Here is a 72089-nt window from a genome sequence, read left to right as displayed (position 1 = left end):
CGATCTTATCTACTTTGCTAATGTTCTGGAAAGAACATAACACTGTAGTGTGTAAGTAGATCATATCATAGATTGGAAAGTCAATGTAAATCCTGTGCACTGATGAATCTTAGGACTAACTTATTTTGAACATATAATTATATTTATATTCCATTGTGTTATGTCACTATAAATAAGATTAGCTATATTCTCGGGATTTAATAGAATAGTTATGAAAATAAAACATGTGAGCAAAGTGATTGACCAAGTCAAAAAATGATTTTTATTCTTTTATTGATAATAAAATGAGATTACAAAGAATTTGAGTTTTAATTAGGGCATAAAACCCCAACAGTTTGGTGGATAGCTAGTGCCATCTGTAGCATATTTGTTCTTGATAAGGTTCCCAATGATAGAAGGTGCTGCTTGACGGTGGTCTTTTTGTCGCAATTCTAGTGAGTAAGTATGTACACTATTATAAACAGTGATCTCAAACATCTCTGATCGCGCTACTTTTTTCCCTCTTATTCTCCAACCACAATGAGGATCCTTGCAGGTGATATAAAACACATCAGTACCAGACTTCTTAACCATAAACTCAAAATTATTCTTCATTCTGAAGAGAGCCACTTTGGTTTTCAATTACATCTTGTTCTCAAAAGTCTTCCCAAGATGTAATTCTCCCAACGATACACCGAATGAGGGTGATTCAGAACGACTAGAAGCCATGATATCTTCTTTTGTAAACATGGGAACACTCCATTTTCTGTTATCTTCTGTTGAACATAGTGGAACATTCCCTGTATAGTTATATTTTGTTCCACCAGGACGACTAGAGCTGGTGCTAGGTGTTCGACGTCCTTGACTTGGTGGGTTCGCCCGTGTAATATGACGTATTGGTTGTTCTTGTGCTTGTTCTACTTGAAAATGTTCAACTACTGGATCGTCATTTACTGAATTGTATCCTAAGTCCTCATTATGTTCAACTACTGGATGGTCATTCACATAGGGGTTGTACTCATACTAGTTGTCCCTCAGGTCACCAATAGGACATCCTAAAGTACTGGTTGCTCCCTCAGGTCCGGGAGTGGAATATGGATCTGCAATGACAATCTTTTTAACAGGAGTGACACACAAGGCCAACCTTGCTTTAGATGTTACTCCTAAGAATGCACGGACACCAAGATCACTTTCAACATGAACGGGTGTAAACGGTTGGTCGCCACATGTATAAGGAACCTCCAATTTCAACCCATATCTCTGTTTATCAACTTTAAGTTCCTTGTGCAATATGTAAAGAAGTTGCAAGTACGTTACAGTATCCTCCATCGGTATCACCATGCATTGAGGATCCTTGAAAATCCATTTATTCCCTTGTAATTCCCAAACACCATTGTAGGATACAAAAACGTAGACAATGGAACCTGTGTTGAAAAAAAAACATTAAAATTGTCAAGAAAACTGTCATTTTTCATAAATTCATGAAAAAAGAACATTATCGAGCTTTATCGAGCTATCATCGAACTTTATTGAGTTACCATCGAGCCCATAATCGAGCTCTTATCGAGTTAGTATCAAGCTACCATTTCATAAACCGAACATAAAACCTAACCAAAACCTTCATCGAACCATATCGAGCACATATCGAGAAAACAACTACACTAAATATTATAGGGTCCAATCGAACCCTTATCAAGTTGTCATCGAGCACAATTGAGCAACAAAACCTAAAACTATCGAGCTATAATCGAACTATATCAAGCAGTATCGAGCTCATAAAAGACCTTCTTCTACATACCATCGAGCTCATATCGAACCATTATCGAGCTTCTATCGAGCAAAAAAGTTGCAGAAAACCTAGAAAAACACAGATCGCATAATCTCACTAAAACACACCAATATAGGCTCAGATATATTCAAAATAGCCAAAAAAAATGTAGACAAATAATACCCAACACATAAAATGAACAATATTATTACCCATGGTTTTTCTCCTCCAAAAACACTCAAAATGGATGTTGCCTTTGATATTGGCGACTTCACAGAGACAATTGAGATGGCTTACAACGATTTTGACATGAAAATCATACAAATCCGTAGGTTTTAGGGAGGATTTCGTGAGAATGAAAGAGAGAGAGGGAGAGAGAGGGAAGAGATACGAAGATAAGATTTTAGGATTTGAAGATATAATGGGAGGGGTATTTTGGGTATGAGAGGAATGTTTAGCATCAAATTGAAAAGATTATTAGTGTTATGATTTTTCGGTAATATTAGGCATCATTAAGTATTAATAGTGAAATTTCCCTTTATATTTATAGAGTTTTAATTTTAGGCAATTACTAATTTGTGTCAAAATGAGTGTTTTATTAGGCAAGTTGTCTTGGTGCCCAAGTTTTACAACTCTATAAATATATTATTTGTGTATGAATGAGAGTGAGTTTGAAGTGTAGAGAGGATGGGTTTGAATAGTTAAAGAGTGAGAAGCAAAGACTGTGTTGGGTTTTTGGGTGGAGAGATTGAGAGAGTTTTAAGTATATGTAATATTAAAGTTTCAAGTGAAATAGTTCTCTCTTTGTGAGTTTAATTTGGTAATTTACCAAACCGAGTAAAGTTCTTTGTTTGTTTATTGATTTTGCTGCACTTGAGAAGTTTGCCTTTTTTCACAACTTCTATATATTATGCTTGACACACTTTGAATTAGTAAAAAAAAATAAAAGTTTTAAACTATTTCTAACAATTCTCTTTGCTGCTAGTTAGTTGGAGGGAAAAAAACAAAACCAAAGTGTGTTGATTGGAGTATTTCAATAAAGCAAATGCCATGCCTGTTAATGTTAAAATATAATTTCACAACAAGAAAAAATGGCTTTTACTTCGGTTTTCTCTAAAATTCACAACCATAGTAGTTCGGAGCAAAGTAAAAAGTAGTTAAAAACCGAAGTGAAAAATAGGCTTTCTACTTCGGTTATTATGTAAAAATCGAAGTATAATCTCCACTTTCTACTTCGGTTTTTACACAATAACCGAGTAGTAGAAAGTGGGGTACGCTTCCTTGTTGGGCACTTTCTACTTCGGTTATTATGTAAAAACCGAAGTAGAAACTGGGGATTCTACTTCGGTTTTTACATAATAATCGAAGTAGAAAGCCCCCCCCCCCCCCTTTTTAATAATTATTTCTGATTATTTTTAAATGGCCCAATTCTATTTATATATATATTTTTGCCCTAAGTTTTTTTAAATGGTCTAATTATATGAATTTATAGTTATATATATTTTTACAATTGGAATTGGTTATGAATTTTTTTTAATGAAAATATGCTAACTTTCATTAATTAGAAATGTCATACATAGGCATATAAAACACAAGTACTTAAGTAAGATAGCTAGCCTTAACATTAATGCATTTACATAAAACTAAACTTAGAACTAAACGATCTCATAAACAAAATAGGCTTATTGATAAATGTATGTCATCAATCGACCTAGCCATTCGTGCTGGATTGGCAAGAGATCTGCAATCTCACAATATTGCTTCTTCCCATCAAACTGTAAAATTAATAAATAACAACATTGATTATTTTATAGATTATCGATACCAAAATAAGTTACAAAAAATAAACTTACTTTTTCTTTTAAGGTTTCTATTGCATTTGATGTCTGTACAATATCTTTAATGTACTTCAACACATAAAAATCACATTCATGACTTTGTGGTTGTTTTGGACATGCAACATTGAATATCTTTGTAGGATTGTCGAGTAATTCATTGGAAGAAGCCTTATAATATGCACTATTTTAAAAGAAAAATAACAAAAGTTATTAAAATGTAGTAACATGTAATAGTTGTTGCGTATTAAGAAATATTTTTTAAAATTTAAAATTTACCTCATTATCATTGAATCAATTTCTTCAGGACGTTTGTGTGCTTTCAGTGGATCTAAGAACACGATTTTTCCTTTTGGCATAGCAATCACCAACATCTAATGTTCCCTAAAATAATAAGCGTGTTAAATAAAATAATTAAAATTGTAATATATGAAAAATCAAATAAGAAAAGTTTATAGTATTTCTTACTGTATGTTCCAAGGTATAAAGTATAGTTGACCAACTCTATTCATGGTCATCAACCAATTTGCCAAGTCAATGGTTGATCGTTCTACATCGTTAGCATTATTAATGCTAAGACGCTTAGTGTAAAAAAAACTTGTAAAAGACACGCCGATTTGGAAATAGGGACTCCCAAATGCATCTGCAAAATTTTCTTAAGTGTTAAATATTTTTTAAAACTTTCGGCAGAGTTTCCCCTATAAATAGGACTACCCAAACCTGTAAACATTCAATTTACTATGAAAATATGCAACAGATCACAGAGCATTATTCATAACCATTCTAAATTTCATATCATTCCAAACAATTAGTTGATGGGATACCTTAGTCCGAATATCATTGCTGAGCCTCCAATAATATGCAAAGTAGCAACTTGTTCCACATCCTCTGAAGTTATGAAGATTGACTCGCGATTCATGAATGATGGGTCCACTGGAATTAAGACTACTGTGTTTATTCCCTTAACTCTGAAAAATTCTCTCACCACAAACTGAAAGCTAACATGGATGCGATTCATGATGTGATCGGCCAATGGTTGGCCTTCTATCAGAGTGCTTTCTGGATTGACGTGAGATCCAGCTGATGACAGATATGGGCTAGTCATAGAATTACGGTTCGTCTTATCCTTGGATGGGCTTGTTGAGATAGGAGGTTTCTCTTTTAGAGGACCCTACGCAACATCAAGTAAAAATAATATTAAAATAATGGACCAAAAAATATTTTAATAGGTAACAAATTAAAGAATTCTTTTATACCTGATGAGTCATAATTAATTCTTTTGGGAAAGGAATGAATACATCATAGGTACCCCAAACATAGCGTATCTCCCCAACAGAACATGTGATTTCAGCATCCTCTTATAACATTTTGGTGACTCGCACCCTCGCGTATTCGTCTGTCAGTTGAACACCATGAATAGTCAGTAGACCCACCCCATCAATGATAACACCCTTTGCCACCACATTATGAATATTATCTGAACAAAATAACACATCAGTTGTAAATTGTGGAGGCACGTCATCCTGCATGCACGGTGTGTGATATTCTTCGTCATTCTACTCGTCACCGTTGTTGTGTTCTTCCATATCATCTATCCCACCTGTTTGTTTAGCTCTTTCCTCCTTTATGTGACAAGAACTTTCTTCTTTTCTCGTGCTCTTATGCAAACTTGGTATCGTTCTACATCTTCCACACCTAGTTCATTTTTCCACAACATACAACAATTAATTAAAGTTGGTGAGTGCAATATTCTTCATAACAGGTTGACAGTTGTAAAATAGTGATGTGAATTACTTACCAAGTCCACTCTAACATTGGCAAGCCCTCTACGAGATGTACGATGCCTCGAAGTATATTTGAGAGCTCTTTCACGTTGTGCTTCCCGCAAAGCCTACATAAAATAAGTAACGGTAAGTTTTTAAGCAATTATTAATACTTCAAAACTAATAAATCATATATGTAATAGTACCATAAACTCAGGAGATAAACGGTGGCTAACAAAGGTCCTTCAATCTTCTAGGTCAAGTTCTGGATATTTCTTAGGAAGGAATTGGAGTTCATCTATTAGACCCGCTTTTGCCAAAGGGTAGATGTAGTCACTAGTGATGTTGGTCTTAAAATCTCTCATCATTCTTCTCGCACATTTAATTAATTTTGGTTTCCAATTTTCTGGAATGTTAAAGCCACCATGAAATAGAAAGAAAATGATTAATGAAATGCAAAGTAATTCATGAAAATGATCAATATGTTAAAATAATGAAAATATTTTCTTACATATACATCCTCCTATATTCTATTCTTCAATTCTTGTGGGACTTGTCTCCAATCCTTATAATTGAGAGAGACTGTTCTCCTAGTTTTAACTCCAAGGTACGATTGGATCTCACCATATGCTTTCCATATAGGTTGACCCTTATCATTAAATGTAATATTTCTCTTTATTCCCTTAGCTTTTTGATTATTTATATTGTTCTTCTTTGTTGGGCCTCGCCTATTTTGTGTGTTCTCCTCTTCAGAATTTGTCATCTGCACATAAACAAGAATTAATGTTACAATTATGACATAAATAAATACATATTTAACATAAAAATTAATACATTACTCATTGGACACATTTTCTTTTCCTTTTTCTTTTCTTGATTGATTCACAATCTACCCGTATTCCGTCTCTAATATCATTTCTAATGCATTCCCCATCATCATCATCTTCATTGAAAATCATGGATTTGCTCAACTTGCTCATGTATTGGTTGTCCAACAATAAAATTATCATGAAACAAATCATCATTTTCTTCGTCATTTTCATTTTCTATAAACTGCCTCTCCGGGGTTCGTACAATAGCTGACCATTTATCATCAGCAAGATCAGTTATGTAAAACACTTGTTTTGCTTGGGTAGCCATGATGAAAGGATCATTCTTGTGACCTTTCTTACTTAAATCAACCAAAGTGAATCCAAGTTCATCAATTCTAGCCCCAACATTGTTGTCCACCCAAGAACACTTGAGAATGGGAATTTGAAATAAGGAATAATCAAGCTCCTATATTTCTTCAACAACCCCATAATATGTCATAGTACCAGCTATTGGTTTATTGTCTTTTGCACTAGTGAAATACATTGCTTCTGCAACAATACTTACTCCATTATTTTGAACCATTCGAGCATCATCTCTTGACTTTGTGTGAAATCTTTTTCCTCCAACAATGTAAGCATGATGCTTTATTACATGTACACTTGCTCCAAATGATATGCGTTTTAACTCTATCGACACTCCATGGTTTTCTTCTCCCAACCTTTCTAGAATAGTATTTTTCAACCATCGACTAAATTTTTTATGATACACATCTATAATCCATTTTTGTTTATTTTTAACCTTGTTTGGAATCATTGATTGTAATAACTCCATGTGCTCACTGCAAATACAAAGTACAACATTAAAATTTCAATTATACATAAATGAGCATAATGTTTATTAAATTTATAACTTACGTTATATATGGTTGAACCTCAGGATTGTTTTCCAACACAACTAAATGAGCTTGATCTAATTCTGCATGAGATATGGCCACTACTGTTCCTTTCCCTCGTAATCATCTATCAACTCCATCTGAGTTATTTCGTGGTTTGCTAATTCCGATTGTGTCGACTCCAACCATGTACTCTGAACAAAATTCCACAGCTTCTTTTGCTAAATAGCACTCAACCATACAAGCTTCATGGTGATGGTGATTACGTACATATCCTTTCAACACCTTCATATTCCTTTCAAATGGATACATCCATCTCGCCCAAACTGGCCCAAACAACTTAGCTTCTCTTGCTAAATGAACCATCAAATGTATCATGATGTCAAAAAAAGATGGTGGAAAATATTTTTCAAGCTTGCATAAAGTTTCAACTATTTCATCATGCAATGCATTCAACTTCTTCATTTCTAATTCTTTTCCACATAGTTGATTAAAGAAGATGCACACACTTGTCACACTATCTCAAACTCTTTTTGGTAAAACTAACCGAATGGCAATTGGAAGTAATTGTTGCATTAATATATGACAATCATGTGATTTCATTCCAATTAACTTCAAATCTTGCATAGACACCAAGTTTCGAACATTCGATGAATAACCATCAGGCACTTTCATCTCTGCCAATGATTTACATATGGCTTGCTTCTCTTCTTTAGACAATGTAAAACAAGGAGGAGGCAAATATGTGCGTTTACCTTTTTCTTCAGGTGCCAAGCGGTGTCTTATACCCATCTCAACAAGATCTAAACGACTAGAAAAACTATCTTTGGTTTTACTTGGGGTATCAAGTAATGTACCGATTATACTTTCACACACATTTTTTCTATGTACATGACATCCAAGCAATGTCTAACGAGTAAATATTTCTAGTAAGGAAGTTGACAGAAAATTGATTTTTTTTTTAAAACATCCATTGACTTTTTTGTTTTTATTCTTCTTCCAATACCTAAAGTCAACTTTTTCTACTTCCTTAAGAATTTGCTCACCTGACAATGGCAAAGGAGCAAGGTCTCATTCCACAGTACCGTCAAATGCTTTTTCTTTATTTCTGTCAGGATGACTTAAATGCAAATATCGTCTATGACCCATATAACACATTTTGCGTCCATTTGACAAGCGACGAGCTCTTGTGTTGGTGCAACGAATTGGACAAGCTTGGTAACCTTTTGTGCTCAACCTTGATAGGTTACCATATGCTGGAAAATCATTAACAATCCATAACAACACCGCTTTCAAATTAAATACTTCTTCTTTAAAACCATCATATGTCTCAACACAATTTTCATACAACTATTTCAAATCATCAATTAATGGTGCCAAATAAACATCGATATCGTATCCTGGTTGTTTTGGGCCTGAAATCATTAATGAAAGCATCATAAACTTCCTTTTCATGACCAACCAAGGAGGAAGATTGTACATAACCAGGAAGACATGCCATGAACTATGCCTACTACTAAGAGATCTATGAGGGTTTACTCCATCAGCAACTAAACCGAGACGAAGATGACTTGGTTCATTTTTGAATTCTAGATTGATATAATCTACCTTCTTCCTGGCCTGTGAATCTGCAGGATGCCGGAGTTTACCATCTTTCACTCATCCAGTTTAGTGCCATATTAAGTTCTTAGAGTGTTCTGCGGTTTGATATAATCGCTTCAGCTACGAAATCAAAGGTAAGTACCATAGCACTTTCAGAGGAATAAGTTTCTTAATCTCTTTACTTTTTTTAGGTTTGTATCGTGATAAACCACATTCTGGGCAAGTGTCCATGTCTGCATACTCCTTACGATATAAAATACAATCATTTGGAAATGCATGAATCTTCTCATACTTCAACCCTATCAAACTTAATGTTTTCTTTACTTCATATGTAGACTCCGGAAAACAATTTTCTAGCGGCAAAATATCCTTGAAAACAACTAAAAATTGACTGAAACACTTATCACTAACTCCATTTTCTACTTTTATGCTATAAAATTTAACCATTGTTGGCAATCTTAGTTTATTGCAACCACTGAACCATTATCTATATGCATCTCTAACCATACTATCAAATTTTTCTGGATTATGAAAAAACTCTTCTTGTGCTTCATCAAGCAATTCTATAGGATGATCATCAAAATCATTACTCTCAAAATCATCTACACCACGCCTACCTAATGGATATGGGTCGTCATTTAATAATTCTCCATGCCTATACCATTTACTATAACTTATATCAAATCCCTGACAAAATACATGATCCTTTATCATGGTAATATTCCCCTTTACTCCATTACCACAATCGATACAAGGACAACAAATTTTTTGTGGATCACTACAATTCTTTAGGCAAAACTCTAAAAATTTGTTGAATCCATCTTGAAATTGTGATGTTTCTCTCATCTCAAGCATCCATGATTTATCCATACTAATAACAATATTAAATTCCTAATAAGTTAGAAAAAAACTTATATTAGGTTCTAGTCTTATAATTTTTTTAAAAACATCTACAAAGTTTCCTTTGTTTCTATAGCATACCGTAATTTCATAATTACCTATAAAACCAATACAAACAAACACAATAATCAAGCATAGATGAATCCATCATTATTAGGTTCTAGTCATATAATTTTTTTTTAAAATTCGGCAGAGTATCCTCTGTTTCTATAGCATACCACAATTTCATAATTTCCTATAAAAACAACACAAACAAACACAATAATCAAACATAAATGAATCCATCCTTATATCACCACATCACGCAAATTTCCTAGAGCCTACTTCACTAATTTTCAAACATAACTTTCACTAAATCCAATATGCATGATTTAATTAACCTTATCATTATACATAAATCTTGTAGTAATATAAATAAAAAAAAATAACTAACCTTCAATATTACTCTTCAATTCACCCGAAATGAACAACAAAGTCACCACTCAATCGATGACCCTACTAAAACATTACTTACATAATTAGTAAACTACATATTAATTATCAAACCAATAAATAAAAAAAAACAAACTAGTTATAGAAACTAATGAACAACACTTTGATCATCTTCAAGCTATTTATTTTTTCAAATATTTAAAAAGTAAATTCATCTTGTCACAATTTCTAAAATTTACTAATATACACATATATATTTATAATAAACCAAATTTTTATCACATTATTTAAAATAAGAAAATAAACAAATAATTAGAAAAACTAACAAAATATTAATAAATTAAATTATAAAATTCCGAATAATATAAAAAGAATAAAAAAACATAGAAAAATAAAAAATTATCATCAAAAGAATGTTTTAGTAATCCATACATGTTTTGAAGCTCAAAAACACCTTGCAATGACAAAAATCCGGTCAAAATCCAGCAAGAAACACCAAGAAACCATGAGAAATAATACTCACGCCAAAATGTATTTTTTTTCTCTAAAAACAAAAAGTACAAAGGATTTTGGGGTTATATTTTGGTTTATAATGAAGGAAAGTGGTAAGAAATAATGAAAAATAAAAAAAGGGTTTGATTTAAGAAAATAGTGTTGGCTCACGGTTACTTTAATGGAGGTTTTGGAGTTTTTTCAACAGAGGAGAGAGATGATATATGACCGTTCGAGTCGAAGAAGAGGGTTATAAAACCCTTATACTTCGGTTTTTATATAAAAAATTGAAGTAGAAAGTAGGCTTTCTACTTTGGTTTTTATATAAAAATCACAGTAGAAAGGTTTTAAGTGGGCTGGGATGTGCACTTTCTACTGCGGTTTTTTATGTAAAACAGAAGTAGAAAGTGCACTTTCTACTTCTGTTTTTACATAAAAACCGCAGTAGAAATTGCACAAGGGACGCGTTTGGCTTGACCCTTTTTTTACATCTTTATTCTCTCTAAACAGAAGTCACGGGCCTGTGCAACCAAACTTGTCCTTCTTTCAATTGAATTTTTAACTTCGTTTGATTAAAAAAGCGAAGTAGTATCTAATTTTTTTGAAGCGCCAAATTCAAAAGCGAAGTAAGAGAGTTTAAAAAGGCTTTTACTTCAGTTTTTTTGTATGCTGAGTATAAACCCGAAGTGAAAACCTATATTTATAGTAGTGTTTGTGTAAGTAATTTGTTTGTACATGGTTACATACAAGATGTAATAAAAGTTCTTCTTTGGGAGATTTTCTAATGAACTGGGATTCGTTGCAGTCTCAGGATATGGTTCTTCAGAGAAAATGTGAGACAAGTGAAGAGGTTGTTGTTTCACTGTTGCTCGGTCCATTGCCCTTTAGAAGAAATGTTGCAATATGATTAGTATTTCATGTTAATTCTTTAGTAACATTTCCTAGAAATTGTGGTTTTCATGCTCTGTAACTCATTTCATAGAATTTTTTTTTTTTTCATGTGTACAAACTAGAGATTCTATTTAGATGGTCGTAATGTAGGCAGAGTTGTATGGTACATGACACCTCTATTCATCATCCACAATACTAGAATTGAAATTTTCTCACAATCAATTTTTGTCTTTTAACAACATGGGGCCTTACACTATCACACTGTAATTATTACCAAGACAAAGAGTTGTGCTAGTTATCTCACCTTCATAAACACATAAGTATTTATAATTTGATCTAAGATATTTTTGTGTTTCTTAAACTCTATTTTTATTTTCTCTAAATGCTTTTTTAGGAATCTCTCCTAAAACCATAAATAAAGAAATGGAGAAAGGGCCATCCTCTTATTGACATACGTACTTGAGATCAATCGACTGCAAAAGCAGTTGCTTTTTCAGTATTTTGTGTGGGATAATAAACCAATAAAATTGAGAATTCTTCAAAAAAAAATGCCATAAAATAATTTTTTTGAAAAAAAAACTATATTTTTGTAAAGTTGTTAAAAATGGCATATAAACTATATTCTTGTGCGGAAGCTAGTTATCAAGTTTGGGGGTTGAATCCCCTCTAATTTTTTGTTCCCTATGATGTAAAGAAAAGTAGTAACAAAGGCTCGATCTATCTTTCTACAAGGATTTTCTGGCTGGCTCCGTCACTTTTTCTGGCTCTCTCCCTCACTGTTAATTTTTCTTTTTAATTTTGAAGAGCTATAATTTTTGGTCTAGTTCAATTCCTTTACTTTCTTGAGTTTGGTTTAATTATAATTAAAAAAAAGGTTTTAGCCCATATTTTAATTGCTGTCAAAATTTGACCAAGTTATTGTATGCTTCAATAGTTTATTAGTAAGGAGTAATTGAAAATGATGGATGGTTCCTACTTGTTAAGCCATTTTGGGCCAGTTTGGTACAGCTGTGCTGTGGGAAAAAGCAGCTGTAGCTGTGTTGTGAGAAAAAGCAGCTGTAGCTGTGCTGTGAGAAAAAGCTGCTGAGTGTTTGGTAAATTATAACTTTAGAAATACTGTGAGTTGGAAAAGTTGTATATAAGTGTTTGGTAAACTAGATTATTAGATAGCTGTTAAATACAGAATGACCAAAATAGGTATCATATGTATTTAACTAATTTTGTTTGAATAAATTTATACATATTAACATATTTATAATTATTTTTTATTTTATTAAAAATAATAATGATTTTTTATAATATTTAATTCTTTTAATATATACGTATAATAAAATGATTAATTAAATTTTAAAAAATAAAAAATCAACATAAATATTGTCTATTTTTAAATTATTATAAATTTTGATCATAACAAATAATTTAAATTTAGTCAATTTGATACGACAAAATACAAAACTTAAATAAAATAAAATAGATAAGAATATAGTTTAATTAGATCCCATTAAACTTGCAGCAATCAGATCTCTAGTATTGTCCATTTCATTTAAATTTGAAGCTCTAGCTGTCTCATCTTCGTCTTCAATATTAGTTTGATCTTCTACACAATAATATGGATTATCTCTAATTTTCTCAAAATGTCGATCACGTTTTGCATGCCTTCGAATGTAATTATGCAAGGTCATTGATGCAATCACTATTTTCACTTGCTTCTGATATGGATAACTAGGCATATCTCTTAATATTTTCCATCTTTTCTTCCATACTCCAAAAGTTCTTTCAATAACACTTCGAAGAGAAGAATGTGCCTGGTTGAATACCTCTTTATAACTAGTAGGTTTGCTATCTCGTTGAAATTGTGGTAGATGGTATCTTTGGCCTTTATATGGTCCTAAAAAACCTGTAATTTGTGGGTATCCCGCATCCACTAAATAATATTTTCCTGTCAAATAAAATATAAAAATATAATTACAAAATTATAAAGACTTTAATATTTTATAAATGTGTTTAGATGACAACCTTGGGGAGGTTTTGGAAAATTTGAAGTTGAATCACGTAAAGCTGTATAGAAAATTCTTGTATCATGAGCAGAACCTTCCCACCCAGCATATGCATATATAAATTGCATATCAAAATTACATATTGCCATGACATTCTGAGTTGGTATCCCTTTTCTACCAACAAATGGTACTTGATCTTCAGATGGAATTACAACATTCACATGTACACCGTCTATTGCGCCAATACAGTTCTAGAAAAAAAATACAAGATTATAAAAATATACTCTAGTTAGAAAAAAAATTATTAAAAAATTGTATAATTTTAAAGTATGACTTACCTTAAAATGAGGCATATATCTAGAATCTTTAAAATATCTCTTCAGGAACATCTTTAAATTCTGGGTCTGGTGGTTTTAATACATCTACACTCATATGACATAAAACATCTAAAACCTTATTGAAATATCGACTAACTGTCTCGCCTGAGTGTTGGAATCGCTCTTGTGTTAATCGGTTTCCAGCACCGTGACCTAATGTAAATAAAAACATGCCTAATATCTCAAGAGCACACATTCTCTTTGAACCCTTAAATCCATAATTAGCTTCCAATTCATCGCATAATTTAATGAAAACATCTTTCTTCAGCCTAAACATGCTATAACATCTACTTTCATTTCCTTTTAATATTTCCATCAACCACATATGACCAGTTTGAGAAGAATTCATACAAGGTGTCTTTTCAATATATGTTGTATAATAATGTTGAACAAAGTATGTAGCTATAGACGCCGATTGTAACTCAATCTCCTCATCCGTGTCTGCCATTATTTCTAATTTAAAATAAACCTGTGTATATTAAAGAGTATATAAAATACATGCCAAATAGCCATAAAGTCTTCATAACAAATGCAAGTGAAAAACATAATAAAGCATATTTATATTAAATAGTGACAACACCAAGTCTTGAGAGCAATTTAAAAAAAAAGTCTGTAAAGAAATAACATAATAAACATATACTAACGTCATAACACAAAGTTTAGAAAATAAATACTACTACTACTACTACTATAAGTCATAGTATTATAATTATCCCAGAGTATGCTCATTCTTGAGCCAAGTAAGCATCAACTCAGGTTCTTCCAATGAAGCAAACATCTCTCTCTTCTCTTTCATGATAAACAAGCGAGTTGCAAATAAATACAAGCTGTTCCCTTTCTCAATTCCAGGCAAAGAATTTAAAATTTTCATAACTTCGGTAATACTATTCTCCTTTCTAGCTGTTTCAATATTTCTACTCCTTGTCTCCACAGCATCAGCAAGGCGACCAATTTGTTCAAATATCATTAAAGGCCCTGTCTTCTTCATTTTTCCTTTTCCATGTTTCATTGCTTTATTTTGTTTCTCAAGTGGCTCGGCTAATCTCTTGTTATTTTTCTCTCTAAGAAATCTATCAGTATTAGGCATCTCTAGATCATCGTCACTACTCTCAAGTTGTTCATGTAAGGTTTCAATATTGTTAAAAGGTTTTTCAGACTCAGCTGGAATTATTCCAGATGAAGGTGTCCAAGCATACTCTCCTGTAGCAACAGTGTTCATGAAAATCCTATCTAATTTTTCCTCTACCTCTGGTTTAATTCCCCGAATGCGAAACTTTGCAGCATCGGGATGACTCTACAAAATTTTTTTGTTAATTAAATGTAACATTTATGAAAAAAAAAGGTCTTTTAGTTTCATATAAATATTTAACAAGATTATAATGTACCTGTAATTTACTATTCCACCAATCTTCAGTTGCATCAATTGTATTCTTTTTTATATTCCATCCTAAGCCAGTTTCTTTTCCCTTGAGTTGCTTCCAAAGCTTCCATTCAATTTTTAATCCATCCCACTTATTTTTCAATTGTGGTCTAGTGTAATCTCTTCCAGTTGCTTTCTTCATATTTATAATCAAGTTTACATATCCAACTTTATCTAAATAAGTAGTAGGACGATGCCCATCATCAACCTCTTTGATACAAAAGTCTAAGAAAAAATTCAAACTCTCTGAATTCCATATTGCTTTACTTCTTGGTATGTCACTCTTGGTGCAAATATTATTTTCATTTTCCATCTAATAAAAGTGAAATGATAAGTATAAAAAAAATACAAAAGTAAAATGATGTATCCATATACGCAACAACTCTTATCAATCACTACCATCTATGTAAAACTAAATAATTCAACTAAAGTTCAACATATCCAACTTCAAGACTATTCTTAAAGAATCCCTTGGGAGAAGATAAAACACACACATATGTACATTCATATACATGTAAAAAGGTTACTATAAATCAACTTTTGAAGTGAGAAAATTAAGTAAAAATAAAAGAACTAAAAAGATATTTTTGTTATGTATATGGCAACCATAAATGATTCATCTTTGAATGTAAAAATTGTATTTTTAATGTCCACTTCTCGGCTGAGAGAGCAGACAACCATAAATGAAATTATTTTAATTATAGATATTGTTAGACAAAATATATCTCCTTTATATTGTTTATTTCACTCAAAACAAAAAGATAGAAATCTAATCTAGTTTTTGTATTAAAAAAGCATATCTATTCTTTCATGGTAATTCTTATTCTTTATTATTAAAGTTTATTTAGAAAAAAGATTACAAAAAAGAAACAAAAAGAAGTTGGGTGAAGGTGGATTGGCGAAGAGTAGATGATGGAGTGAGAGAGGAAAAATGATTGTTTTTGTTGATGGAGATGGGCAAGGATGAGGTTGAACTTGAAAGCCTCATCATCATAATCATAGAGATGGTTATTGATTTGATTCAAATTAAATACCACGTCAAGCGTGTGTGCTTTAAGTTTTTTCTTTCTGTATCTCTATATCTATGTGAATATGCCCAGCAGCATAGCATTGTAAGAAATTAACACGTTGGTCTTGTTTTCGTCTGTGTTTGGGTTTGGTTCATTCATCGATGTTTCTCCTTTGATTTGTGTATAATACTTTTCTGCTGACAAGTGGTCTAACTCTATATATCCATTAGAAACAAAAAAGGAAATGCATCAAAATAAACCATTAAACAAGTCCAACCCATATATATATACACACAAATATACTGGTATGAAGAAGATCGAATAACCCAGTATCACATAAACAATAATCAAACCACTGTACAAATATATATATATAATTCCCTTTAATAAATCTGTGTTTAATATAGCATTCAAAAAAAAAAGTTAGAGAAATACCTTGACTTGATTGTGCTGGAGTTTTTGACAGAGAAGTGTAGTCCGTGAGGAAGAAGGAAGAAGAAATGGTGAGGCAAGGTGAAGAAGATTTAACGATTGAAAAAGAAGACCTAATAATTCTAATTTAAATGAGGGTATTTTGGTCCAAAAAAAATATCATTAAACCACAATTTTAGCTTCTTGTATAAGCTAAAATCTCAAAGTTGGTGTGGGCCAACTTTGATAAAAAGCTATAATTTTAACCTAAATTCCTAAAAAAACTATTTTTTTTATTTTACCAAACACTTTTTAGTCAATAGCTTTTTTAAAAAGTGCTTTGGGCTTTTCAAAAAGCCATTCCAAACAGGGCCTTTGTCATTTTATTTACCAAGTATATTAAAGAATCTCATTCTCGAAATATTCCAATGAACAAGCAAAAAGTAGATAAACAACACAATGATTTTTGTACAAGGTTCGGTACTTTTACAAGTACCTAGTCCAGGGTAATGCAAATCTACTATCAAAATCAATTATATGTTTATATAATTCACATATCCAAAATAAAAATTGAACTAATCACTGTTTCCCTTGCATAGCTGAATTTACACAACCATACTTGAGCATCCCGAATTCCCAAATAGTCACCTGCATGAGAAAACTTTTCAAAGAAAAATAGAGAAAAAATACAGAGAAGAAAGAAAGAAGAAGATGATTTAACTCCCAAATTAAGAAAAACTAAAGCAGAGTCAGAGATAATGAAAATGGTTAGTTCGAGGAAGCTAAAGGAGAGGCTTTTATATCCTTTTTCTCGCTCAGACAAGACATAAAAGAATACCTAACAACTTAACATAAGAAACTACAAAAATTACAAAGCCTAACAGAATATGCAACTAATTCACAGAAAATTAATCGTCACTAAATAACTAGACAAAAGATACAAAACAGACCCAACAAAAAAGGGTCATAAATACCCATAAAACACTTCAGTGTCGTTTGGTTGGAGGGAATGAAAATAGAAGAATAGGAAAGAGAATGGGAAAATGAATAGGAAAGGGAATGAGAAAAGGAATAGAAATGGAATGTTGGTTTTTATATTCTAAATCAGAGAATAGCGGAAGCAATTTATTAAAATTCATTTAAAACCATAAGCCCAGAATCTCAACACGCATTGCATTAAATTAACCATATAAAAGATAAAGAAAGTTACCTTTTGATGCCTATCAAAATTCCTCGTCTTTTTTTTGTATATTTACGATCATCCAATCATCGCAATTCCAATGTGATAGATCTCACTCCTTGATCTTCCAAATCAACCTCTAACACACCAGCACATGTGTGGATATGTAGTTTACTATAGGAATGATTTCTAGTGATCACTAAGTGTTCTCAACTCATGAGACTTAGTGATGGTGAAGAGAAAAGGGAAGAGAGACTTTTCTGAGAGCGGCTAGGTTTTCAGAAAACTAGATCGATCATTATATTAGGTCAAAATATCTTTATTACCTTTTATTTAATATCCCATATTTTAAACTAATCAAAATATCTTATTAAATAAATATATTTTGAATATTATATCTAATAATTCAAGACAAATCCACATGGCACTCCTATAGTGCTACACGCCTATGATTGTACAGTTACAGTCATAGGCATGTGGCATTATTTTAATGCTCAAAAAATATTTTTCTCAATTTGTCTTCAAATAAAATAATATATTTATATTTAAATAAATAACAGTCAATCAAAAATTAATCTTATTTTATTTTCTATTGGATTAAAATAATATATTTAAATAAGATATTTATTTTTTCTCACCTTTTATAATATTATTTAAATAATTAAATATTACTCTTTTAACTCATACATGATTTTAATAAATAAAACTAAATAGTTAAAATTAATAAATTCACAACTAATTAAATAAAAATTATCTCATAATTACCATTTTGCCCTCGAGAATAAAATCTCTCAAAAAATAGTTATTTCTCTCACTAATCTTTCTGTTATCCCTGTTTTCCCTTAGGACAGGTGGCATAACGCAATGGGTCCATGGGCTCCCTTGAAGAGAACCAGGCCCATCTTGAGCCCGATGAATATGGAAGAAGAAAATCCTAATGGCCCAATCGTCAATGAGCACAAGTGTTCAATGGGTGCGACCATAACAAGGGAAACAGGACCAAGATGCAGATCCAACTCATCTTCCCAGTCCCAACCTATCTGTATCCTCCGGGATGCCAATAGAGGTGGCCGACTCACTAGTATGGGAATAGACCTTGCCACGGATGAACCCGTCCTGGTGAGCGAATTAGGACTCTAGCAAATGAACCGGGACATTAGTAAAGGAACCTAGACCAGACGTCCCTGACGTTGACATGTCCCCAAGAAACACAGAAGTTGGTCTCCTCAACTAACCTCCAGAATAGGTTACACACGGAATGTACGCTGCTACTAGGAAACAGTACTATCACTACTCCGACAGATCCTGTCCCTAGGATCCCCTTAGAAGCCCACGCGGACCAGTCTGAGGTTGTGTACTATTGGCAGCTGTAAGGCTTGGCCATGCCCAAGCTGGCCCGATGGGCCTTGATTAATATGTTCTATTTAGGAACATCCTTTGTATTACGCCTCCATTAGTGAGAAAACCATGATTACATCCCTATTGGGCCTGGATTAGCCCGGCCCAAGCCCATTGCGTCTGATTGTCTATAAATAAGACCAGTTGTGCACTGTAGTGGGGATCCGAGATTTTCTCTTGTAAGCAATTACTCTGCTCAAACTTGCAGAAAAGTCCATTGTCAAAAGCTCTCTAAAACTTAATACAATAGACTCGTGGACTAAGGCTCATTAATGCACCAACCACGTAAAAACTCTATTTTCTTATCTTTGATCCTTTCGTTCTAGTTCTTATTATCATTCTATTTCTAGTTTCCAAAAAACTCGGTAAACATTTTGGTGCTTTCGTTGAGAGCCGAAGGAAGCTTGAGTCAATCTCGAACATCTGCAAAAATGGTGAACATTAGACATACTGTAATGACCCACTACTCTGGACTCTTGGAACATTAACGAAACTATACATACAAACTCTTAATAGAACTTACATTTGCGAAAATACCATAATTTTATTAAGTAACTTGTAAAAAAAAAAAAGAGTTACTTACAAAATAAATACCAAGAAGGATATGGGGTCCCATCGTCTTTAAAAACAAAACATGATTTAAAATGAAAGGAATTACATAAGAAGTGCGGAAAATACATGTAAAACCATAAAAAGTAAAACAAGACTACATCCTCGAGAAATCGAACTCTCGACTCCTTGACTCCATTCACCATCGATACACATTCTCTAAGCGTCCACGAATCTTACCACCTCTAAAGCTATTTTCCTGCACATAAAACAAAAAGGAATGAGCCTAATGCCCATCAAGGAAAATCTAACACATATTCATAAACATAAATTCATAATAAACATAAAGACATATCATAACACTTATTACATACACTTATTATAATGGCCATTATTACTTGCGGTCCCATAGACTAAACAAGTCATATGCCCATGAGATTAGTGGGGTCCTACTAGCTAAGTAGGTCATATGCCCATAATCTATTTGGGGTCTTGCTAGTCATATGGGTCATATGCCCAAGCCTACAAACATACACATTTCATAACATATTTATAACATATTTCATAACATATCACATAAGATAACACAAGCATAAAACATATAGATTCTAGCCTATTTTCCTTACCAAAGTTATGGGGATAAGAGGATAGCGTTGGGATTTTTGGAACACTCCTAAAACCATATATAACAGGGTGAGTCTAATGAAAAAAAAGAGATGAAAAGAAAGGGATGGAAAGACTAAACCATTGAAAGTCACACTTACCAAAACTTATGTGCTCAAGAACTTAGATTTCCTAACCAAAATAAGAATGAGGTTAGGAGACTGAGTAGAAGGCTATGAGAAAGAAAATAACATAAAACAAAAGAACTAGAGTTTTGGTTTACCTCAAAGACTTGTAAGACCAATCTACACCACAACCGAAATACTATAGAACCTTACTTCCCAAAGTGTTTGATAAGCTTATGATGATCAAGCTTATGATTCCCAAACCCAGGTGTTTATACTCTCACACTCACTTAGCACTTGCAGCTTCTGAACTTAGAGCAAAAGATGAGTAATGGCTGGGTACTAGGTCTTATTTATAGAGTTTAGGAATGAAAGGATCTTGATTTTACTTGAATAAAAATAATAGCTTTTTAGGTGAAAATAATCTGAATAATTGTTCAGCAGAGGCTGAAGACTCGTTCAAAAAGATGCTGGACTTATCAAGAGGTTGAATGGCTGAATGGGAAATGATTTCAAAACATTTCAAAATACACTGATAGAGGCGATATATCGCCCCCTGTAGGCGATATATCGCCTGGGCCAGTATGCCCGAGGCTGTCGTGCATCGTCTCGTGTTTTCCGTATCTACGTGCTGCGATATATCGCCCCCTATAACTGCGATATATCGGCACACGCTGATTAATTAAACACGAAATTACACATTTTTAGCTAAGTTTGAATGGAGTAAACAGCCTTGACTAAGCCCTCAACGTATTCAAAGCTGCTGACTGACCCTAAAGCATTCAAACTTTACTCCTTATTAAATTAAATCCTCAAAATAATTAATCCTTAATCACCCATCCATAACATGTGCTTAAAATCCTATTGGTCCTTATCTAAACCTTACAGTATAATAAATATTATCCTTAATATCAGTAATATAATCAAACCTTAGGTTAACATTAATATTCTTAAACTATAGGTTAAACTTAGAAAATCTATAAGTACTACTATGAGTGTCCAAATAATTCCCGGTCTGAACCAAAAATCCACAGTTACAAAGATAATACTATACATACTATAATACTACTAAATAATTAGCTAAGTAAAGTTCTTGGACTCTACAATTCTCCCCTACTAAAAATAATTTCGTCCTCGAAATTTACTTATCAAATAACTCCGGATACTGCCTGCATGTCCTCTTCCAACTCCCACGTTGCCTCTCGTTCAGAACTATTACTCCATAGGACTTTGACTATAGGAAAGTTCTGGGACCGTAACTGCTTCATCCCCCTATCTAGGATGCTAACCAGTCGTTCCTCGTAACTTAAGTCTTTCTGGAGTGCTATCGTATCGTACTTGAGGATGTGAGATGGGTCTGCACATATTTGCGTAACATCGAGATGTGGAAGACGTTGTGACTATCGGCTAGTGCTGGTGGTAGGGCTAGTCTATACGCAATTGTTCCCACTTTGTCCAATATTTAAAAAGGACCTATGAATCGGGGACTAAGCTTGCCTTTCTTTCCGAACCGCTTGACACTTTTCATAGGAGATATCTTCATGAAGACTTGATCTCCAACTTGGAATTCCACATCGCGTCGCTTGGCATCCGCATAGCTTTTCTGACGGCTTTGAACAGCAAGCATACGCTGTCTAATAAGCGCTACTGCATCTTGAGCTTGTCTAACAGCTTCGGGCCCTAGAAGCTGCCTTTCTCCTACCTCGTCCCAGTGCAATGGTGATCGGCACCTTCTTCCATATAGCAACTCATAAGGTGCCATCCCGATTGTCAACTGGTAGCTGTTGTTGTAGGAAAACTCGATCAGCGGCAAGTACTTGTTCCATGATCCTCCGAAATCAAGTACACATGCGCATAGCATATCCTCTAAAATATGAATCGTACGCTCGGACTGCCCATCTGTCTGAGGATGGAAAGCTGTACTAAGGCTTAACTTAGTACCCATAGCTTGCTGTAAACTTCTCCAAAATCTTTACGTAAACACCGATCCTCTATCCGACACTATCGTCTTGGGGACTCCATGCAATCGTACTATCTCTTGGATGTAAATGTCTGCATATTGGTCTGCCGTGTATGAAGTCTTAACAGGAAGGTAATGAGCCGACTTGGTTAGTCTATCTATTACTATCCAAGCGGAATCATGCTGCTTATTCGTCTTGGGCAGACCCGTCACGAAGTCCATGGCTATATCGTCCCACTTCCATTCTGGTACGCTAAGCGGTTGTAGTAAGCCTGCAGGGCGCTGATGCTCCGCTTTCACTTGCTGGCATACCAGACACTTAGATACATACTCCGCTATGTCCTTCTTCATCCCCGGCCACCAATAGATTGCCTTGATGTCATGAGTCATCTTGGTAGACCCTGGATGAACTGAGTACGGGGTTCTGTGCGCTTCTTCTAGGATCGTCTTCTTAATACTTTGATCATTTGGCACGCATACCCGATCCTTATATCTCAATAAGCTTTGGCTAGATTTTGAGAAATCGGTATTCTTTCCTTCTCTGACTGCTTCCATATGTGGTGCTAGTGATTCATCATGTCCCTGACCAATCCGTATGTCCTCTAGCAGATTCGATTGGATAGACAAGTTAGCCAGCTTGCCTATAACTACTTCTATTCCGGCACTAATCAGCTCCTGCTGTAGCGGCTTCTCTATTCCGGCTAAAGCTGTTAAATTTCCATAACTTTTCCTACTAAGTGCATCGGCAACTACGTTCGCCTTCCCCGGGTGGTATAGGATTTCGCACTCGTAATCCTTTACTAACTCCAACAACCGGCGCTGCCTCAAGTTAAGCTCCTTTTGAGTAAAGAAGTACTTTAAACTCTTGTGGTCCGTATAAATCTCGCACTGTTCTCCGTAAAGATAATGGCGCCAGATTTTTTAACGCAAAGACCACCGCTGCCAACTCCATATCGTGATTTGGATAGCGTTTCTCATACTCCTTCAACTGTCGTGAGGCGTAGGCTATCACCTTGTCATTTTGCATCAGCACGCATCCCAATCCTAGCTTTGATGCATCGCAGTAGACAACGAACTTATCGTTGGGTGTCGGTACACTGAGTACTGGTGTTGAGCAAAGCTTATCTTTAAGCAACTGGAAGCCTTCTTCACACTTATCATTCCAGTTAAACTTTTGTTGCCTCCGGGTCAGGTTGGTGAGTGGAGTGGCTATCTTTGAAAAGCCCTCACAAACTTCCTATAATAACCTGCTAACCCTAGAAAGCTTCTTACTTCGGATGCGTTCTTTGGTCTGGGCCAATCCTTCATGGCCTCTACCTTTGATGGGTCTACTGAAATTCCGTCTTTCGATATAATGTGCCCGAGGAACGCCACTTGCGAAAGACAAAATTTGCATTTCTTGAACTTGGCATAGTTGATGATCTTTCAATCGCGTCAAAATCATCCTCAAATGTTCCTCGTGCTCTACTTCATTCTTGGAGTATACTAAGATATCGTCGATGAATACAACGACGAATTTATCTAAGTAATCCTTGAAGACCCTATTCATTAAGTCCATAAACGCGGCTGGTGCGTTTGTAAGACCAAAGGACATAACCAAGAACTCGTAATGTCCATAACGAGTCCTAAAGGCTGTCTTAGGAATATCTTCTCCCTTTACCTTGAGCTGATGATACCCAGACCGTAGATCGATCTTAGAAAATACAGTCGCGCCTCGGAGTTGATCAAACAAATTGTCAATCCGAGGTAGCGGGTACTTGTTCTTAATCGTTACTTTGTTCAGCTCACGATAGTTACGCACATCCGCATACTTCCGTCCTTCTTCTTCACGAATAGTACCGGAGCTCCCCATTGTGAATGGCTTGGCCTAAGTCTAGGAGTTCTTGTAGCTGCGTCTTTAACTCCTTGAGTTCCATAGGTGCCATCCGGTATGGTGCCTTAGAGATAGGCTCGGTTCCTGGTACTAATTCTATCGTGAAGTCTATTTCTCGATTTGGCGGCAATCCTGGCAAGTCATCGAGAAATACCTCTGGAAATTCTTGTATAACTCGAACATCTCCAACCTTAAGTGATGTCTCCTTCTCCACATTCGTGATGCTGGCTAAGAATGCTTGACATCCTTTCTCCATCATTCTCTGAGCTTTGAGAGATGACACTAACGGGGTGCATAATCCTGAAGCTTGTCCCATGAAGCATAGTCTCTGGCTGTCAGGAGTCTCGAACATCACCTTTTTGCGTTTGCAGTCGATCGTTGCGCCATGCCGTGCTAGCCAATCCATGCCTAGTATTACGTCAAAGTCCTTGATCACTAGTTCTATCAGGTCTCCTTCTAGTTCTATGTCCTCAATCTTGATCGATACGCCTCGTACTATTCGTGATGATAGAACTACTTTGCCAGAAGGCAACTTGGTTACAAACCTAGTTCTAAATCTTTCACTAGGTTTGTCTAGTTTTTCTATCATTCCTAATGAGATATACGAGTATACTGCTACCAATCAAGCGATACTAGAACATATACTATCGAGGATAGGATCTGACTTGTAAATGCTTGTTACTAGCATGGGTTCCTCCCTGGGTCAAGGCAAAGACTTTGGTGTGGACCCCATATCCTTCTTGGTATTTATTTTGTAAGTAACTCTTTTTTTTTTTTTTTACAAGTTACTTAATAAAATTATGGTATTTTCGCAAATGTAAGTTCTATTAAGAGTTTGTATGTATAGTTTCGTTAATGGTCCAAGAGTCCAGAGTAGTGGGTCATTACACATACCGTGTTTTATCTTGCTCACTAGCAACAACAAGACAATGGAGAACCATTGTTCGATCAAACATTTCCTCAAGACCAACCTGAGAATATGCCTTATCAAGGGCCCTTGCCCGACGATTCCCAAAACTTCGAAGATGGGGGTGACTATGACGAAGGCTATTATGAGGAGGATGAACGAGAATATGAGGATCACAAGGCCGAAAACCCCATTGATCCTGAAGAAATGAATATGGAGCCCGAACAAGAGGATCCAGAGGTGGTCCACTTGAGACAACATATCCTGGATCAAGAAGCCAGGATAGCTGAACAAAAAGAAGCCACCCATCAGATGCAAAAGTCCCTTCTGGCTATTTAGGCCTTCATTGATGCCCAAGGATTGGCAGCCAACCCTTCAACCGTTTCGCCTCTGGGGACGTAGCTGCCTGTCCCACTGATCAGGACTGGCATACCTCACAATAAAAGCCCTATCCCTCATCCGGGACCACATCCCGGAGCCGGCCCGTTAAATACTATTCAAGAGAAGGGAAAAGCCAAAATGGTCGCTCCTGTGGGAAAAAAAAAACCCCAGAAGAAAGCTCATCCCGTTCAAAAAACCTGAGGCCAACCCAAGGCACTTCCCTAGGAGAGAACGGATGAATCCTGTCCCAGGACGGGATCATCTGAAGGATTCGCAGGAGAAGCGCCTACAGGGTATCAAGCCCCGAAATGTCCATAGACAGGACGAACAGGAACAACGCTTCTATCCTAGCGCCTTCGTGAACAAAGATCACAGAGGGTACAAACATGAAGAAGGACCGGAAGCCATCAGTTCGAAAGATGATACTTCCCAAGTAGACTTGTGTGATGGCCTTAATGCACGGAAGGAACGGGCCCGAAAGGAAAAAATTCGCCCCCGGGGAGGTGACTTAAGGAATAACCTCAACGACAGGAGGAACGAGAGAGTCCCCCTGAACAATTCAATAGCCAAACAATTCCTCGAATAGTTGGTCGCTCTTAAGAAAGTCATAGACCGCTTGGTTCGAAAAGAAGAAGGTGGAGGTTCTGATTCTGAAGAAGAGGAAAAGGAGCCATGCACTAAACACATCCTGAATGTGGTACCACCAAAAGGGTTCAAGATGCTGAACCTGCCCACCTACACCGGGAACATAGACCCCACGGACCATTTGTCCCGCTACAACCGCTTAATGACCGTAGCTCACATTTGTGACAAAAAAAAGTGCTTATGTTTCTTGATCACTCTGGTTGGACTCGTATAAGAGTGGTGGAAAATACTTAAGCTTGGATCAATCCAATATTGGTCTGGATTGCAATCGGCGTTCCGTAAGTAGTTAGTGGCCGCCATGAAGATGGACATGCAAATTAGTGCGCTGGCCAATGTCAAACAGCATCCCATAGAGACCCTCAGGGCTTATATCCAGCGCTTCATGGAGGAAGCCTCAAAAACTAAGGTGGACGACAGATAGTGCCCGGTGGCTCTCCAAACCGGGATTAGAGCTGGATCCCCTCTCTAGGATGACATGCAATGAAGCCTTTGGGTGGCATCCAGTAATCCAGTCAAGTGCCCAAACCTTCCTCGGATACGAAATGCAATATCCCGCAAATCTTTATTCGGCACCCCTAGCGGCATCCAAATCCCCAGGTACCCATGGGATGGCATTCATGACCCCAACAATATATGGGCCCACTTCAACGGGGTATGCTCCGGCTCAGTCAGCCCCATTTTCTAGGTACGGAGTGGCGCCGGTCGGGTACAATGCCGCTCTCAACGGAGCCCAGTCATCTCAAGCTGGAGGAACTGAGGCAAGCGTAAACCCTTCCCGGGAAGAGAGATCAAGCAAAGGACAGAATCGATCCGAACCCTCCAAAAAGGGAAAAAGGAGTTATGAACCCCAATACACAGAGTACACCAACCTGGTTGACACCCAGGAAAACATCTATCTGGCGATGGGCAATGTAGTCCACTACTGGAAGCCAACCCCCATGTTCAAAGAGGGAAAGAATTCGAGGGACACCAGCAAAAGGTGCGACTACCACAAGGACGTGGGTCATACAACCAAAGAGTGTCGTCAATTGAAGGACGAGATCGAGAAGCTAATAAAGCTGGGGCATCTCCACCAATGGATCAGAATGCTAGTGGGGGTTTTGGGACTGCCAGCAGTTTATGGATAATTTGCGACCCCAGGTGCACTTGGATTGTACCGACCTCCCTAGGGAGGGTACGCTATAGGTTCGGGAGCACAGGCAACTCAGGGGCCCCGATAGTGCAGGCACCTAGACCAGGAATGTCTCCCGGAACCGCACCTCCGCAAGTAGATGGTCACGTGGCCACCATATCAGGAGGCCCGCATTTGGGTGGGCCATCCTGGAACGATCAGGAACGATACCTCAGCGAACTTGATTACGTTCATGGAAGTGGACACTACAAACGTTAATTTCCCGCATCATGATCCCTTAGTTATCGATGCCCAATTCGCCAACAAAATGGTATCCCGAGTGTTGGTGGATGATGGGAGCTCCGTCAATGTATTGTTCAAGTTGGCCTTCACCGCAATTGGTTTGACTGAGGCAGATCTGGCTTCATGCCCAACACAAATCTACGACTTCAATGGGGATTCATTACTCCCGATGGGTAAGATTCAGCTACCCGTGACATTAGGGAACGAGATTCAAGGCTTGTTCAAATTTTGTACGTTCGTAGTGGTGGACTGCCCCACCGCTTACAACGTTATTTTTGGTCATCCTGCGTTGGTCGATTTCAGCGCCATCACCTTCATCCGCCACCTCTGCATGAAATTACCATGCGATAATGGAGTGGGAACTGTATAGGGAGACCAGAAGAGAATTTGGAAGTGCTATCACATCTCCGCTCGACCAATCTACATGGTCCATGAAGAGCCTCTTGAAAAGGAAAATGCTGATCCAATTCCATCCCCACAGCTAGCACGGAGTGTGATCTGGGAGGAGGATGAATTGGACCCACGGATAGGAGCGGATAGGGCATTAGAACCCATGGAGGAGGTGGAAGAGGTGTGCATTAGTGACAATGACCCAACCCGAGTAATCCGAGTTGGGAGACACCTAAACTCGAAGGTTAGGGCTGCCGTAATTGCTCAGGTAAAAGAAAACCGGTATGTCTTGGTTTGGTCTCACTCGGATACGACCGGGATTGACTGTAGCGTCATATGTCACACCATGAACATTGTTGTAATTGCAACTCCGATCCAGCAGAAGCGGAGACCTCTAGGGTCGGAGAGGGCAGAGGCCCTCAAATTAGAAGTTGAGAAATTTTCCTTGATTACCTTCATTTGGGAGGCTCTGTATCCCGTTTGGTTGGCCAATCCGGTGTTGGTACCAAAGCTGAATGGGACGTGGAGAACTTGCATCGACTTCACCGACCTTAACAAGGCCTGCCCGAAAGATTGCTTCCCTTTGCCCCGGATCGACCAGATGGTGGATGCTACATCAGGGTATGAGGTATTGAGATTCATGGATGCCTACTCTGGCTAGAACCAGATCTCAATGCACGTAGCATATCAGGAACACACCAGCTTCCAGATAGACAAAGGTGTGTACTACTACATCGTCATGCCCTTCGGGCTAAAAAAGTCGGGGCCACCTATCAGAGGCTGGTCAACAGGATGTTCCGAAACCAATTGGAAAGGAACATGGAGGTCTACATAGACGACACGTTGGTCAAATCCAAGACATCGGATGGACATGTGGATGATCTAGCAGAAGCATTTGCCATCATTCAGAAGTATGGGATGAAGTTGAACCACAAAAAGGCACCTTTGGCGTGGCGTCCGGGAAGTTCCTGGACTTCAAAGTAATCTCGAGGGGAATAGAAGTCAACCTGGACAAGATCCAAGCGTTGATCGAGATGCCTTCGCCATGGAAGCACAAAGACATTCAAAGATTGAAGGGAAGGATAGTGGCTTTAAGCCGCTTCGTCTCAAAATCCACAGACAAGTGCATCCCTTTCTTCAATATACTTTGCAGAAGCCAGAGGTTCGAATTTATGGCCGAGTGTGAAGAGGCCTTCCAGAAGTTGAAGGAGCATCTATCCCAAGCACCAATGTTGTCGAAACCAGTGGATGGGGAGTCGTTATACCTATATTTTCTTGTGTCGGAACACGCCATCAACAACACATTAGTGCGAGAAGACGGAAAGATCCAGCTCCTGGTCTATTACGTGAGCAAAAGGTTGCTGGGCACTGAGTCCAGATACCGATTAATCGAAAAGCTAACATTTTGCTTACTGACCACCTCCAAGAAGCTCAGACCTTACTTTCAGGCCCACACCATTAAGGTACTAACAAACCATCCCCTACGACAAGTGTTACAGAAACCCGGGAGAGAGAGAGGGAGAGAGAGAATGGGAGCTGCTGAGTGCTAAGTGTTTCCCTTAGTCTTTCTAAATGCTTATACTCTTAACTAAGTCAAACCAAGGCTAGGGAAAGACCAAAATGCCCCTAACCTATATCCTTGCTCCTTAATGTCCCCAAAGGCAATATCATAATTTACCACATTTTCCCGCTAAACCTCAAATTCCACTTAAGATTCTCAATTAATCTCACTAATCTTCCAAACACTAATATCCCCCCCCCCCCCCCCCCCCATTTATAACTCATACTCTAATATCCACGATCCACGGTAACTCACCAAATTACTAAAATACCCCTAGGCTCACCCCGAGCTGGGTGACCCCATGAGACTTTTCCGCTAACACGCTCACTAGGATTGCCTCTAACCAAATATCGCAAGCATATCCACATAATAATGTGGTCTCAATCACATAATACATATAATTGCAAGTATACCCTCAACGAGTCAAAATTATAAAAATGCCCTTATTAACGAAAATGGACCCACATGCATATTTAATACACACAAACATGCATAAGTATTCATACCACAATATAATTTATACATGCCACATATTCACACGTATAATCAATTAAATTCACATATTAATCTATTTATGCCTTCCTAACACACTAATTAAGGCACTAAGCCTTATTAGCGAATTTGGGACATTACAACTATCTTCTCCTAAAAATTTGGTCCTTGAAATTTACCTGAACCATTCGGGATATTGATCTCGCATATCCGACTCAAGCTCCCAGGTCGCTTCCTTGACCCTGTTGTTTCTCCACAGAACTTTAACTAGAGGAATTGCCTTGTTCCTTAGAACCTTATCTTTCTTATCTAGGACATGAACTGGTTGCTTCTCATAAGACAAGTCTCTCTGCCAAGTCCTCATAACCAAGCACATGGGTTATGCCTGACACATACTTCCGAAGCATTGAAACATGAGACACATCATGAACTTCTGATAATAACGAAGGCAAAGCCAATCTATAGGCTACCTATGTGATCCTTTCCAAGATCTCAAAAGGTCTTACAAACCTAAGGCTCAGCTTTTCCTTCCTCCCAAACCTTTTCACTCCCCGTAGTGGTGAAACTCGCAGAAATACGTGGTTCCCTACCTGGAACTCCACGTTCCTACACTTAGGGTCAGCATAGCTTTTTTGTCTACTCCGTGAGGTGAGCATTTGAGGTCTGATCTACTCAATAGCCTCATTAGTCCTCTGAACCATCTTATGACCCAAATACTTCATCTCTTCCATTTCTTCCCAATGAATGCACGACCTACACTTTCTACCATACATCATCTCATGTGGAGCTACTCCAATCATTGATGGATAGTTGTTATTGTATAAAACCTCAATCAACAGAAGATACTTACTTCAGGACCCCTGAAAATCTATTACAGATGATCTAAGCATGTTTACCAATACCTGAATCGTCCTCTAAGACTGCATATCTATCTGAGGATGATAAGTTGTACTGAATTTCAGTTGAGTCCCCATAGCCTTCAGCAGGCTTCCCCAAAACTTCCAAGTAAAAATGGGATCTCAGTTTGATAGTATAGAATTTGGAACCCCATGGAGATGTACAATCTATCTCATGTAATGTTCTGCATACTGGTCCACGGTAAATTTTGTTCTCACTGGCAAAAAATGAGCTGACTTGGTATATCTGTCTACGATCACCCATATCGAGTCATGTTGCCCCACTGTCCTGAGCAAACCTCCTACAAAATCCATATTAACAATTTCCCACTTCCACTCGGGGATACCTAAAGGCTGTAACAACCTGATAACTCTACAAAATAGAGTTATTTTACCACTTTTTATGTGCTAATTGTTGCTTAATTCTTGAGGTTTTAATTGATTTATCAAGTTTTAAAGTAATTTTGAATTTATTGGGCTTATTTTGATTTTATATATTTTTGTGTGTTTTTATAGTTATTTTGTTGTAAAATGTTGTAGTTAATTATTTGAATTATTGTTGTTTATTTTGAGGTAAAAAGATGCAATTTTTAGCTTAAATGTTTAAATAAATTAAGTTTTAATTAATATTTTCATGGAACTTATGTTGTATATTTTATTATTGAAAATATTTAGTTTTAATGTAATTTATGTTTATTTTTGTAGAGAAGTAGTTGTGTTTTTTGCTCTTGAAAAAGCAAGAAAAAGAAGGAAAAAGTGTGGCATTTTTGAAATTCAGGACCCTGCCCAGCCACGGATTGGGCCGCACCTGCCTAGGCCCAGCCATTCTCCCATCAGCCCAGCACGCCAGGCCCGCACCTCCCCTGCCTTCAGCAGCTTCTGCCCAGGCCCAAACTGAGCCCATCCTTCCAGCCTGCCTCCTAAATCCCCGCCTGGCACTCCTCCAATAGCTCCCTCACCAGCACCGAAGCTCCCTCCACGTGCCAACATCACCCAGCCTCCAAGATTCCCCATTTCCTCCAACCGCCTGGGCCAGCCATCAATAAGACAAAGCCAGCCCACCTGCCAGCACCTTCGGCCTGCTCTCCTAACACACCCATCTTTCCTGTCCCAACCAGCCCCATTTATATTTCTTGAACCCATAAAAATGCCACAATGTACTCTTGTCCCTTATGTTCAAAAATGCCACTTTTTACCCCACTTTCTACACATTTTACCCCAAAACATCATTATTACACCCTATAATTTACCCATATTTGCCATATTATAATTAATTAAATTAATTTAATCAATTTAATTATTTTAAATTGATTATTTTAATGCCCATTTTTTGGCTATAAATAAGGGAGTTTAGGGGCATATTGGGGGGGGGGGGGGGGGGGGGGTTACCATACCACAAATTCTACACATTTCAAAACCTCTTTATTCTCTTCATCTTCTTCTTCTTTGTTGTTATTTTTCTATGTATTTTTAGAGGAACAATTTGGGGGTTTTTCCTCCAAATTTTCCTATTTATGTTTGTAATTTTTAGTGTGTATTTGCTATTCTAGTTATGAGTTTCTAATCTTTTTAAGATTATTAAGGTGATGATGAAGCAATATGTAACTAGATAGTATTTATTTTGTATGTTGATTTCCCATTTTGTGCAACAAAGTTTATGGATTTTTCTTCTTCAAATATCTTCTTTCATCTTAAATATCATGTATTTTGGATTGTTAGCTCATATTTACACTTTGTTCTTCATTAGTGCAAAAATATAGTATTCTTTGTGTAAGATGTGTCATTAAAATGTACACATCCATGCTTAGAACAAAAATATTATGTTTTGCCTTATAAATAATGTTCATTGATTTATTTGTTATTTCATTAGATTGATTTACACTAAATGCTTTGAAATTATAATTTTAAAAAGTGAAGATAGATCCTATATTTTTTAAAAACTTGTGCTTAAATAGAATATCTATTTTGAATTAGTGATGGTTTGATTAATTTCTACTATTACTAAAACTTGGGAATCAATTTACTTTTAAATATTATTGAACTTATATTTTGTGGATTATATTATCTTAATAATCTTTCTTTTACCATCTTGATTTTTACTTTTAATTTATTTTTATATATTGTCTTTAATTTCTTTATTATTATCTTTTATTTTATTTTTATTATACAAAAATCCCATAAATCTTTTGAACTAGATTAGAATTTATTAATTTTGGTTTAAAATAGTTTCTTTTCGATTTTAGACAACTCCTTTGGGTTCGATCTCATGCTTACACGAACACTATATTCCATATACGATTCGTGCGCTTGCGATTTATAAATATTTAAAACATACCCGTTTTGGGTCCATCACAACCCTGCTGGCTGCTTGTGTTAAGCCTTTACTTGTTGATTGGTTAGACACTTTGCCACATAGTCAACCATATCTTTCTTCATCCCAGTCCCCCAATACAATGACCTCAAATCCTGGTACATCTTTGTGGTGCTTGGATGTAATGAATACATTGTAGTATGAGATTCATCATGGATCTCTCATCTGATACCCACGTCACAAATCTGATCCTTGTGTCTCAGCAAACCCATCTCTGTAATGGAATAATCCTGAGCTACTCCAGCTAGGACATTCTCTCTAAAATTTATCAACTGACAATCACTCATCTGGCCCTCCTTTAGTCTCTCCAAAAGAGTAGAAAACAAGGTAATATTGGCCAACTGGCCCACCACCAACTTTATCCCCGCTCTAGTCATGTCTTCTACTAATTCATTCGATATTTACTTCGAACTAAACAACTGTCCTTGGTCTCTCTGACTCAAAGTGGCTATCACTACATTGGCTTTCCCTGGATGGTAAAGATTCTCACAGTCATAATCTTTTATTAACTCCAGCCAATGTCTCTATCTCATGTTTAAGTCATTCTAGATAAAGAAGTAATTTAAACTCTTATGATCAGTGTATATTTCACACTTTTCTCCATACAATAGTGTTGCCACACTTTCAATGCAAATACCACCACTGCTAACTCCAAAACATGAGAAGGGTATCGCTGTTCATATTCCTTCAGCTGTCGCGATGTGTAAGCAATCACATTCGCAGCCTGTATCAGCACACATCCTAACCCCAATCTTGATGCATCTCAGTACACCAAATACTTACCCCTATCTGAAGGAAGGCTCAACATCGGAGCAGTAATCACTCGTTGCTTCAACTCCTGGAAGTTGTTTTCACATATGTCTGACCATTCAAACTTCAAGTTCTTTCGTGTGAATTCTATCAGTGGGGTAGCAATCTTTGAGAATCCTTCTACAAAGCGTCGATAATACCCTGTCGGCCAACCCAAGGAAACTCCCACTACAAGAAAAAGTGCTTTTAATAACACCGAAAATGTGTTATCAAAACATATGATAAAACTTTCTGATGTGTTAAGACCAACTATGTTATTTTAGGTCAGGGTACTTTACATAACACTTTATCAGTGTTATACAGATGTGTTATTGTACTATCAACGATAACACAATTTCTGTGTTATTTTAAGGGATATTTGCGGCATAAGTACCCAATGTTTGGGTTTTGTACGCGGCATAAACCCAATGTTTATTTTTAGTGGCAAAAGTACTCAAAGTCAGTAAAACTGTAATTCCGTCAGCCTCCTCCGTTAGGTTCCGTTTCGTGATGACTGGACCAACACGTGTCACTTCGTGATTGGTCCAACTCAATAATATTTTAAAAATAATTATGATTTGGACCAATAAAAACGTGACACGTGTCTGCCTAACGGAGGAGACTGACGGAATTACAGTTCTACTGACTTTGAGTACTTTTGCCACTAAAAATAAACATTGGGTCTATGCCGCGTACAAAACCCAAACATTGGGTACTTATGCCGCAATTATCCCTTATTTTATTATATAGATAAGTGTTTAATTATGTTATTTATAGTCGATTATATAACACTTTTTTTGTGTTATATCACACTTTAGTATAACACATTATTTGTGTGATATAATGAAGTTTGCATAACATAACTCTTTGCATAAAAAGTGTTATTGTAATAGATATTATAACTCAATTTTTGTATTATTGTTATATTTAGATATGTTTAAATTCTCATTATATATTCTATTTATATAACACTAATTTATTCTATTATATGTTAATTTTTTTATATAATTAAAATTAGATTTCTAATATATAATAGCATCATCAAACGAACTTGATTTTCAAATAAAAAAAAGTAAGAACATTCAACATTGTATTAACAATCCACAAATTAGTTTAAAACATTCAACACTGTCATCAACAGCAGTGTACATAAATAATGCTCTCTCTTTAACTCCAACCTCTACAACTCACTGAACTCTCTCTTTCTCTCTTCTTTTTCTCTTAGTGCTCTCTAAATCTGTGTACATAAATAATGATGCAAGGTTCACTTATATACGTGCACCAAAATACAAAAGAACCAACCAGAAAACAAAACTAAAAAATCAACTTAACTAACTCTGCAGCTGAACCAAAGTAAGTGAACTTGAGGAATCTTGTTAAAACAGTTATGGTCACTAGCTGTTTTAACCACTTTTTGATAGCCTGGATAACCACATTGTGATACATACACAACAGATATATTATAGTGATTCTTCTTATTACATGTTGACATAATTTTTAGTACTAATAGTTTCTGAAACATGAAGTTTCTCAAATTTTCAGAAGCAAATAATGCAATGATAGCCACAACTCGATCAAAAGAAAATAATGTAATGATAGCCACAATCAATTGCTTAGCATCTGAATCGATACACCTTTAGCAATGATAGCTTGAACTCGAACGGTTGGCTGCTTTAGTGCAGACATTGAAGAGGCAGCAGCACTAAAAATGAGAAATAAATAATGCATGTTCATTAAAAATTACTTGTGTAGGAGTTCAAAATACCAATTGTTAATGAATATCAGTAAATTTCCTGCCTTACATCTTCTATGAATTTTCATTTCCTTGAGATAGAGAAAAAAGAGCAATCGTCACAGTAATAAGCAAGTTGGAAAATGGAAAATCATTGAAAAGAAAAAAAGAAAGAACATTGACATATGAATAGATAAAAAGCTGCAGCAGTGACTCAGATAGAAACAAATTCAGTCATCAAGTAACAAATATATATATGAAAACACAATTTCCCAACATTTTCTACCTGATTAACTGCAGAATAAGCAGAGAGAAAGTCTAGATACCATTTGCCTTCAGGATCCCATATACATGATCCCTTTGCCTCAGAGAACACAACTGGTATTTGGTGATAGCTGCATTTCAACAGCTAAAAACTCTTAGACAAGTACTGTATTAGCATTTAGAAACTGCTGCTCATTAGGTTGCTCTAGCAGAAGAAATTCAATACAAGGAAAACTATACACAAGATAATGTAAGTGCAAACTTCAGAACATCAAAACGACACAAGTTGAAGAACATCAAAAGTAAAGTTTCTCTCTCTCTCTCTCTCTCAAACAAAGATTTGGCACTCGTACAAATAAAAATTACAAAAAATCATATATTGGTCATCACTTGCCAAAGTGAATATCTTAAACATAAGAGAATTACCTCACTTCATCCAGCAACTGAGTGGATATTCGTTTTCTTCTGTTGACAGGAGACACAAAAATTGCTTTAATGCCACAGACAGCCGGCACTGCTACCTCCTCGCAAACAACTGCGCTACCAAGGTCTCCATCCAACAGGTTAGTATTACTAGCAGAATGAGATCTTTTCACTGTCTCCCTCTGAAAACTAATATCCCTAAATTGGAGGATGGTTGGTTTGGTTCTTTGTTCTTTTGTGTTAATAGCATCATTGTTTGCTGAATTTGAGATGACTTTGAATGCCTTCTCTACTGGTTCGGTAATTAGGCATCTGGCTACCCTATTGGATAGAATGAACAGTAAGACCTGCAAGAACAGTAAAACAAGTCTAATATCATGTTTAAACAAAACAACTCTAATTGCACATATCACTGACATTGAAGATTTCTTTTAAAAAAAATCATAAAAGCAGATGAAGCCTATTTAAGCTAACCTACTACAAAGCACATGCTTGGGTCCAAAAAAATGCAGAACAACATTAGAAAAACCTTATAAGCAGAGGAAACTAATCACATCTTAGTACCAGAAACAAAATAAGAAAGAAAAAAATAGAATATAATTTAAACAACATATCTAGACAAACTCTGGAAAATACAAATAGAAAACTAAAAGACATCATCAAAATATCTGTATCTTCAAAGACAATCATTTCCAAATACTAAAAATTAAATCCATTATAGCCTTTGATTAGAACAAGCTATATAATTATATAAAAAAAAAAGTATGAGATCTCTACCAACCTATACAGTAAAGAGTCAATATTGGTATTAGAACATATACAGCACATTCCTTTTCTAACATGATCCCACTTGGTGTCATCCTCGGCCAAACCACCCTCACCCTCACATAACTCTGTTGGAGCAGCTGCGAACGATTTATATGATTATGGTCCTTTCAAATTATATGTTAATCTTAATGGAAAAAAATCTTATTTCCAAATTAATTATAAGCAAAACTCGATCTAAATTTGTTGGTGTACCTTGTGAACAAGCTGGCCTATTCAGGGCAGCAAAGACTTCTTGCCTTATTGAGCACTGCAACTCAAGTTGCATGTCCATGCAAGTTTCCATCATTCTTTGCAAGTTATTCATCCTCTGTTGTAGTCTAGCCATGTCAATCCTCATGTCATTGATGATTTCCCACTCCTATATAGGAAAAAAAGATTAGCAAAATAAACATCATATGTAAAAGAACCAAAATCCAAGAAGTGTCGAAGAGACATACACATGCAATTCCAAATCGTTGATGCATGTCATGCTGTGTCCACGTATCACGGTGTGGCCTCTGGTCCCACATTGGGGGAGGAGGGGGAATTGGGTGTGAGGGTGGAGCAACAGGAGGTGGTCTAACAACAACATCCTTCTGAACCTCACTCTGATTTGGAATTGCTTGATCAAGATCTTGTTCGACAGACGCAGGTGATGGTGATGAACCATCCATCTCCCAGTCTACAGCGGCATGGCTTTGCCTTTCCACATATGATTGTATCAACTGGTCAAGACTCTCGCGAAAGCCACTGTGAAGTAGATTAGATACTCTTCTCCTGGAAATGAAGAAAAAGAATCCACAAAAATAAATAAATAAATCACACATCTACAAAGATTAATGCAGAAGACCTGGCCAAATTTTCTCCATACCATTGCCACTGTCTTACCACATTATCTGGCACTTGTTCCTGCCATCCTTCTATAATATGAGCATTTGATTCCCGTGAGTCTATATCTTCAACAGCATTGCATCCAAACTCACTTCGACCATCCTATATTCCATGGCTGTCATGTTCTTGATCTTCACTCGCTTCATAATTAAGTTCTGATTGTTCGCAAATATCATCTCTGACTTTATATCAGTTATTTTCTATAGGTTCTCCATTTCAATTTGAAATATCACTACACCAAATATCCATTTCCATAACACATGAATATAATACTAATAACAATGTGTTATGCTAGAGTATTATATTGGGCATGAAAAAAGGGCGGTAATATACACAATCCCGCCACTTAGTGTTTTTTTTCATTTCTGAGACCTCGAAATTTGTGAGACCCGAGAGACCCATTTCCTCTCCTTCAACATTTCCTCAATTCCAGTAGAGAGACCTGAAAATTCCTTTCATTCAATTCCTTCAACATTTCTGAGACCCGAGACCTATTTCCTCTCCTTCAACATATCTCAGGGGGCTATCGATTTACTCCTCACCATCTACATCACCACCGCAAATAGCATCCATGGTGCTGACCTCTTTCCGCCTCCGCCGAACTATCAGCAGCACCATCTCCACACTCGGTCGTTCTCTCGCCGCGACTTCTGCAATTTCTGCACCGTCTTCCTCATCACCTCCACTCTAGGGCTTCATTTCGGTAGATTTCCTTACTTTGGTAAAGCATTCATGTCCTCTACTCCGTCAATCTCGCCAGTTCAGATCGTCATCTCTCTCGCTCTTGTCTGCCCGATCAGCATACGGCAATAGCAACAACCTGAACGATGACATTGGGCCCGACATGATACTGTTCGAGGGATGTGACTACAACCACTGGCTCATCGTCATGGATTTCCCCAAGGACCACAAACCTTCCCCTGAAGAAATGGTTCGTACCTATGAGGAAACCTGTGCCAGGGGCTTAAACATCAAGTTTAATCTCACTCTTTCTCTGTCTATATACATATATATTTATATACCATCTTCTTTCTCCTGCTGCCTTTTAAATCTTTAACTTCTCAAAACCTTAGTCTCTCTCTTGAAACCTCAATTTCCCATGTTTTTATTTCTTCAATTTTTGAGTATAGTAAAAGAGGAGGAAAAATATATAGGAAGATTTAGGTTAACGCCTCCAGTGCCTAGCTTCGAGTACAAGTAATTTGAGGTTTTTTGGTTTTGAGAGAGATTGCATTAGAAAAAACAAGTATACCAGCATAAATTTTAGGTTGTGTTTTAGTTTTTTTTTATGGGAACTACTAATTTTATGCTGCAAAATTTATTTTTCAAATATAGTTACTTATGATTGTTCCTTCAATATAATTGTTATCAATTTGTTTTTATTTTTTTTAATTATGATTGGGATAGCTGTGATTAACTATTAACTAATTCAATATAATTTCCTGTTAGTGGCTGTTTTTTTTTTTTTTTTGCTGAGCTTTCAAGTTTGTTTTCTTGGGTTGAACTTATAATTTAATTTACTAATGGGAAATTGTGTTTGGAGGATGGTTCCAGGTATTTGATTCACTAATGGGAATTTCTTGTTTTCTTTTACTAGTTCTCTTTGAAATGTTTTCATTTACTTGCTATGAAGTATTATAACCATCATATTACACTTGCAAAAACCTAATTTGTTCATGCATAGATGCGATACTTAAACAGGGGCAACTATTGCTTTGAGATACTTGTGATGTGGTTTTGAATTGTCTATGTCTAGTACTAAGGCTATGAAGGCCAGAGTGGACTGGTGCCATTGCACAGGATCATTTGAATCCTTTGCTATTGCCTAGAGAGATTTAAAAGTGAGTATATTGAGAATCTATGGGAAGAGAGTATATGGAGGTACCATCTGACGGAAGGGAATAAAATTCTTGTATGTATGGCTTATTTCCCATGTTTTTATTTCTTCAATTTTTTAGTATAGTAACAGAGGAAGAAAAATATATAGGAAGATTTAGGTTAACGCCTCAAAATGACATTAGGCAACTGGGGAACTTAGAAGCTATAGGCGTATTTGTCTACCTAGGGAAGAAAATTTTATATGCAGAGAAATTTGAGGACAAAGACATAGATTGTAGGGTGTTCAGGTCAGGGGAGACTATGCTATAATTTCTTTGATGGTAAAAAAAGTTGAAGAGGGCTGAGTTTTTCCCCTACTTTGTTTTTTGTTTTTTTTTTTGAGGTAAAAATAATACGATTGTGCCCGGTTAACTTTGTTACTCATATTTTTGTTTGTTTTGTTAATTTGTGAGTAAACTTTTATTTTCGCAAGTCTTATTATGTTGCTAATTTCTACCACCGTGTTAGGAAACACTGCCATAAACTTTTTCCCTAAATTGTTACTAATTTTTGGCTGTGAATCAAAACTCATAAAAACTGACTAACTAATGTAATGAAATTAAAAAAAATAACTAAAAGTCTTTTTTTTCTTACTGGAATTACATTTGGTAAATTATATATGACTTTTTAAAAAAAATATATATTACAAAAGAATACATAATATATTACTTTAAAATTTAAGATGAAATAAATTTAATATTTATATATTGTAAAAAAACAGGGACCTACTTCTGTATAATATTTTTACTAGCCTTGCATCATTGTTAAAATATCATTTTGGTTGAGAGTTGTGCTCTGAATATTTATACTAGATAACTTAGTTTGTCCAAGCAGGATTTTAGACTGTTGAAAGTCTTATTGCCATGTTGTTTGGATAGAAAGAACTGTTATCAATGCAATTGTTTATTTTCAAAGAAATTTTGATAGGCTGTAGGTTCTCTACTGAAGAATTTTTGGGGGTATGTTTAAAGGAAATAAGTAAAGAAATGACTTATGGATTTTAGTGGTTAAACAGACTGTGGGGCTTGCGAGGGCGATGATCAAGCATAGTTTAGAAGTAGAGGGCTTACTTGATGCAGTGGACATTGTTGGAACAGGTGGTGATGGAGCAAACACAATTATTATACTCATATTAATCTAGATTCTAGATGTCGTTGATTCAGTGATATTACATACTTATTATCTACATTTTATTTGCTTTCTTATAATTTAATAAAGTATCGACAGTTTAATTTAGTGTTTTATTCATGCAGAATATTTTTTCTTAATAATTTTAATTATTGGTTTTTATTACAGTCAAAGAAAAGAGGTCTTTCGCTGGAAGAGAAGCATGAGAAAATTCTTCAAATATTTTACGATTCTCAAGACTTCTTCCTTGTGAGCATTCCATTTTATATATGTAATGCTCTATAATTTTTTATAAACAATCTCCTCGAAGAAGTATATGATATTTTTTTAAAACGCATTGAGTTTTTTTTTCTTTGTTTTCATAATAAAATGGAAGACTTGTCTTGATTTTATTGTTGGTTTCAGCTTAAGGAACTTGAGAAATTAGGACCAAAGAAAGGTGTGATTACCCAGTCCGTGAAAGATGTTGTCCAAAGTCTAGTGGACGATGATCTTGTTTCAAAAGACAAGATAGGAACCTCTGTAAGTTTGATGTGTTTGTAAAGTTTTGGATATTTAGGTAGTTTACCTTGAAGCTGTTGTTTAGTAGACTAAGTGAGACTTCTATGTTTATGTTGACACTGCAGAGAAAACAGATAGCAACAATTGCGTGTTGATGTGAAACTATTTTACAACTTGTTTATATTGGGAGTTTTTTCTAATTGTGAGTTTTTTTAAAATTCCAGGTGTATTTTTGGAGTCTTCCTAGCTGTGCTGGAAATCAGGTAAATTTGGTGCCCTTATAAATCATGTAACTACTTTATCTTGTACTGATATTGAAACATTGGGCAGCTGAGAAATGTAACTCGCAAATTGAATTCGATCTTCATAGCAGTAAGAAGTGGTTTGCAGAACTTGCTGAGCAGTGTGAATCGTTAAAGAAGGGGCGAGAGGCATCTGTGAGCATCCTTAAAGACCCTATATGTCTTACCATGGTTTGAACTAGTTTATAGAAATGAACTCTTAGGTTATTATTTGTCTGACATGTTAGCATTTTCCAGGCTGAAAGAGAGGAGGCTTTAAATGAGTTGAAATCCATTCAGCAAAAGCATACTGAGCTGGAGGTTGTTAAATGATTTGGCATTCCTTAATGCGGCCAAGGATTCTAACTTTGTTTGAGTTTCTAATTGCATTTTGTTATTATTTTTAGGAAGAAATGCAACAATATGCGAACAATGATCCAGCTGCCTTTGAAGCAATGAGTTCAGACATTCTTCTTAGGCCTAAACTCTAGATACTGTTAATTGAGATTAACTGCTTGATACTAGATAGCTTCTTTGTTACGCATACTAATTGTGGTTATTACACCGGCAGGAAGTGCAATTGAAGTTGCTCATTCAGCAGCTAACAGATGGATAGGTATTTAATTCATGCATTGTTTCTTTTTAGCAAATTTTAAGCCCAGTTTTTCCCACTAAGAATAAGTTGATGACCCTGTATAACCATATTTATTCTCTTGTCTTCTTAAAGCTTCTTCTTTTGTAGTTACTTTATTTTCGTAGGCCAAAGAGTTCATTGGATTTGATTTGATTTGATTATGTCAGTGCAAGGTTGGAGTTGGTGGACATTGACATTATGATTTATTTTGCATTAGTGTTTTTGATTTAGAACTAGCAAGCAACTTGATGACCCTCTATCACCATCTTTACTCTTTTTGCATCTTAAAGATTCTTCTTTTGAATTATGTAATTGAAACCTTTTGATTTTCCATGATGATGTTTAGAAGCTCAGATAACAGAACCTGTCTTGTTTAGAGATGCATTAAATCTATTCCCTTTAGTTGATGGGCAGTTATACCATGAAAACTTTGTTTAGCTTAAATGCATTAAATTAGAAAGGTTCTTTGGCTCAAATTTCTTCCTGGTCAAGTGTTAACAATGATATATACTAAATTCACAGACACCTTAATTGAAGAAAGTTGTTTTTTCTTTTCTTAACTAAGTAATATGGATAGATATGATGATATGATATATGCTGGTTATGTACTTTCTATTTATGTAGATGAAAAGAATAAGACTTGTAAAACCTTCTTTGTGTTCTTTAAGAGTTGTGTTACAATAATATGTTTTGTTGAATTGTGGTCTACATATGATGTTCATGGTGACTAGCAAATATGACTTGCATATCTAAGGCTTTTACAATATATATTGAAAATTTCTGGACCTTTCTTTCTATTGAAAACTGTGCATGAATATATTGTTTTTCTATGTTTGCATATTTTAGGACCTTGATCAAGACTCCAAATGCAGCTCACAGATAAGGCTATGGACGGGGTTGGAGGGCTCGGGCTTGCGGAGGGTCGTGGATGGCTCGGTCTCACAGAGAGGTCATGGGTCAAAACTTGAAAAGAAGGAAAACCTCGCTGAACCCATTATTTTCATGTTGCTGGTATGTTCTATAAATTTCTGGCTGTCTTTGTTCGTGTGATGTCTAAATAAACATAAGTGTGAAAAGTACAAAGTATATTTGATTAAATATTTGCACTCTAGTCATGTTGATTGTTATATACGAAATGGGGAGTCTTATGCAGGATTAAATCAATACTTAGAGTTCTCAACTGTAACTTTAATGAAATTTATTTGGAAAAAAAAAGATGAATTTTTTAGCTGCTGTTTTCAATTTTGATCCTCTTAGAGAAAACCTAAATATTGAATTCTTATAACTATTTGTTGGAGTTAAAAAGCCATTATTTTTAGCTGAACGATAATTCAAATTATTTTCACTTAAAAAGCCATTATTTTTATTCAAGTTAAATTAAGATCCTTTCATTCCTAAACTCTATAAATAGGACCTAGTACCCAGCCATTATTCATCTTTTGCTCTAAGTTCAGAGGCTGCAAGTTGCTAGGTGAGTGTGAGAGTGTAAACACTTGGGTTGGGAATCATAAGCTTGATCATCATAAGCTTATCAAACACTTGGGGAAGTAAGGTTTTATAGTATTTCGGTTCGAGGTTTAGATTGGTCTTACAATTCTTCAAGGTATTTCCACACCTTAGTTCATTGGTATTATTTTATTTTAAGTTCTCATAGTCTTCTACTCAGCCCTCTAACCTTAATCTTTATTTTGGTTAGGAAATCTAAGAACTTGCACATAAGTTTTTGGTAAGTATTTTCTCAATGGTTTAGTCCTTCCATTCCTTTCATTTCTCTTCTTCACTATACTCACTCTTTTTCAAATGGTTCTTAGGAGTGTTCCAAAGTCCCAACTCTGTCCTCTTATCCCGGTAATTTTGGTAAGGAAAATAGGATAGAATTCATATGTTATATGTGTTATATGTTATCTTATGTTTTTATGTTATGAAATGTGTTATGTATGTATGTATGTAGACTTGAGCATATGACCCATATGACTAACAAGCCCCAAATAGATTATGGGCATATGACCTACTTAGCTAGTAGGACCCCACTAATCTAATGGGCATATGACTTGTTTAGTCTATGGGACCCCAAGTAATAATGGCCATTATAGTATGTGTATGATATAAGTGTTATGTTATGTTTTTATGTTTCTTATGAATTTATGTATATGAACTATGTGTTAGATTTTCCTTGCTGGGCATTAGGCTCATTCCTTTTTGTTTATATGTGCAGGAAAATAGTTATAGTGGCAGGTAAGATTCGTGGATGCTTGGGGAATGTGTATTGGTGATGAATGGATTCAAGGAGTCGAGAGTCCGATTTCGAGGATGTAGTCTTTATTTATGGTTTATGTGTATTTTTGCGCACCTGTTTATGTAATCTCTTTTCATTTCAATTAAGATATGTTTTCTTTTTAAAACAATGGGATCCCATATCCTGCTTTGAGTTTATGTAAGTTTAAACATTGGTTTTTACAAGTTTTTAATAAAGTATGATCTTTTTCACTTGTAAGTTCTATTAAAGATTAGGGTCTATGTATGGTTTTCGTTAATGGTCCAAAGTCAAGAGTAGTTGGGTCATTACAAGTAACTAGTTCTTTTTATTTTTTATGGAATAATTAAACCTCAAAGAAGGCCTAATATTCTTATCATCTGTCTTGTTATAAGTAGTTGTGTGTCACGATAAAACTTTTTTATTACACTAGTTCTTTGTCACTCACTGAATTAGCTTACATAACTAACTCTTGAACTCTCTTTAAACAATCTTCACAGTTGCTACTTTATCATGCCATTAATAGAAGATTTATTTAATTCTTCCTGCTGAAACTTACAATGTCCAAGTAATGCTTGAACTTTGAGAGAGTTGGAGATTTTTCAGCATAAATATCTGTTGTATGAACTTACTTATGTCAATATGATCTTCTGCTTTAGTGGCGGCTATGATTATGGCAGTGAAAAAATTTGATAACTACTGAATTTAAATTGGATTGATTCTCAGATTGAAGATTGCATTCCCCAGTTTTAACCTGTTCCTAAATTTTGGTTTTAGTCTCTCTAGCTCTTAATTTCCATCTCTCAGTACTATAGTACTAAATTTCTAATTCAGATTATTTAGGAACCAGTTGTATTGATAGTAGAATTCTTCTATGGTGTATAATTTCATTAAACTTCTGTTGATGAAGAAGTTTATCAAAATTATACACAATAGAAGTTTAGACTATTAGAAAAGTATTATAATAACTAATCAAATAAAGTCATATGAGTTTGACTGACTTTATATGGATTTGTTCTATTTCCTTGTGGACAGCCCTTTGAGTTCCCACTCTGCAATTTAATGAAACTCCTATGCAAAATTCATCTTTTCTTCAATTCAGTTGTTCTTTTGACAGATTTTCACTTAATTAATTTTGTAAATTTTTCTTTGTCTCCACATTTAGTGCCATATCAGGGGGTATTCTAGATAGAGCTGTTGAAGCAGAGGATAAGAAACATGGAGATATTCTAAGACTAGTAAATTTTATTCTTCTTCTACATTGTACCCTTGGTGCAAAACATTGTCAATTTAGTTTGGTATTTTTTTTTCAATAACTCATAAAGGAAAATATTTACAATGTTGTCAGCAGGACCATTTCAGCTCAAGATCTGTCCCATTTTTCAGGTTTGTATTTTTTTTCTACATTTTTATTTCTGCTCTCTTTGTCTCTCTCGGCTCCCTCTCTCTCTATCTCTCACTCATCTCTTTTTTGCATTTCTTAACTATTTCTACCAGCAAGTTTCAGAATAATACTTCGGGGGGAAGTTGTGGAACATCAAAATATCGCTAATGATCTCAAATTTCAACAATTTATTGTGTATAAACCTCATAATGCAAGAGCTTTTGAGGTTTGTTATATTGTGTTGTTTCAGTTGTCTTCATCATGTTTCAATGATTTCCAGGATGCTATTAGTTCATAATTTCTGTTGGTACTTGCAGCTCTTTGGTTTAACTTGAACTTCTTTCTCTCATTATTCAGGGTCAAATTATAAAAACTATTGGGTTTCTTAACAACTTCTTTCTGTTGGTACTTGATGCAAAGGTTTTTGTGCCTTCTTACCCAAAATCTCTGACTGAGTTGATGGGAAAGTCTTCTATTTTGCTTATCAATGGAAGCTTGCAAAGGAGAATCCATGGACTAGTGGGTGGCTTCTTTAAATCTCCACAGCTCAAGGCTTAAATCACCAGAGACATGTACAAGTATGTCCAAGAATCTATGACAAATTGGAGCCATGACCGACCCATCTACATTCAGGATGAAACCAAAAATGTAAGCTCTCTTTCTCACAGATCTTGATCTTGGGGAATGAGTTGTGAGGATATTCTTTAATATTTGAAGTTTAGAAAGGAAAAATAAAAAATAAAGACTATTACTTGGTTAATCTGAGTTTAGTTTTTTTGGGAAGAGTTTGAAGTAGACACAGCAAAAAACAAAAGATGCCTTCTATCTTTAAAGTTTAACCCTTTGGCCTTTTTTGTGTGGTTAAGATATTTTTAGGGGGTGATTTATTTATATTCATAAATATTTATTTGTTTGGGGGGATAAAGAATCTGAATGGTGAAGCAAGTATAGAAAATTTTAGAAGCCAGGAAAAGTAGTAGTGGGATGATCACCAAAGAGGCTCCAAGAGATGTAATAGATGTTCTTCTAAATGACACAAGTGGTCAATTAACAGATGATCTAATAGCTGATAACATTGTAGATATGATGATCCCAGGAGAGGATTCAGTTCCTGTTCTTTTGACTCTTGCAGTGAAATATCTCTAAGATTGTCCTGCTGCCCTACAACAGCTACTGGTATGAACCACTTAGTTTGTTGTTTCTCTTTATTGCATTGCTATAGAAATCAAATTATTATAATCATTCTACTTAGACAATTATTATATTTTTTGAGTTTATCTATGTGTTCAACTCATTTTGTGTTTGCTGGTATGATTAAGAGGAACATGGTCTCTAAGTATTTTTTTTTTGTATGTATGACAGGATAGAGCTCATTGTCCTTTCCACTTAAAAACTGGAGCTTGTCGGTTTGGTCAGCGTTGTAGTAGAGTCCATTTCTACCCTGATAAATCTTGCACTTTGCTTATCAAGAATATGTATAGTGGACCTGGCATTGCTTGGGAGCAGGATGAGGGGCTTGAGGTCTGTTAGCGCTACTTTTGTGATTCTCGTATCTTTCTAATGGCTATGAAATTCTTCTATTTTTCATTGCATAAAGATTAAACTTTTTTTTAATCTCATCTCACTTCGTATTGTTGTTTGACAAGAGAAAGCATTTATTAAGTTCCTTATAGTAATGGTTTGAGTGAATCAATCCTTTTAACTCATACCCTCTTTGATTTTTTCTTTTCTTCACTCTGAATGCTAACATGTAGAACTTCTTTAGTTCCATACTATGTCTTGTCTGAAGCTTTTCTTCTATTGTTCTGGGAATAGCATTAGTCATTGGTCTGGCTCTTAGAGGTTTCCTTGCACAAGTAGTGTTTCTTGGTGTATGAAATGAATATGGTAATTTTGTCACATTTACACATCATGTATTATTTTCTTTTTATAAATTTGTACAACAGCCTGTAGAGAAGTTACCACATCTGCAACCCTTTTGTCTAATTACTTTCTATTTATGCTGCTGGGTGCTCCTTTTGTATAGTTCTTTATTTTGGCAATTAGATAGCCTCCATTATAGTTGCGTTTTAGATTTTTCTTTTTCTCTTATTGGTTGGATGTAGTGTATGTTGGGCAATTTTTTTTTACCCTTGTGGTTTTTCTGCTATTCTTTTCTTTTTTATTTCCTTCTTTCTTGCTTTACTTATTTGTTAAATCAGAGATGCTAGGCATAATTGTAACTTTATTTTTCTGATATGAGAAAGAAAAACAAAATAAAAATCAATTCCATAGTTTGCTAACTAAATAAACAGAGTCATTTGGCTCTGTTTCTTTGCTGTTGGGAGCTGTTCTTTTAGTTTTGTTCAAGTTTCTATTGTAAGTTTATTAGGTATAGAGTTTATTTTCCTGTTGGAAGACTAGGTAAGGGTAGACTAGACTCGTTTTCCCATACAGCTGCTTGAAGAAGACTTGAGATTCAGCTTCTTTGTTTGAATTCCATGGAAGAAAAGCTGCATGTAGAAATGCAACTTTTCATTTCTTGAGAAGAAAAATCATGACCCACCTTTGATATTTGGTGTCTTGCTTGGTCCCACCTTATGGTGCTTCAAGCAAGGCCTTTCTTTTGCTGTGAGTATGATATGTTATGATGGATAATTTTGATTAATAAAATTTGAGTGTTGTATTGCGTGATTTTACTTCTCATTATATAGTTTCTCCAGAATAAAATTTGAGGGTAATTTTTGTGCTTTCTCTAGAATATAAAAAGCTTTAGCGACGTTTCATCTTATTTATTGCAAAAAATTTGAAACGATAAGGACTGATGGACTAGTACCCACTACCCACATCATCTTTTACCAGTAATAGTTGATTTGATTGGTATTGGTGATAGTTTGTTTCTTCATGCTCTTCATATCTAATAGCTATGTATAAATTTATCATCAATCCAGCTTGCATTGTAATGACCTGGGATTGAGAATTTCCATTAGAAATCTTGTTTGTTGCTATTGTTGGGTTTCTTTGTTATTTTGTGGTTTTTGCTGTATCCTATCCCCTGTTTGCTATTGTTTTATACTTGCAATGAATTAGGCTGGACCTTTCTTATGTTCATAAAATATTATAGTTCCCCTCTTGAAATGAATTACCACATAGTATTATGAAAGCATCTCTTCCTGGCAGAATTTTGATGAGGTTTCCTTTTTTATAATGTCATATTCCCATATATGAACTTAAAACATGACAATTTCCAGAGTTTTTGTTTGATACTTTAGTTTGTCTTATACAAGACATAGTAATTATCTAAATAATAATATATCAAATTGGCCTTTACCCAATGTTTCTGCAACAAATTCATTTGATTTTCAATATTTGATTTTTACTTATAAAATGAATTAAAGTCGTGTTTGGATGGTATGAGCTTTTATGAATTGAGTCACAAGAGCCACTTGCATGAGATAGAGCCCACCTGGAAGTGATTCTCATATGAATATGTTTCTGTTTTATGGAAAGATATTTTGAACGGTGTAAAGTTTAATAGTACCTTCTGAATATGTTTTAGGTTTGTGGAAATTATGGCTCCTGTCTTTTCTCGAAAAGCTTGGCGGTGTGTATGGCACATGATTCAGGTATGGTGTGTGTGTATGGTTATTTAGTTAGGCTAAAAAACTTAAAAATTTATGCAACTATAAATCTTAGAAGTTCTCGTGAAATCTAAGTTGGAAAGCTAGTGCTTTTCGCTTTCTTGACAAGAAACAGATTTTAGTTTATTAATACAAAAAGATAACGTTTCCACTTTTGTTTTTTTTTCCCAGTTTTTGTTTGTCTTGTTTCCCATAACCTAACTCTAAACACATTTCCCACTTCGAACTTAGAAAGAACGAGAAACTTTGGGAGAATAAGAGGAATATCATGGGCTTCATAAAGGACCTCTAACAGCCATATTCACATTCTACTTGTTAATTTGGATGCCATACTTGATGCCCTGTTGGTCACCTATCACAGAGAGAATTTTGCCAAAGCTATTTACACATCAATGCTATGTTTGTATTGAACTTTACAGAAAGGAATTAACCTTGCTAGGTCTTTAGAGAAGAAATAAATGGGGATAGAAGTTAGTACAAAATGTATGAATTGTTTCTTCATATTAATAATAAAAGGACTTCTTTTTTACAATGTGCAGGTATATTGAGATGATTTCTTTGGAGCAATTCTTGACAACATTTGTAGTTGAGGCCTTTAGAATGGAAGAATGTATTTCACTAATTTTTGTGTACATTTCTTGTTTTGTATTTAGTGATAAAGGAATCTAAATTGGGCATAAATTATGTTGTAATATGATTTCTTAAGCCTAGACTAGTAGACTAAATATTGTAATTACATTTTGAGTAATTAATAAAAATCTATTTATGTTACCTTATTTGGCTTCAACTTTCATATTTGTTTTCCTAGTTTTGTGTAAGCAAAAAAAGATTATGTTTCTCTAAGCTAATATAACACATGTGTTATACTAAAGTGTAGAATAACACAAATAATGTGTTATATTAAAGTCTAGTATAATACAAAAAATGTGTTATACTAAAGTTTAGTATAACAAAAAAAATGTGTTATACTAAAGTGTAGTATAACACAAAAAAAGTGTTATACTAAAGTGTAGTATAACACAAAAAAAGGGTTATGCTAAAGTGTAGTATAACACAAAAAAAATGTTATATAATCGACTATAAATAACGTAATTCAACACTTATCTATATATTAAAATAACACAGAAATTGTGCTATCGTTGACAGTACAATAACACATCTATATAACACTGATAAAGTGTTATGTAAAGTACCCTGACCTACGATAACATAGTCGGTCTTAACACATCAGAAAGTGTTATCGTATGTTTTGATAACACATTTTCGGTGTTATTAAAAGAATTTTTTCTTGTAGTGTATTATCCTCGTTAGATGTATCAGAAAGACTGCTGCTTGCTTGAGCACAAACAAAATTATCCAGTCTGGAGAACCCTTCCCTAATTGAAAGAAAAGGAAATGTTTGAGCAAAAACCATTCATATCTTATACTATATATTTATTCAAGAAAAAAGAATAAAAATAAAGTTATTGAGCTCTGAATTAGAAAATACCTCAGACCGGAGACTGTATGCCTTTGCCTCAATAAGCCTAATTCACTTTCAGCCATAGAAGAGGGCCTCTCATTCTCAACCATACTTCCATTACGCAAGAACCAACCCCTTAGTAATGACTGAGAAAATAAAAGTAAAGAATTAAATCATTAGCAACACTGGAAAAGTTTTAACAACACCTCGAAGTAAATATTGAATTCAAGATTTAAGCACAGCTCAACCACACAATTATCATATCAGCAAAAAAAATGATATATAACAGTAACACAATTTAAGGGTGTGAGTTTTATTGACTAATTGTAACTGAGATGAACTCAAGCATGTTTTTTAAGGGGCCACAAACTATCAAAAAATAATTTCTCCTCATTATTAGATCTTCTTGCTGAATCCCATAATCTTTGGGAGACAAAAAGGTACAACAAATTTTGAGTAGCCCCATAAGAAATGGAACCACAGAACACTGTGGACTTGCCAACTAAACCTACCCCACGTGGGTTACAACTTACAAAGGCCTTTTTTCTTTTTTTCTTTTTTGAGGGGAAATTACTTCATCAATCTAGGAATTTATCATTTTTATTTTATTTAACATCTGGTACTTCCTAAAAATGTTCTAATATGTAGTTTTACAGGCATGAGATAACTTGTTAATTTGGTATTACCCAGAATCCACAGCTAAATTTCTCTCTCCCAAATTTTTGGGGCTCAACAACTTCAAATCTTTGAATGATCACACCCTAATGTCTATCAATGCAAAAATATAAACACTTTCACCAAAATATTATACATATATATAATATTAGACAACAGTTACAATATTAGATATAATGATGATATACTTGTTCTTATAGAAATGAACTTCTAGCAACAGACTTGAATGTGGTTGCGATGAGGAAAATTTGTTACAGCTCTGTACTCCAACAACACTTGAAGCTCCATTTTCCTCTCCCTCTCAGCCTTCTTTAGCATATCAAGAAGAGCCTGCCTACCTTCGTTGAGCCCTTCGGCTGTGCATGTCCCATTTTGTCATCTGTCTTTAAGAGGTCTTTATCAAACACTTCCTAAGGGGAGAAAGCACTTTGGACATATAACATACTAGTCTTAATTATGTGAAACATTTGCTACATAAACTCACAAAAGACTTTGCTACAAAAGCCAATAATTGGCTTGAGGAAGGAAAAGGTGAAACATTTGCTACATAAACTCACAAGTTAGAGCTGAAGCTCCCATATTCAATGAGAAAAGAATATAGGGACAATAAATAAAGGTTTTGGAGCTGTGCTATCAATTAGAAAGTTGTAATACTTCAAGTTCAGACTAATGAATGCAAGAAAAATAAGTTTGTACACAATTGACGTCCATCTAAAACATATTTATGTAAAGACTTGAACAATATGCAACTTCAGAATGGCTAAACAAAATACAATTTCAGGATTTAACATAGCAGAGTTGAGTGCCAAACTAAATTATATCTTGAAATTGAAACTATGTGGCAGATTTGGATAGCTACAAATTCAAAATCTTGGGAACTTACCAAATTCAAAACTCCATTAGGTTCTTTGAGGGAGAAAGTCAGTTCTTCATTCCAACTGGATTGTTCTGGATATATATAGACTAATATATGTATATGTTTATATGGGGAACCTAAAAAAACACTTCTTATTTGATTGGAGGGTGGCCTTTTATGGCATCTAGTGTAATGATAAGTTCAGTTAAAATTATAAGTTTGAGTTTGAAAGCTAGATTTTTTTGTTGTTTGAGTCAACGGTGTTTGGCTAAGAATAGATCAATTACTGAGTTGGTTAGGAGTTTATGATTTGGCTTGTATTTTAGTCTCTGTTTTGAGTTTGTTGTAAGTTTGGTGGTGTTTCAAATCTGGCAGTTGTATTTTGTTTATGTGTTTTTAATATACTCCTTTTTTCGATAAAAAAAAAGTTGAAAAAACTCAAAAACTCAAAATGCCCATGGGTGGATAAGATAAAAGCAAAGCAAACTAGGAAAATTAGCATAGGGTGATAGCAGTTAATTCAAGAATGTAAATGGAGAAAAAGTAGCTCTAAAGAAGATTTTGAGACTCAGGCAAATCTTATTTATATATAGAACTTTACAACAGTAGCAATACACAACATAGAAATAGATGGAAGTTGTAACAGTCTAACTGAATACAACTGAAGCTAACAAAACTAACAAACCAGAAACAAAAAACTAATCATGTAATATTACATTGTCTAACAATATATACATATATTGTTATCTTATTGGAAAGCTTCCACTTTTCGCCCTTGAATTTGTAAAATTATGGCCTCAGAAAACCAGTGGTAACAGCTATTCAATAAAAACAAACAAGCATAAGTGGATTCATTACAAAAAACTAGTATACAATGTGAAACCAACTTAATCCACAAAACCCATTACAAAAATAAATGTTTATGCTCTCTTGTAAACAAAATGATTGGTTGAACCTCAACTCTTTTTAAACTTTACATTGAGTTTTTCATATTAATTTTTCTATTTCAAGTAAATAGGCATGCTGAATCTAATAAATAAGATTTTCTACATAACCCTTCCTTAGTACATAAAAAGTTAATAAAAGCTTGAGCAGATGCTTCTCAGTGTCCTAGATACTATCAATCTCATTTCACAAGATATCCACATCTCAAGGTATCTGATTCAAGGTATTTGCTACTAAATTTACTGACTAACATAAATAGAAACCAAATCAATTACTAGCACTATATGACGGGCATTGCATGCTTATAAATCCACTATTTACTACCTTCACAACAAGAAAGTATCAATCAATATTTTTTCAGATTCAGAATACCTCGCCAAGAAGAAATCGGCCAAGCTTTTTTTTAGTTAAGAGATCAGTGCTTTCAACTTAACCATTCTGAGACGAAAGATCTGCGTCACACTTCACTAATTATTCTAGCAAAAATCATCATATTAATTCCTCAGTAAAGAAAAATATAGTAACTTATCAATGATGAAGATGAAGATCCATTACATAACTTGAAAAAGGCAAAATTATCATGAACTTGAAGGTATTAATATGTTGCCAATGATTCCTAATTTAGAGGCAAAATTATTTTTTACAAACTGAGAACCAACCAAAAACTAGACCAAAATTAAGATCCCAATCACGACTTTCAACAAATTTTTAAAAAATGGTAGCAAAAGTACATAGCATCCTTTTTAGTATTCATAACAGAAGTACTTAACACATTTGACCATATTATATATATGTAGTGTAGATTCATCATAACCCAAAATTATCTACCAGTGCTGATAGATAATTATCCAAAAGAGAAAAAGCAACTTTTAAGCTATTGTTTGCAAAGTGTCAATAAGGACAACACAAGGATTCACCATTTGTATCGGCTAAATCCAAAGAATAACAAAGAAGACTAGAGAAAATATATAGAACAAGAAAAGATTCAAAAGAGTACAAGCATTACATCAAGTTTCACACATTATCTATTATCTCTCCAAAGCTTATCGCAATAAAACAATAAACAAAGTTTAAATCTGCAAAAGAGCCATAAAACTAGTTTCTTATATACACATATAGACAGCAAGCATATTACAATAATAGTCAGCAACATAAAAATTACGATAGCAAGGATATAAAGATATAGCAAACATATTAAACTAGTTTCAGCAATCAAAACAAGCCAATGCAGAATTTGGCACAAATTATTTAATAGATTTAAATAACAGTAGAAAAAACTAAAAAATAGCACAGATAACTATAGAGCCTAATATGCTCCATAGAGCCTATCATTTAACCCTATGTATTATGCAAAATAACAACAAAAATTCTAACTTGTATGATGACACATTTAACAACATTAGCAAGTCACCCATAATAAAATATTTATAATAGAATAAAACATAAAGAACAATAGAACGAATTGCACCTTTTATTAGGAGACAATAGCTTCAACACAAGATTTCCTTCATACCATTGCATGGAGCCTTATAAAGACTGAGCAAAAGGAAAAGAGACAGAGAAAAAAAAAAGGGGGGATAAGTCTTCCGAAAATAATATAGTAACTTAACATACAAAAATAACATATAGCATAGCAAATAGCAAAGCTAAAACTTGACACATGACAAAGCCCCTGCCATCGACCACCATTCCTGAGCCCTTGCCGTCGTCGTTCGGGCCTAGCAGAAAAAATGAGAGAAAACGAACCCAACTAAAAAAAGAAGATAAGAGCACTTATACGCTTGCGTCCTCGCGACCTAGAAGCTTTACAGGGGTACCCGATCTCGGCGAAACTAAGCAACTCTCAAACAACTTATCGAGACCCATTATCCTACCGGGCCACCATGACCCGTTTCTGTGGCGGACCCAAACCAACCCGCCTACCGACGGGTCAATGCCCTTGTTACTGGTCTCACCGGCGCTTCCCATCTCAACCAAACCCTCCTACCCAAAAGAAAAACCCAAAAGAAATCGAACCCTGATTCACCCAACACAAAGAGCCAATGTCAACCCTCCATTTTCAACCGCCCCAAAGTACCAAAAATCTCCCAGAGCCAGTGCCTAGCCTTCACAAACAAATGCACATCTTGTGTTCTTGAACCTGAAGGGAACCAACCAAAAAAATTAAAAATAAAATAAAAGAAAAAAAATCAAATATCGATCTCGCATACAGCGAAACTCCAACAAAAAAAATAAATAATAATAAGCAAACCAGAAAAATAAATGACCTTACGAGGGTTTATAGCAAAGAAAATATGTATTAAAACAGGGAAAGAAGATCTAGTATCTCCTTCCTTGAAAACCCAAACCTTGCTATAGAGAAAGGATATAGAGAGAGGGAGAAAGGAAAGATCGGGTGGGAGAAAGGTTTCTTTCTTCTTTATTTTATTTTATTTTACATGTGAAAAAAGTAGAGAGACTATATTATAGTCAGACCAAAAGCTTGTTATTTCAATTTAGCGAGAGTTCCTAATGGTGCCGCCTTTTTTTCATTTGGTTTTGGACTTTACCACTTTTTAACCATCCTTACTATAATACTTTTTAAATAGTCTTATCTTCTTGTCTTATGGAAATAGGTGTTTGGTGTAGTGTCCTGACCTCCGAGGCATTCATTGGCCTGGGCCAATCCCTAACTGCTTCAATCTTGGCCGGATCTAGCTTAATCCTGTCTCCACTAACAATGTGACCAAGGAACGTCACCTACGGTATCCTGAACTTTCACTTCTTAAACTTGGCATAGAATTGGTGCTCCCTTAGTCTCTGCAATACTAACAGGAGGTGTTGTTCATGCACTGCCTCTGTCTGAGAGTAAACCAAGATATCATCAATGACAATCACGACAGATCTAAATAATCCTTGAACACCCTATTCATTAGATCCTTAAATGTCGATAGGGCATTGGTCAACCCAAATGACATGACTAAAAACTCATAATGCCCATACCTCGTGCGAAAGGTCGTCTTCGGTGTATCCTCATCCTTGATCCTCAGCTGGTGATAACCAGATCAAAGGTCAATCTTCGAGAACACTATCTTACCTTGCAACTGGTCAAACAGGTCATCTATTCTCGGTAGTGGGTACTTGTTCTTGATAGTCAGCTTGTTTAACTCCCTGTAATATATACACATCTTCTGGGTCCCATCCTTTTTCTTCACAAACAACACTGGAGTACCCCACAGTGAGAAGCTAGGTTTGATAAATCCCAGGCCTAGTAATTCTTGTAACTATACCTTCAATTCCTTCAGTTTTATTGGAGACATTTTGTATGGTGCCCTCAACACTGGTTATATGCCTCATGCCAACTCGATGAAGAACTCAATCTCCCGGTACGGTGGCAGTCCTAGTGGTCCTCAGAAGACACATCTAAGAACTCACACACCAATATGGTCTCCTCTGGTCCCATTGGCATGATCTTAGTGGTATCAACCACACTAGCAAGGAACCCTATGCAACCTCCATGCAACAGGTCTTTAGCCCTCAATTATGTATCATAGGCATACGGGGTCCATGCACATCACCAACAAAGACAAAAGGATCCTTACTCTCAGGCTCAAAAGTCACCATCTTCTTCTTGCAATCTATAGTCGCCCCATACCTGGCCAACCAATCCATTCCCAAAATCATGTCGAAATCATCCATACCTAACTCAATCAAGTCCACTGATAGTTCTCTATTGTCCATCACCACTTGTAATGAGCTAATCCATCTCCTAGAGACTACCAGCTCCCCAGTAGGAAGTAAAGTCCTAAACCCCACAGTATAGTAATTACAGGGTCTACATAATCTATCAATCACTTTACTAGAATAAATCAATATAGTATATGGAGTGCCAGCACTAGAAAGCAGACCTGTCACTACTGAGGGACAAGCTTCAGCCTCTGCCTGATTTAGGGCGAACACTCAAGTTGGAGTCAAGTTGTCCACCATCTTGAGTTCCCTTTTTTTTCACTCAGGCAGTCCTTCTTAAGGTGCCAAACAACTCCACACAGATAGCATGCTTTCGCCCGACATTCGCCCAAATGGCACCTCCTACACCTGGCACACTCTAGGTTACTCTTCCATGTCTCATTGCCACCCTGAACACCCCGACCCCTCGTATCATGACATGCAGTGGTCTTGGTATCAAGGGTCTTCCTCTTCTGGTCACTAGGGCCTTCACCCCTACTAGATCCCACAAATGGTGGCAATGCCCTCCTAACATCTTGTTGTGCAGTACTCTCCTTCCATATCTTGTTCTTTGCCTCCTCAGTTGTGAGAGTTTTTCAACAACCTGGGCATAAGTTGTTTCCCTAGGTACTGATTTAATCCAAACATCACGGGCTATCATAGCACCAAGCCCTCGAACAAATATGTCTTGTCTTGCTGCAATAGTAGGGAGCAAATCTGGTGCAAATTTAGCTAGTCTATCAAATTTCAAAGCATACTCGGTAACTGACATACTATCTTACACCAAATTAGTTAATTTGTTCACTTTTATCGCTCTGGCAGCATTACTGTAGCACTTCTAGTTAAACAAGTACCAGAACTCATCCCAACTCATAGTAGAGACATCTTAAGTTTGGGATGCCACCTCCCACCAAATATGGGCATCATCTCGAAACATAAAGGTGGCGCAAGCCACTCTGTCATTACCTACCACCCTCACAAAATCCAGGATGGAGGTAGTCAGACTCATCCACTGCTCAGCCTTGAGTCTGATCAACTCGGGAGAAAAGTAGTGAAGTTTTTTTCTGCGATTTTTTTAAAATAACTGTGGAGAAAAGTCTCGGCCTCCCCATTAAAATATTTTCTCAGCGCTTTTTATTTAAGGTTGAAGAAAAGTGCAGAGAAAGCCTATATTTATAGAAGTGATATCAATGGTGTTTAATACATCCGCACCGGTGCGGGCAAACCGTACGCCCGCACAGAAGACATACCCTACTTAATATATTGATTAGGGAAATTTGCAGGATGAATACATATGTAGTTTTTTTTTTTGCACTTAATTGCATATGTAATTTTTTTTGCGGCAAAAATACCTACTGATAAAATTTTGGTGCGGACGTTGGTCCTTGACCGTTAAGTCTGATCAGGCACCTGCGTGGCAGCCACGTGTTAGTACTTGATTGACCCAAACTTTTTTAATTTTTCAAATATTACAAAAATCTATTTTTAAAATTTAAATATTTTAAAATTAATTAAAAAATCTAAAATTTGATTTTAAAAAAGATCTAAATTTTAATTGAATTAAAATAAAATCTACACATTAAATTTAAAACTCTAATCAAATTTTCATTTAAAACTAACATTTTAAAAATTAAAAAAGTCAAAAGAAAATGATGTTCATCTTTAAGAACACGATGAACACTAACAAAACCAGACAAAGAACAAAAGACCTTGTTGTTGTCTTCAACACTCAAGACCCATGTTCTGTAATGTTCAAAGCATAAACGCAGAAACAAAAACACAATGACATCTTTTTCATCAAACCCAATCCAAATGAAAAATATTCAACAAATTTTAAAATCAAACCCAAAAATTCAATTCCAAAATATCAAATGTTCTTGGCTCTCACCTATTTCTCAGATGGCATGGAGATTCTCCTCCAGTCCGCCAAGCCCAAAAAATCCCATCCATTCGAACTCTAAACCACAAAACCCAATCCCATTGGAACCCAAATCCAAAAAACACCATCCATTGGAAGAATGGAAAGAAAATTTGCGTATGTGCATCGCGTCTTCTCCCACGTCGTTGTCACCATCTCCATCTCCACAGAAAACCCAGAAAACCCATCTAGTAATTTATCCCTTCCACCAGATCTCGTTATCCCCGTGAACCCAAAGCCTATGGCTATATCAAAGTCAAGTTTCTGCCCATGGCTGTTGCGTTGTTGAGTTCCTATAAGCCCTTAGAAGAAGAAGAAGAAGAAGAAGAAGATATTAAGGCAATATGAAGAAGAAGAAGACGAAGATGAGGCTTTCATTTTTAGGGTATATTCATTTTATCTTTTTATTTCTTTTAATTTTAGGTTAGAAATTTGTGTTGAATTTTAAAGAATAATAAAATTGGTTACGGTAGATTAGGTTTTTATATTAAAGATTAAATTTTTAATTAATTTTAAAATGTTTAAAAAAAAAATGGTTGGGGCAATGAAGTACTGACACGTGGTTGCTACATAGGTGCCTGATCAGACTTAACGGTAGGGACCAACGTCCGCACCAAAAGTGTAACGGTAGGTATTCTTGCCACAAAAAAATTTACATAGGCATTTAAGAGCAACAAAACAAACTATATAGGTATTCATGCCACAAATTTCCCTATTGATTATAATTTATGTTGTTAATTTCCAATTTTTAATTTTACAACAAATTTTCTTTTTTACGTATGATGAAGACTATAAATCAATCTCCTGGCGGGATATCAACTTAGCTTTTTTTTTTGTCCTACAATACATACAATAGTTAAATTGTATTCAATTCCCTTAAGTTTTTGAATTAATAATTAAATCTAGCAATTATATTAGCATCTTATTTTTAAAAATATTGTGCAACCATTATTTGGCGAAATACCACTCAAATTTATATTGGATTTCACACTTTTGCACACACAAATACGCGATTTTAGCAAAAAGTAACTAGTTACTAATAGTTGTTTGATGCCAACCATCAATGTTGATGTGATGTTATTGCCATGTCAGTGCGATGGTGCATTTAAAACATGGTTTTTGACCAAAAAATGATGCCTAACGATGCAAATGCAATCAGAGACGGACTTGCATTGTTGATAGGCCGGTGGGCAATTGCCCACCCTCAAGTTTTTTTTTTATATGTATATATAGAGATAGAATTAGACTTTGTAGTCAATGCCCACATCAAATTCCTTCTATTTTATTATATATTTACAAATTATAAAGTAAAAGCACTATCATACACTACCCATTTAAACATTTAAACGACCAAATTTGATCAATTGAATATATGCCCAAAATAAAAAGTAAAAATTGTTTGAAAACCAATTAAATGACTCAATTAGACTATCTTGCTCTAAAATTCTTATCTTTTGACTTTACTAATTAAACAATATATTTACTGCAATAGAAATAATTTTACACACTCGCAAAGAAACCATAAAGCTTGCTTCTTGCTGCTACTTCAAGTAAAGGGCATTGAGATATCATGTTTGTATTTTTTAACGGTAGCCAAAATAACTTTTGTAATTAGCAACATATATAGTTTAATATCATTTTTTCCGTTAATTGTTCTTCTAATAGTCACTTTGAAATCCTTTTCTATCTACTTAAAATTCCCTAATATTATAGTGATTATGTTTGGTTATTTAAATTGTTGAATTTTTTTTTCTTTAGGAATAAGACTACCAGCCCTTAATTGTGAAGGAGTCAATCCTAGTTTTACTATATTAATTTCTCCCATTATATATATATAGAGAAATTTATTGATTAAAGAACAATTATTATATGGAAAAAGAACCTTGTGTTGTGTTGCTTGTGGGCATAGTAATGCTAGGATAAGTATGTATGATATTCCACTTTTTTGTAAGATAAGTCCAATTATTTTACTTTTGGTTAAAAAAAATGCAGAGCATTGATTATATATATTTTTTTAGTTGAATGATATGCTAGCCCATTAAATGATAAAAATTTGCACTTCCACTTAGCTGCAATACTATTTTCTTTGAAGGGTTTGCTCTATGCACTAAAGTTGTGATGGCAATTCTAAATTTAATTTTTGTCATTATTGTTCTTTTTCCTTATACAAAAGTATTTTAATTTAATTGATTATCTTTTCTCTAATTAAGTATTTAAATTTTGGATTTTAGGATTTCTATCAAATATTTAGAATTTCCCAACTTAGAAAAATGTATGCTTTTTGATGAATTAGCTAAACAATTTCTTGACTTTTCCTTTTAATTTCCTACATGAGTATTGCATCATATATTTGAATATATTAAAAATTTTAGTTATTTATTAAATTATTGTTTTTGAAAAAAAAATAGATAGGGATAAATTTGTTATTAAAAGGAAACCAAATTCATCATTTCCTAGAGAAGACAATGAAGAAAAAAGAAAATTGCAAAGTGTTGAAGTCAATCTTGATGAACTTCCTACAGATCCTGGATTGAGAACTCCCATTTAAGAATATAATCCAAATATTCGAGACCAAGTTCGAAGATCAAATCTTTTGAAAGGTCCTTGTCAACCTAAAAATAATGATTTTCTACCTAAGAAAATTGGGACATCTCAAAGGCATTTAAATCCAACTTGGTTTAGTGAATTTTCAAATTGGTTGGAATATAGCATAACATACTACAAGAAAAAGACTTTACAACGCTGAATTTTTTCATCGCTGTAGATCAAGAAGTCATCGCCAAAACGATGTCGTTGTAGGTCCATATGTGTAGCGACCTACAGCGACGACATGTCAGTCGTAGTAGGAAATCCCTTCTTTTGATTGGACTGAGATATTGTGACGACATGTCGTCGCTGTATGTGGTTACAAAATTTGAAAATTTAAATTTCAAAAACTCCTATAGCAACAATTTCATCGCTATAGGTCTGTCGATTGCCCCATCTATAACGACGACATATCGTCACTGGATAGTGTGTGAGTTTATATGCCTTCAGCGATGACATGTCGTTGCCGTAGGTTCAGAAAATCTCAGATTTTCGTGTCGTCGCTGTAGGTATATAATTTAAAAAAAAAAGTTAATTATTTATATTAATTAAATTTTATTGAATTAAATTTTAAATATTAAATATTAATTAAATAAATAAAACCAATTTATTTAATTAAATAATAAAACCAATTTATTAATTAAATAATAAAACCAATTTAATAATATCCGCAGTCTCCAAAACATAAAAAATAAAACATAAGTATTATTGTCTCCAAAATAAAAAGAAACAACACAAAATATTAATAAGTTCAAAATAATAATATGATCAATGTAAATGTCATCTAAATCAATTCCAAAGTCATCATCATTGTCGGGCTATTGTGGTGGCTGTGGTGGTTGTGGCTGTTATGGTTGAAAGTTTGCCATCATGGACTGTATCATATTCATGTCCAAGTTGACAGACTGAAATTGTGGTTGCAAAAATTATTGCATTTGGTTGAAGTTGTTGTTCTGTGTCATAATGGCTTGACTGAAGTGTTGAACCATGGACTGGAAAGCCTCAGCTGGTACCATTGGAGGGCCGACTGTGGTGGACAAAAATGGTGATGCCTCTGATTATGAAAAGGATCTGGTGGCACCTGAGGCAAAGGTACTAGTGCCCTTCAACTTGCGTCCAATACCTCGATTGTGGCCACGACGTTGACCAAGTACCTTTGAGACGACTTGTGTGTCTCATTGACAGTGACACTTTCTGCTAAAAATTTAGAATGAGATTGGGATTGTGTATAGACTTCTTGCTGCAAGGCATCCTGCAGTTTAGAAACAAGACAATTAATACATAATATAATTGGAATAATATACACATATACAAAACTTAGAAAATTACTTACATATGCATCCTTAGCATTCGTGTTCACCCATCCACGTGTCGGATGATTTTAATCTAGCCTATCCCAAAATTTAAAATCTGCATATAAACTAAAAAACCAGACCCTGAGCATACATAAAATTGTATAAAATCATTTAAAATTTCATATCAACAACAACAAAAAAATATTATAAATAAATAATACAAAATCTTAACATGATTTATCAATATTTATTTATAAACTATAATCTTAAATAACATTAAACATCTAAGATGGATTTATCTAACCTAACATACAATTAAAAAAACTTATATCATCTAACCTAAAAAAAATTTATAACATACATTCATATTTTCTTAAAACGAAAATAATTAAATATATAATTATACAATTTTCATCTTAAAAAAACACAAATATAATCAAAATAACAAACAAATGTACTTCTAATAACCCTTTAAGTCTTTAAAATGAATCTGAAAAAACTTAACACTATCAAAAATAACTAATCACACACCTATATAAAATATATATTAAACATACATCAATACATTCATCAATCACAAAAAAAAAAACAATTAAAAACAATATCCAAGGGAGGATCTCTACAATCTGAGCAATACCCAAGTGGATTCCTCTGTTTTCTAAAAAAAGAAAAGAAAAAGAAAACATCAAAATCTCATTTTTACCAAAAACTAAATAACCACAAAAACATACACACATATACTAACAAAAAAAATACATTTTAAACCATAAAATACAAATAAAATACCTTTTAAACCATAAAATACAAATAAAATGACATTAGATTACCAAAAAATTACAAAAATGGCAACAAATAGGATCGAATCGTGAAGAAGGCTCGGATGGACTCTGATTTTTCAATTTTTTTTTGCAGAAAATGAAGAAGAAGGCTTGGGCTGAGGAGTTATATCGATTGACTCTATAGCGACGACACGTCGTCACTATAGAGTACAAGAATGTCGTCGATGATATCAAACGAACAGTTTCACTCAAAAGGTGAGACCATGTCGCCGTTGTAGGATAGTGAATAGTACATGAATCCTTTCGTGTGCTACGCGTCTAGTCTATAGCGACGACATGTCATCGCTATAGGCATTAAAATTTGACTGAAAATTTTGGCTGTCCATTTTCCCGCCATTTTCATTTACCCTATTGCGACGATATGTCGTCTCCATAGACTAAAAATTAACTGACCAATGGATTTAAATTAGACTCTATAGTGACGACAATAGGGAGTGAAAATAGGCAACCAACTCTTGGTGGTTAAGATCCCTCCCTATCCTACAGCAACGACTTGTCTTCGCTCTAGACAAACATATTTCCCTCCTTTTTTTTACGAGTACTCTACGGCAACGACATGTTGTCGCTATAGGGAGTGAAAATAGGCAACCAACTCTGGACAGTTGATTTCCCTCCTTGTCCTACAGCGACAACACGTCATCGCTAAAGACAAACATATTTCCCACTTTTTTTAAACAAGGACCTTGCAGAGACGACATGTTATCGCAACAAAGTCAGTTCTCGCCTCTAATTCCCTCCAAATTTGTAATGCCCAAAAATCCCTAATAAGGTTTAGTACCTTGATTAGGAGGCTGGGAGGGCCATAATTGATTTATTATATTATTAGATAATTATATGCATGTTTATGTAAATTATATTATAATATGACGATAAATGCATGCATATGGGGCCATTTTTAATTATAAGGGCATTTCGGTAATTTGGCTCGTTGAGGGCATAATTGTGTATTTTCATGCATGTGGGTGAATTATGAATATTACCACATTATATGTGGATTTGTTCGAGCCCCTCGGCATGAGACGATCTCAGAATGCAAGTTATCGGTCTGGTCATAACACGGTTGGTTTCGGGGCTTGGGGTGAGTCTCGGGGTAATTGGTGATTAGAACATTGCTGGGAATTATAGGGTAATGGGATGTGATTTATTATCATTTGAGAAAATTGGGAATAATGGGAATTGGAGGACGTTAATTATGATTAGCAGGATTAGATGGGAAAAGACAATTTTACCCTTGGGGGCTGTTAAGGAAAGAAGATAAGCCTAGGGGTAATTTGGTCTTTTGACCTAAAAGATATATATAACCTTAAGAAGATTTACGCAGCAGAAATACAGAGCACCTCCTCCCCTCCAAACCGATCATCATTTCCCCTTCCTTCTCTTTGAATTTTGAAGCTCAAGTTTGAGGATTCTAGTGTCGGAATCAAGGCTTGAGGGTTTGGACTTGTGTTCAGCCATAGAGGAGGATTCAATTTGGGTTCAAGGTAAGGTTTTTAGTTTAATTTTCTGGTTCCATACCCTATTTTTTATGTTAGTTTGGAAGTTGGGGTTTTGATCATAGTAATGGGAATTTGGTGTGGTTTTTGATGGTTTAAGGCTTGGGTTCTGTTGGTTGTATGTTGGACAAGTTGTGGTAATAGTTGGGAACTTTGATTTGTGTTGCTGGAAGTGTTTTAGTGAGGTTTTAAATAGGGTTCGAAGAGGAAAAAGACAAGGGTTTTGGCTGGGTTTCAGGTGGGGTCGTGACTCTGTTCTAGAGTGCCGTGACCCAAGCTCGATTAAGATGCAGGATGGTGCAAGAATGCCGTTGGGCCGCGGCATGGGAAAGGTAGGGCCGTGGCCCTTGTTGGGGATTTAAGGTTGGTTGCCTTTGTTTTGGGGGGCGGGCTGCAGAATGGTAGAGGTAGGGTCGCGACCCTTAGTTGCATTTTTGGCCAGGGAAGTGTTTTCATCGTGGGAACTCAATCCTTAGGCCTCGGGATCGTTCCTACTATCTGGTTTAGTGGGATTTGATGTCCCGGAGGCTAGGTCTTGGTCCGAGAACTTTTATTATTGATTTTATTGATGGAATCCCATATTTGGTTATGACTAGGTGACTGCTAAGGGATCAAAGGATTGATCATTCTCAAAGGTCTTTCAATTATTATTTCCCGCTCGAACCAGTGGTAAGAAAACTGCACCCCGTATATGATGCACAAGAAACATGTGGTTAGGGCATGCCATGAATGTTAAATATGAGATTGATCAAAGCTTGAGTCTCCATGTTTGTGCATGATCCTAATTGTGTTAGCAATTGTTAAGTAAGCATGCTGAATGCCCTATATTCAGATATTTGACATATGATATATGCCTGGTAGCATTTCTTACTTATGTGTGGCACTGATTTACTAGTCAGAATCGACAATGGTGTCAGGATTGGTTGTGAAGCTGTGACTCACTAGTAAAGTTCGACAGTGGTACTGAGCACTGGTCGTAGGTTACTGACCTATGAGTCAGGAACGGCATAAGCGTCATAAACGCGGAGCCGATAAAAGATTAGATCTAATCGACATCTGCATTGAATGACTCATTATGAGCATTACTGCAGGACTGACCTCAAGTTCGATGAAAACTTAAAGCGTTTGTCTAGTCTAAAGGCTAGTTACTTAGAGCCAGAGTCAGAAAGACTAAAGTGACCTATGCATCATGTGGCTAGGAGGGTATGGGACCTTCGAGATTGACTTACTAGTCATCTGACTGAGATGGACTTACTAGTCATCTGACCGAGATGGACTTACTAGTCCATCTGACCAAGATAGACTTACTAGTCATCTACCATAGAGTGAAAGACTTTTTAGTTATTTACTCAGACCGCAAGACTCCACAAACATTTATTTGAACTTATTTGCATGCATGATTAAGGCTATTATTGCTAGGCATGCACTTTATGATTTGATGACATGTTATTATTGTTCATGAGCATATTGAGTTTTCTTGCTGGGCTTCGGCTCACGGGTGCTATGTGGTGCAGGTAAAGGCATAAGAAAGCTGGACCATCCTTTAGTTGGAGAGCTTAGGTGACGATGTGTACATATGCGACTGCTCGACCACCACGGCTGAGGATTTAAAGAAGAACTAGGGTTAAACCCTATTTTGGCGCATAGGTCGGTTGGTTGTAAATCTTTTGTCGTAATTAACCTTTAAATTATATTTTTGTGATCCAATGTATATGGTAAACATTTTAATGAAACGTTATATCTTAACAAAAAATTTTAACCCTAAACCGCTAATCATACATAGTTACACGATTATGGCCAAATGACTCAATTAGCGAGTTTAGCACTGTTTAAAATGTACACCGTAACGGTCCCTGGAGTTTAGGGCATTACAACTTGGTATCAGAGTGAGCCAAGGTTATGGGTTCTTGAAGACAAGCTGGGCATGTACACTCGTCACTGAAGATTGCTTCACTCACGGAATGATAACTATTTCTGTAGTTATGTGCTTAACTGCTTAAATAGAATGTAAATGCTTTACCTGCACATTGTATTAGGGAGCATGAGATTTTGATAGAGCATGGCTCTTGACTATGTGATTACCTGCTCCATGAATATATATAATTGTAATATTTGCATCCTGGAGTTGGAGGCATGGTAGGTATGTTGGAAGAGCAGGGATTATGATTGATGCATGAATGCTATGGGCATGTTTCTAGCACCGCAATGGTTTGTGAATGTGATGTGGTATGGCTGTTTCCGTGGGGAAAGCTCTTGATATGCTCATCATGATTAATGGGTCAAGTTATTGACTGCAAATTCAATCAGCAGGTTTGTATCCAAGGCATATAATGAGGCCTGGTGGTTGTTATACTGAGGCTGGGAGTTTCAGTCATGGGTTGAGTTCTTCATCTGCCCCTCAAAATTTCCAACAAATGTTTACAGATTTGCAATCAAGATTGCAGAGGCATGAGGAAGAGATTAGGTGTTTGAAGCAACAACGGAACCTGTCGGGAAACACCTCTTCCTTTGTTTTGCCAGGAGTGGCACCAGCTTTGGCTCAGCCTAGGGTTGAGAGCAGGTGGGAATTTTCTATGGAAGATTCCAGGAGTATTACCCTCCAATCTTTGATGGAGGCCTAGATCCATTCAGAGATGAGAAATGGATGGGCATGATCAGTTCCATTCTGGACAGTATGGGGCTGGTAGGTCACGATAGGGTGATTTGTGCGACATATGTATTGCGGGATGATGCTCAAACGTGGTGGGAAGCAGTATCCCAGACATGAGACACAGCTGTGATGAACTAGAAGGAGTTTAGACAGCTATTCAATGAAAGATATTACTGTGATGCAGCCAAGACTGCTAAGATGAATGAGTTTTTGAATCTCGTTCAGGGAAATGCAACAGTAACCGAGTATGTTAACAGATTTGATGGGTTGGCCAAGTTCACTTTTGACATGGTACCCACAGATGTAGCATAGAAGGAAAGGTTTATTCAGGAGTCGAATTCCAAAATATTTCAGAGCATTAGAGTTTCCCAAGTGCATGAAATGTCCACCTATGCTCAGGTGGTAGGGAAGGCTCTTACTTTTGAGAGCATAAGAAATGAGAAGAAAGTGTCGGAGAGCACAGAACTCAGGCAGTGACACCACTATTTATTAGAGCAAGCAAGAATGAAAGCTGGAAGACTTATCCAATATGTGCTCGGTGCAAGCGACGACATTTGGGAGAATGCCGAGCAAAGGCATCTTTCTTATGTGACATGATTGGGCATTTCAAGAAGGATTGCCCAAGGCTAAGAAAGGATGAGAAAAAGGTGATGGACAGCTCGACTCCAGCTCGAGTGTTCATTTCGATGCAGTCAGAATTTGAGACTGAGATTGAGACTAGTTCCTCAGGGGTGGCAGGTCAGCTTTCTAGTTCTGATTTTTGTACTGTGCTGATTGGTTTTGGTACCATGCTGTTTCATTGTTTGATGCTTCTTAAGAGGCATAGAGTTGTTATGCAGATCACATGGTTATGTTATGATGGGAAAGTAATACTGTATTGGTGATTTAAGAGATGAGTTGGGTTATGATAAAAAGGACTCATCAATGATTTTGATAAAGCTGGTTATGACTGGCTTTGGTATGATTCAGGATATGGAATGGTTAAGTAAGTATGGAGCAATGATAAATTGTAAGGAAAGGATAGTAACTCTTGGGCATGAGAGTGGGAAGCCTTGCGACAGTTGGCAATGGGCATGGATTTTGTATGCTGATGACATCTGTATTTAGAGCCAGAGATATATTGCAGGGGGATGCATAGAACTCTTAGCTAGTGTGGTGGATACCACATAGATTGCGCCAGTGGGATCATGACAAGATGGATTAGTCTGTGAGTTTCTGGACGTGCTTCCAGGAGACTTGCCAGGGTTTCCTTTATATGAAGAGATAGAATGGTGAGTGGATTGGTCAGGGGTGGAATGAGGTCTAGGGCACTGTATTGAATGACTTCAGCAAAGTTGTAAGAACCAAGGGACTTAGTTATTGGGTAAGATGATATTCTCCAAGGTGGATCTTTGATCTGGTTAGTACCAGTTGAAGATCAGGGAGAAGGATTTACAGAAGACTGTTTTTTATATTAGATAATAGAACTGGGAGTGCTGAATGATGTTCTGAGAATTTGGCTAATGCAAAGTGTTTATGAATCAGATGAATAGAGTATTCAAGGACTATTTGAATTGGATTTGTGAACGTCTTGATTGATGATATTATAGTTTTTTCTCTATGGAGATTTGCCAAGGTCAAGGAACACCTTAGGGGCAGGAGTTTCCTTGGACAGGAAGGATATTATATGTGTTTTGGGAAAGAGTTCTGAGTTTTTTTTTTCAGTTCAGAATCATTTTATAGGTTGTTATGACACCTCAATGACAGGGAAAATGGATTGCCTATGCACTATGTTGGTTAAAGGATCTGACCAGGACTAGAGTAGAGTTTCTGGTGGGCTAGGTGGCTAGCTTTATGTTTGAGATTATCATTTCAGAAAGGATCAAGGGAAACAATTAAGTGAACCGCAAATAGGAAGATTGAGTGGAAAGTCTTAGCTGGATTAGCTAAGAATTAAACAGTGTCAGGTATGAATTTATTTAGGTATAAGGATCAGATTTGGAATCCGATGAATATTGGAATTAAATGAGAGATTCTGGATGAATATCATTTTTTCCTCTTATTCTCTTCATCCAAGCATCATGACAGTGTACCAGAGTTTGAAAGTTTTATATTGATGGCCTGCGATGGAGAGGGACGTAACAGAATACGTGGCAAAGTTCTTAACCTGTTAGCAGGTCAAATCAGAGTATAGGAAACCGGTAAGGCTATTGCAGCCTCTGAGTATTCCATAGTGGAAATAAGGAAACATCACGATGGGTTTCGCAGTGGGGCTGCCCATGATACTGGGTCAGCGTGATTTGGATTGGGTCGTTAGGGACCAGTATTTAAAGTGAGTTCACTTCTATCAGTAAGGACGAATAACACAGGTGATCAATATATAGATCTCTATGTGAGAGATATTGTAAGCCTTCATGGAATTCAAGGTCTATCTCATCAAATGATGATTCTGTTTTTACTTCTAGGTTTTGGAAGGAGTAGGGAAGGTGATGAGTATATAGTTGGAATTTAACACAGTTTATTACTCTCAGATTGATGGTAAATCAGAGCGAGAGAGTTATCCAATTATTATTTGAAGGACATCTTATAAGATGAATGAGATATTATATCTGGATCTTTATGTAGTTCAGAGGAGCATGGAGGTTTTCAAAAGGTTGTAGTTTGGATGCTCACTTCTCAGAGTAAATGGAAAAGTGTTATTGATTTGAAAAGCAGCAACATGGAGTTCCAGGTAGGAAATTGTATCTTCCTTAAAGTATCACCATGGCAAGGGGTGAGGAGATAGGGGCAAGTTGAGCCCTAGATAAATATGACAGTTTGAATCCTTACAGGATAGGTCAGCTTGCCTTTGGATGGGCCTTAGTTTTGGCACTGTCAGTTGTATACAGTGTATTTTATATTCCATGTTGAGGACATGGGTTAGAAGAGACTCATGTGTTGAGTTATAAGAATCTGGGGATTGAGGCTAAGTTATCCTGTAAGGAGTAACCAGTTTAGATTTTAACAGAAAGAATAAGGTTCTGAGGAACAAAGTTATTCCTTGGGGTAAGGTATGTTTCAGAGACAGTGAGGTTGAGGGAACGACCTAGGAATCTGGAATCAGTTGTGCGGAATTCATATTCCGAGCGGTACGGATAAATTTCGAGGACGAAATTTCTGTAAGGAGGGGATAGTTGTAATGCCTCAAAATCCCTAATAAGGTTTAGGACCTTGATTAGGAGGCCGGGAGGGCCATAATTTATTTATTATATTATTAAATGATTATATGCATGTTTATATGAATTATATTATAATATGATGATAAATGCATGCAAGTGGGTTCATTTTTAATTATAAGGGCATTTTGGTAATTTGGCTCGTTGTGGGCGTAATTGTGTATTTTCATGCATATTGGTGAATTATGAATATTACCACATTATATGTGGATTTGTTCAAGCCATTCGGCATGAGACGATCTCAGAATGAAAGTTATCGATCTGGTCATAACACGGTTGGTTTCGAGGCTTAGGGTGAGTCTCGGGGTAATTTGGTGATTAGAACATTGCCAGGAATTATAGGGTAATAGGATGTGATTTATTAGCATTTGAGAATATTGGGAATAATGGGAATTGGAGGACGTTAATTATGATTAGCAGGATTAGATGGGAAAGGACAATTTTACCCTTGGGGCTGTTAAGGAAAGAAGATAAGCCTAGGGGTAATTTGGTCTTTTGACCTAAAGGATATATATACAACCTTAAGAAGCTTTAGGCAGCAGAAATACAGAGCACCTC

At 35.6% G+C, this 72089-nt stretch overlaps 1 protein-coding gene, 2 long non-coding RNA genes and 1 pseudogene across 3 annotated transcripts; 2 read left to right on the top strand and 2 right to left on the bottom strand.

The window, feature by feature from the left end:
• Window positions 1-14450: 14450 nt before the first annotated feature.
• LOC133779978 (L10-interacting MYB domain-containing protein-like) lies at window positions 14451-15474 on the bottom strand. The gene is made up of 2 exons (XM_062219868.1): window positions 15127-15474; window positions 14451-15035 (listed from the first exon to the last, which is right to left on the bottom strand). The coding sequence occupies exons 1-2, from the start codon at window positions 15472-15474 to the stop codon at window positions 14451-14453; spliced, it is 933 nt and encodes a 310-aa protein (XP_062075852.1).
• Window positions 15475-35753: 20279 nt separating this feature from the next.
• Window positions 35754-36562, bottom strand: LOC133778224 (uncharacterized). The gene is made up of 3 exons (XR_009869051.1): window positions 36539-36562; window positions 36135-36243; window positions 35754-35818 (listed from the first exon to the last, which is right to left on the bottom strand). It is a non-coding gene; the product is annotated as an uncharacterized LOC133778224 (long non-coding RNA).
• Window positions 36563-40093: 3531 nt separating this feature from the next.
• Window positions 40094-43093, top strand: LOC133779977 (meiotic nuclear division protein 1 homolog; annotated as a pseudogene).
• A 3437-nt stretch (window positions 43094-46530) lies between these two features.
• LOC133778223 (uncharacterized) lies at window positions 46531-50684 on the top strand. The gene is made up of 3 exons (XR_009869050.1): window positions 46531-46941; window positions 49832-49898; window positions 50453-50684. It is a non-coding gene; the product is annotated as an uncharacterized LOC133778223 (long non-coding RNA).
• The last annotated feature ends 21405 nt before the right edge of the window (window positions 50685-72089 follow it).

The sequence above is a fragment of the Humulus lupulus genome, chromosome 5 (assembly GCF_963169125.1).
Source record: "Humulus lupulus chromosome 5, drHumLupu1.1, whole genome shotgun sequence".
In the NCBI taxonomy this organism is placed as follows: domain Eukaryota; kingdom Viridiplantae; phylum Streptophyta; class Magnoliopsida; order Rosales; family Cannabaceae; genus Humulus; species Humulus lupulus.
This window is presented reverse-complemented; position numbering and strand designations above follow the sequence as displayed.

Bases quoted from the DNA above. Each gene is read 5' to 3' on its own strand.
- LOC133779978 (XM_062219868.1), bottom strand. From the start codon at position 15,474: ATGGAAAATGAAAATAATATTTGCACCAAGAGTGACATACCAAGAAGT. The intron at 15,036-15,126 runs GTACATTATAAT...AAAATTTTGTAG, and splicing joins GGTGGAATAGTAAATTACAG to AGTCATCCCGATGCTGCAAA.